The sequence below is a fragment of the Cervus elaphus genome, chromosome 5, assembly GCF_910594005.1.
Source record: "Cervus elaphus chromosome 5, mCerEla1.1, whole genome shotgun sequence".
Taxonomy (NCBI): domain Eukaryota; kingdom Metazoa; phylum Chordata; class Mammalia; order Artiodactyla; family Cervidae; genus Cervus; species Cervus elaphus.
Window position 1 is genome coordinate 3666153 of NC_057819.1, and position 67787 is coordinate 3733939.

At 54.3% G+C, this 67787-nt stretch overlaps 4 protein-coding genes and 1 long non-coding RNA gene across 12 annotated transcripts in view; 4 read left to right on the forward strand and 1 right to left on the reverse strand.

Moving 5' to 3' along the window:
• Window positions 1–887: 887 nt before the first annotated feature.
• On the forward strand, window positions 888–14239 carry PES1 (pescadillo ribosomal biogenesis factor 1). 2 transcript variants are annotated; one of them, XM_043901341.1, is made up of 15 exons: window positions 888–1035; window positions 3677–3756; window positions 4702–4855; window positions 5962–6071; window positions 7486–7657; window positions 7760–7849; window positions 9855–9971; window positions 10083–10157; window positions 10289–10378; window positions 10522–10652; window positions 10778–10903; window positions 11036–11220; window positions 11660–11922; window positions 12065–12226; window positions 13733–14239. In XM_043901341.1, the coding sequence occupies exons 1-15, from the start codon at window positions 1012–1014 to the stop codon at window positions 13814–13816; spliced, it is 1863 nt and encodes a 620-aa protein (XP_043757276.1). In that variant the 5' UTR covers window positions 888–1011; the 3' UTR covers window positions 13817–14239. The 2 variants fall into 2 exon arrangements, with proteins under 2 accessions (XP_043757276.1, XP_043757277.1); XM_043901342.1 differs by having other exon boundaries at window positions 11660–11872; window positions 12063–12226.
• A 1787-nt stretch (window positions 14240–16026) lies between these two features.
• Window positions 16027–34086, forward strand: GAL3ST1 (galactose-3-O-sulfotransferase 1). 4 transcript variants are annotated; one of them, XM_043901348.1, is made up of 3 exons: window positions 16027–16213; window positions 31715–31854; window positions 32641–34086. In XM_043901348.1, exons 2-3 carry the CDS (start codon window positions 31724–31726, stop codon window positions 33782–33784), a joined length of 1275 nt encoding a protein of 424 aa, XP_043757283.1. In that variant the 5' UTR covers window positions 16027–16213; window positions 31715–31723; the 3' UTR covers window positions 33785–34086. The 4 variants fall into 4 exon arrangements, with proteins under 4 accessions (XP_043757283.1, XP_043757286.1, XP_043757285.1 ...); XM_043901351.1 differs by having other exon boundaries at window positions 32644–34086; XM_043901350.1 differs by lacking the exon at window positions 16027–16213 and adding an exon at window positions 16235–16418.
• A 4279-nt stretch (window positions 34087–38365) lies between these two features.
• On the forward strand, window positions 38366–47969 carry LOC122693673 (putative SEC14-like protein 6). Of its 2 annotated transcripts, none has more exons than XM_043901352.1 (12): window positions 38366–38514; window positions 40755–40830; window positions 41551–41594; window positions 42570–42629; window positions 42718–42906; window positions 43244–43339; window positions 44768–44828; window positions 44945–45028; window positions 46742–46848; window positions 46923–47062; window positions 47158–47327; window positions 47524–47969. In XM_043901352.1, the coding sequence occupies exons 1-12, from the start codon at window positions 38461–38463 to the stop codon at window positions 47634–47636; spliced, it is 1194 nt and encodes a 397-aa protein (XP_043757287.1). In that variant the 5' UTR covers window positions 38366–38460; the 3' UTR covers window positions 47637–47969. The 2 variants fall into 2 exon arrangements, with proteins under 2 accessions (XP_043757287.1, XP_043757288.1); XM_043901353.1 differs by having other exon boundaries at window positions 43289–43339.
• A 9683-nt stretch (window positions 47970–57652) lies between these two features.
• The window catches only part of LOC122693671 (SEC14-like protein 4), a 13191-nt gene continuing 3056 nt past the window's right edge, over window positions 57653–67787 (forward strand). Inside the window, exons 1-12 of one of the 3 annotated variants that reach the window (XM_043901344.1) lie at window positions 57653–57808; window positions 59421–59496; window positions 63130–63173; window positions 63480–63539; window positions 63667–63855; window positions 64335–64418; window positions 65415–65510; window positions 65813–65873; window positions 66774–66857; window positions 67181–67287; window positions 67362–67501; window positions 67599–67768. In XM_043901344.1, the coding sequence (XP_043757279.1) occupies window positions 57755–57808; window positions 59421–59496; window positions 63130–63173; window positions 63480–63539; window positions 63667–63855; window positions 64335–64418; window positions 65415–65510; window positions 65813–65873; window positions 66774–66857; window positions 67181–67287; window positions 67362–67501; window positions 67599–67768 (1165 nt within the window). In that variant the 5' untranslated portion in view covers window positions 57653–57754. The remainder of the gene's footprint in view (window positions 57809–59420; window positions 59497–63129; window positions 63174–63479; window positions 63540–63666; window positions 63856–64334; window positions 64419–65414; window positions 65511–65812; window positions 65874–66773; window positions 66858–67180; window positions 67288–67361; window positions 67502–67598; window positions 67769–67787) is intronic. The other 2 variants (XM_043901345.1, XM_043901346.1) reach the window with 2 other exon arrangements.
• The window catches only part of LOC122693674, a 7678-nt gene continuing 4742 nt past the window's right edge, over window positions 64852–67787 (reverse strand). The window contains exons 2-3 of the long non-coding RNA XR_006340964.1: window positions 66114–66249; window positions 64852–65477 (exon numbers count right to left, since the gene is read on the reverse strand). This is a non-coding gene — a long non-coding RNA (uncharacterized LOC122693674). The remainder of the gene's footprint in view (window positions 65478–66113; window positions 66250–67787) is intronic.

Here is a 67787-nt window from a genome sequence, read left to right on the forward strand (position 1 = left end):
AGGAGTACTGGAGTGGGTTGCCATTTCCTTCTCCATTACTTTATTTTAGCTTTAATTAAAAGTATTTATTAGGGTTTCCCTGGGGGCCCAGTGGTAAGGAACCGCCTGCCAATGCAGGAGACCCGGGTTCTATCCCTGATCCTGGGAGATCCCACATGCTGCGAAACAACTAAGCCCATACACCACGACTACCGAGCCCGTGGCATACGGGATCTTAGCTCCTCGACCAGGGATCGAACCCGCGTCCGGTGAGGAATTGTGGCGTCTTAACAAGCGGACCACCAGGGAGGGCCCTAAATGGTCATTTAAAATCTACAGAACACGAGTTTTGTAACTCTGCTTGGCCTTTCGTCATTTTTCAACCCTCTGCTAAGGCTCAGGAAGTTTAAGCGGCCTCTCGAATCTCTCCACCTCTGTGAGGAAAAAAGTCGGCTTGTGCTCTACGTACCCCCGGTAACAGCCAATGGACACCAGGCAAAGCCAATGGCCAATAGCGAAGAGAGAGCAGCCTCATTTACCGCCCAGAAGGCCTCTCAGACAACCGAGACTAATTCCGACGACGCCCAGCAACCGTTACCATAACAACGTAACCCGCTCCCTCACCAAAGAACGCGGTTCCCTTCTGCATCCCAGAAGGCGCTGCGCCGCCTCTAAGGCTTCCGCCCCCTTCCATCCCAACATGCAACGGGGCTCTATACGTCAAGCGCCTGTCATCAGGATGATTATAAAAATGCCCGAATATCCGCCTTTGCCTAAACATTAAAAATGTCTGTAAGAGGCTCATAGATGGGAAAGAGCCCGAAAGATCAGTCTCAGAGATTTTTCTCAGACGGTTTAGTTATAAATCTCGAGGAGAAATGGCCCATCTTTCCCTAGATTCTCTCAGGCACCTCATTGGGCAGCTCGCGCAGGCCGGCGGCGTGGGGGCCTCGGGGCCCTACTCGGGGCACATGTGGAAGGAAGCGGCGGTGTCTGTCCGCGCAGCGCCTGCAGACCATCCAGCGTGGAGCCATGGGAGGCCTGGAGAAGAAGAAGGTGATGGGCGAGAGGCCGGGGCAGGGGGCTTGGGCTGCCCCAGGAGGTGGGAGACGGGAGCGATGGAGCCTGGGGATTCCCCGGCCTTGGACCCTTGTGGGTGCAGAAGCGGCTGGGATCAACACGACAGGAGACAACAGTCAGAAGGGATCAAATGATGGGCCGGGACGGCAGTACTCGCTGTGAAATATGAAAAAGAAATCTGGGGTAGAGCTGTGAAAGAGAGTTGAGGTTACCAGGCAAAGCTCCACCCCAAAACAGGCCGAGCTGGAGGACAACTCATTACTGAAAGTGATGAGCCTAATGTAGAGCTCACCATTTTGTCGAGTTCATCGTCTCTTAAGACTAGTGGCTCCCTTTTCTGTTGAATCAGGCCTTGTTCTAGACATTGGGGATGGAGACATAAACAACCAGATGTGGTCTCTGCATTCCCAGAGCTCAGTTTCTTGTGGGGAAGTTGGACACTAAAGTAAACAACCAAATAAAATGGTCACAAACAAGCCTGGCAGGGGGAAATCTAAGTGCTAAGGTCCTTAGGTGGAAAGGGCTTATTGTGTGCAAGAAATCAAATGATATGAGGATGGCCGGGGAATAAGTTAAACCAAGGGAAGAGTGGCATCTAGTGAAGTTGGGGTTGGACAGGGACTGGGTCATGCAAGGCTGTCAGACACAAGAAACTGGATTTTATTCAAATTGCAGTAAGAATCAACTAAAGAGAGAGAACGTGATTCATCTTTCAAGTAGTTGTTCTTTTTGCTGTAGGGAGAATTGTCTTGGTGGTAGGAAGAGATTAGAGGGGATGAGGAAGATATAGTTGCCTCAATTGTTACTTTCAACTTGAAAGTTTTTACTGCTGATTTGTTGTTTGTTTGACCTGGTCTCAGTTGCAGCTTGAGGAATCATCTTTATAGGATGTGGTATCTTTAGTTGCAGCATGTGAACTCTTAGTTGCATGTGGGATCTAGTCCCCTGACCAGGGATCGAACCTGGGCCCCCTGCGTTGGGAGTGTGGAGCCTTAACCACTGGACCACCCAGGCAGGTCCTGACTGCCAATTTTTTTTTAAACCCAGCTGGCTATTGAGTACCCAGAAAGTGCTCACAATTGGAGTTATAAAGATACAGGATAGCAAACCTGAGCTTGAGACACAGATACAGACATGTCAGTGGATCGTGACAGTTTTAAAGCTGAGTTTCACAACTGTTTTGACATTTTGAGCCAGATAACTATTGTGGGGAGGGTTATGCTGTGTGTTTCTAGGATGTTTAGCAGCATTCCTGACCTCTTACCTGCTAGGTGCCAGTAACACCTAACAGCCCCAAGTGCAGAATCCATCCCCTTGTACACCCGGGGAGAAAAGTCATCCCAGTTATCTTTGATTAATCTCCTTAAGATTTGAAAAGATAAGAATGGTGACAGAGTGGCATAGGGCAGTGGAAAACAGTTTTAACAAAAGCAGAAAGTCATCTTTGTGTCCCCGGGATTTGGCATGGGCCTGATCCCCAGTAGATGGGTAATAAATGTCTGAAGGGTAAGAATGAAGGCGGGGCATGTTTTGTGACTGTGGGGTTGTTCATAACATACCCTCAGGAGGTTACGGGTTTATCCCTTTGGAGCCGGACCTGCCCATGGAGGCCTGTGTGCTGTCTTATTCCAGCGGGAGACCTAGCTGGGGAAGGATGTGCTTGGTTACTTTGCAGGGAGCTGGTTCAGTGTGCTGCTGCCCGATCGGGATTCAGAGCCGTGAGTGAGGCAGCATCCAGCGCTGCACACATCCAGGTGGTTGCACAAGACCATGTGGTCTTCGGGGGCAGGTAGAGACCAGGTCTTTTGTCTTTTATTACCCTCCTAGCATCTAGCCAAATGAACACTTGGAACATCGTAGAGGTTTTGTGATTGTTTGCTGAATGAATGAATGAGGGGAAGGAGAGAGGCTGTGTGGCTTAGAGTGTGCATTTTCAACCAGACAGTGTCATCTCCAACGGAACAGGAGTTGGTTGGGGGACATGGTAGATATTACGATGATGTGTGTCCCTCTAAAGGACCACATTACACAAAGAGAGCTGTGATATATCTATGGTGTTAACATTTTGGGAGGCTGTGAGAGAGGGTGATGAAACGGGAGAAGAGGCCTAACAAGGCCTCCAGTGGTGGAAAGGGTGGTTATAATGAAAAAGAAGTTGAGAACCCTGGCTTAGTGGATGAGGCACTCAGGCTCTGGGCTTGGACCTAGGTCTGAATGCAGCCCCAGCTCTTAGAAAGCTGTGTGACTCCGGCGGGTTATTTTTCTGAGCCTGTTTTCCCCCCTTGTGAAATGAGAATTTTAATGGCACCCACCTCACAGTGTTGTGGGGATTAAATGAAGTAACGTGTGCAAGTCAGTAGTCATCATGGTCGATACTTAGAGCTACTGCTAGGGCTTGGCATAGCACCTGATCCACAGCAACCTCACAATGCCCGCATCACACAGATGTGTGTGTCCTCCGTGTTGACTGCTGTGAAGACGGTGCAGGCACGCTTCCTCCCCATGGCCTCTTGGCCGTGAATCCACAGCAGTGGTCACCTTGTGCATGAGGAATGTCCAGAAGTGGCTGTCCATCACTGCAGCCATTGCTAATGGAGAATTTATTTTCCTCCCCAAGTATGAACGGGGTTCTGCCACCAACTACATCACCCGAAACAAAGCCCGGAAGAAGCTGCAGCTGAGCCTGGCCGACTTCAGGTGAGCAGTAAGATCGTTTTGCCTTCTTATCATTTAAGTGTTCACTGGAGTAGCTCTTCGAATTTCCCTCAAGGGCTTTTCTTTTGCATTCACAACTTGAGTGACTACGGTGTAAGAAGCCTAGCTTTCGACCTGTCTCAGGTTTCAACACCCCTTTCTCCCTTAGCTTAATCATTTCTAGCTTTTGATTTAAAGTGAAAGACCTGGGATTCTTCCTCCCACTGAAACACTTAGAGGCCATTGTAGGGTTATTTATTGACCTAATATCAGTGCTGTGTCCCAGGGAGTAAGGAGATCTGGGGAGAGGGAGAGAGACTGGGCAGTAGCCAGTCGGGTGGAGCAGTCAGAATACACAGCATTTATTGATTAAGTTAATCATCTTAGACCAGTGTGATGTGTGGTGCCCTAAAGTTGATTGTAACAGCATCGTCATAGATCACTAATCACAGATCACCATAACAAATATAATAATGAGGGAAAAGTTTGAAATATTGTGAGAATTAGCGGAATGTTTCATAGGCATGAAGTGAGCAGATGTTGGCTCTGACAGACTTGCTGAATGCAGGGTTGCTCAAACCTCCAGTTTGTTAAAAAAAAAAAAAGCTAAGCTATATATGTGAAGTGCAGTGAATGAAATGCAATAAAACAAGGTATACCTGTATGTGGCTGAAACACTGATTTCTCAGCAAGGCCTTTCCTGACTCCCCTTGCTGAAAGAGGTACCTGCAGTTGGCCTCTGTCGATATTCCTGCTAGTCTCCTTTCTGGTGCTTGGGACATCTTGCATGTGTTTTTCAGGAACTTGTGACGGTCAGGCTCCTACCTGAGGATGTGAGCTTTCCCGAGGGCAGGGCTCCTGTGGTCTCGGTTCTCTGTGGTTTTCCAGGCCCAGCATGGCCAGTGCTCAACATGTTTGCTGATAGAAGGAATGGCATTTGTCTTCCAGGCGGCTGTGCATCCTGAAAGGCATTTATCCCCATGAACCCAAACACAAGAAGAAGGTTAACAAGGGCTCCACGGCGGCCCGCACCTTTTACCTCATCAAAGATATCAAGTTCCTCCTCCACGAACCCATCGTCAACAAGTTCCGGGAGTACAAGGTGAGGCCCGGCTCCGGCCTGCAGGGGGCCCTACCCAGCTCTATGGAGACCCGCTAACACTGATCTCAGGCAGGTTGTTTGATCTCTGGGAGCAAGTCTCTACAAAGGGTAAGGTAATTCTGCCTCCAAATTGTGTTGGGGGAATTGACTGAGCTCTTTCTGTGTGGAAATCATTTACACAGAACCTGGCCAGTGATTAACACTTTACTTGTCATACCTTTCCCCTAGTTCTTTGGGGGAAAAGTAAATTAATTGCCTGTGAAGCAAAGATTGTAGTCTTTCGGGGTCTCTCTGGTATATTTTCTGCCCAAAGAAACCCATCTGATTCTGGTTCTTTCTGAAATCACTCCCAGGAGATCAGGCTTTTCATTCCGCAAATAAAAACCATTAAAATGCTTAAATACCACAGGGAAAGTAGAGATCTAATTACCCCAAACGCAAATAATTGGAAGTAGACTGCTGGTACTGTAGCCTTTGCCGAGCGACAGGGCCAGGCTGAGGAGTGCAGCTGCTGGTGGCCCTCTCCCCAGAGCCCACCGAGGTGCACCTGGGGTTTGCAGCCTCCTTAGTTCACAACACTGCGCCCCTCGTGGGACTGGTCACTGCTCACGACCACAGCGGAGGGGGCCTCCGAGCATCTGGGGAGCACAGAGGACAGGCCCGCCCTGACGTGCTTGGAGGGCGTCAGCTGGTCAGTTAGGAGGATTTCCGGGGCCACCATTGACCTCAACTGTGTTTTCTCCTGTGGCCCAGCCCCACACGTGGGCCCATGGCTCGTTTTCACGGACACACAGGCTGGTGTTTCTGGCCTAACCTCCTGGCCCTGACCTGCCTCACTTCTCAGTTGGAAAATGGGGCTGAAAACGTTAAACTTCCATGTCAGCACGTCTGAGTGCTCTTCGCCGTTCACCCGTACACAGTGTGGTGCGCTGGGTTGGGTTCACTGCTCCGTGGAGGTGGCCGAGGGGGCAGATGGTGCCGTCAGACAGCCGTGGTCGGCTTCTGGAGGCCTCGGGAGTCCCCCCAAAGCCAAGCATCCCTCCCACACAGAAGGGGTGCCCAGGACCCCCTGGCCCCACATCAGCGGTCTCCTCCTCCTCCCCCAGGTATTCGTCCGGAAGCTGCGGAAGGCCTATGGGAAGAGTGAGTGGAACACGGTGGAGCGTCTGAAGGACAACAAGCCCAACTATAAGCTCGATCACATCGTCAAGGAGCGGTGAGCTATGGGCTGTGATCTGGTGCTGGGGGTACAGTGGGGAACACGGCCAAGACCCCACCCACAGAGCTGGACTCCTCTTGAAGGAAGCAGAACAGGAAACAACTTCATGTTGTTCTAATGGTTACAAGTTCACACAAATGCCATGAGGGATGCTCTCCACGAGGGGAACTGGAGGACACACGTGAGTTACAGGCCGGTCAGAGGAGGTGTCTGAGGGCAGACCTTTGAGACAGCCAGGGGGAGTGTAGTTCAGGAAGAGCGAACAGTGCAAAGGCCCTGTGGTGAGAGAGAGCCAGAGTCTGGGGGTGCACGGGCTTGCACGGAAGTGTGGTTGGACACCTGACGTCAGCCGCTGCTTGCCCATCCTTCTCCATGGTCCCCCTCCGTCACTGACTGAATCGGGGGACGCTTGGTAGTGTCTGGAGACACTTCTGGTTCTCGTGACTAGGATGGCAGAGGGGTCTCGTAGCATTTAGGAGCCACAGATGCTGCCCAGCCCCCTGTGGCACACAGCACAGCCCCCACCGCCCAGAACAGCCTGGCCCGAAGTGGCGGCAGTGGTGAGATTCAGAAACCTGGGGCTCCCTGCACGCCTGTCTTTCTCTTGGGGACTGCTTGTCCGGGAGCACTCAGCTCCGGCCCGGGTGGACTTGGTCTAGTCAGCCGGGCCAGCCCCGGGCCAGCCAGCTGAGCAACAGCCCCGGCCTGGGAGCTCCACGGCAGGCGTTCTCACCCCCAGCCCTGCAGCCGCAAGCTGGGCGGCCCAAGAAGAGGGTCTGCTCCGAGCGGGTCCTCCGCTAACACAGAGCTGGCGAGTGTGACACGGCTGTCCTTTGGAAGAAATGAAAAAAAAAAAAAAAGGTGCACAAGAAAAAAGCAAGTGTCTGGATTCACGCACACACCATGTGGCAGTGTGATGGCGCTCCCCGTTCTGCGTCGCCCACTCCTCGGCCGTTGCTCAAGAATGAATGGCCGCTGGTGCTTCTAGGAAGGGCTCGGTGGTTGGGGTGGTCTGTGAGGTGGAGAGGAGGAGACTTGGAAACATCCGAGGGGCTGACCGAGGCTCGGGGGGGGCCTCTGAACCCGGAAGCCGAGCGCCTCTCCTGTTGTCTCGCGAGAGGCCCCCGCAGGCCTTTCTTCTGTCTCGCGCCATGTCTGAGGACCCAGCCTCCCCTCCCGACCCTTGGAGCTAAGTGGGCTCGTCCCAGTTCTGCAGAGCCTCCCAAGGCCACGGGGAAGCCGGTGCTGCCCAGGCCCCTGGGGCGTGGCCCGGCTCCCTGTCCAGGAGATGGTGGTGGCCTGGCACGGGAACGGGGCCTCTGGGGTGGCTGACGGGTGGGAGCAGTGGGGTCGGAGGCCCCCGGGAGACCAGGCGGAGCGGCCTCGTGAGCGCCGCCCCCTGGCTGCGCAGGTACCCCACGTTCATCGACGCGCTGCGGGACCTGGACGACGCCCTGTCCATGTGCTTCCTCTTCTCCACCTTCCCGCGGACCGGCAAGTGCCACGTGCACACGATCCAGCTCTGCCGCCGGCTGGCCGTGGAGTTCATGCACTACGTCATCGCCGCCCGCGCCCTGCGCAAGGTGAGCCCCGGGCCGCCGGCGGGGCCCCGCCCCCAGCCCCCAGCCCCCAGCCCCCCGGCCCCCTGCCTCGGGCCTCACACGCCGCCGTCGGCTCCTCCGCAGGTCTTCCTGTCCATCAAAGGCATCTACTACCAGGCCGAGGTGCTGGGCCAGCCGATCGTGTGGATCACGCCCTACACCTTCTCCCACGACGTGAGTGTTTCCCCGGGGAGGGGTTTGTGCGGGGCCGTGGCTTCCTCTCCGGTTCCTAGCCGGAGATGAGAGGGTGGGCGGAGAGGGGATCGTCCTGTCCTGCAGAACCAGCTGGGGTCCTGAGTGCCGGCCGGGTGTGGCGAGGGTGGGGGGAGTGTGTGGTAACAGGAGCCTGAGCCAGCCTGGCTGCCGTACCTGCTGGCTGGTTGGCCTCGGACGGGTTCTCCTACCTCGCACGTTTAATAAGGCGCCTGCACTTCTGAACCTTTGTCCTGAGGGTTTGAGGGAGAAGAGCTTTCCCAGTGCCCAGTCCTCAGGGGTCGCAGAAGGAAGAGTGAGCAGCAGCCGGGAGGAGCGCGCCTGTGTGCACGGCCTCACGCAGAGCCCAGCCTGCCTCCATCCCGCTGGGTCCTCACCCAGCTTTCTCTGTCTTTTAGACTGGGCGGGGGGTTTGGGGCAGGATCCATGAAGAGAAATGCTGACTTGACCTCCAGATGGGGGTTGTCAGCCCCACAGGGTCACAGCTGATTTCTCCTGTGGTGGGCCCACGTCAGCCCCGCTTCATGCTCACGCCCTGAGTGGAAACTGCTGCCTTCAGCAGAGACCTGGCTAGGTGGCGGCTTCGCTGCCCGGGGAGTGGGTGCTCCAGCGGGAGTGAGTGCATAGTCGGGCTCCACTGGGCCCCTCCCCACTCCTTACTCTGGGCTGGGCTGGGCTGGGGAGCCTCGGGCCGGAAGCCCTCTGAGGCCCCGCAGTGGGGATTGGTGGCAGCCTCTGTGGGTGAGGTGCTTGGCCCCCAGCAGCCCCTGTGTCTGCTCTGGGGGCCGGCGTGTGTGAGTCCATGCTCTTTGTTTATTCCCTGCCCCGTCCCTCCTTGCCCCATCCCTCCTCTCCCCGTCCTTCCTGCCCGCCTGCCCTCCTTCTCCAGCCCTCCCTCTCCTTCCTGCTCTCTGATGTCCCACCCCCGCACTGCTCAGACTGGCCTTTGTCTGTCCCGCTGGGGTGAATAGGGCCCTATGGTGGCTGGCCTCCACACAGCTGGCCCTGGAGGCACGGGGGAGGGCACGGGCTGCCCCTTTCTCCTTCCTCTGACCAGCGCACTCCCGCTGCCTCCTCCCAGCAGGAGGATGGGGGACCCGGGCTGGGTCAGAGCTGAGGCCCTCATGTGCCCCCTCCTCCTCCCGCTCTGCCCCTGCACAGCCAGTGCTGGGCTCCCAGCAGCAGGACCCAGGCAGGTAGTGGGGTTCAGGGCGCTGCTGGGCTGTGGGGGAGTCACTGCTCACATGCCCCCAGGCCTCTGGAAGAACCGAGGTATCAACGGGGGGGACAGGTGGGACTGTCCTCTGTTTTTGCCCAGGCAGGCAGCATTTCTCAAGAGCACCCTGAGGCTGGGCCAGGCGGCTGCCCAGCCCGTCCTGGGCCCTCAGGCTGTGCCTTTGTCTCTGGTTTGGGCCTGAGGCAGGGTTAGATTCTGAGTATTGGTCCCAAAGGTCCCGCCAGGGCTTGTAGGTGCAGTGTGCCCTCTGCCCACTGCCCCAGCTGTCCCCATCCAGGCAGGTGGGCTGTTCCAGGGCCACCTCGCCCATCCGGGCCCCCAGGTGCTCGTGGGCTAGCCCCAGGGAAGACAGTAAATGAAAATTGTGAGCTGGGCGGTGGAGCAGGCATGAGCAGCCTCTGCAGGGGTGGAAGTCTGACCTGCAGAGTGAGGGGGCGATGGGCATCAGCAGTCCTGGGCACCTCAAGGCAAAGGTTTCCCTTTCTCACCACTAGCCAGGATCTGGCTCTGGTCTCCAGGACAGCCTTTGGGACCCTTATCCAGAGCCTGACTGGTGCCCAGGATGCTCCTGGGTGGGGACCCCCTGGACTCTGCCCTAGGGGCCGAGCTCTGAAGGCAGGGCGGCCCCGAGGGCCCTCCTGGTCCTCGGGCAGCCAGCGCCCCCCGCCCGGGTGGCTGTCCGTGTGCTCCCTGCACTGACTTCTGCCTCCACGCCCGCTGTATCCGCAGCACCCGACAGACGTGGACTACAGGGTCATGGCCACGTTTACCGAGTTCTACACCACCCTGCTGGGCTTCGTCAACTTCCGCCTCTACCAGTCTCTCAACCTGCACTACCCGCCCAAGGTAGGCCCTGCCCTCGCCTTCTCCCCACCGGGCGGGGGCACAGCCTCTGCCTGCAGGGAGGTGGGGGCTGGGGCCTCCCCTTCCTCTGATCAACCCCTCCTCGCCTCCCAGCTTGAGAGTCAGGTCCACACAGAAGCGAAGACCAGCGAGGACACCTACGCCCTGGACTCGGAGAGCTCTCTGGAGGTGAGAGGGGCTTCCAGCGCCGGCCCTGCATCCCCCAGAACCCAAACCCAATGAGAGCCGTCCCAGAGTGGCCAGTGCTCCCCCTCCCCCGCCTGCAAGCAGTGTCTCTACAGCCCCGCTTCTTTCCGCAGAAACTGGCCGCCCTCAGTGCCAGTCTGGCCCGCGTGGTGGTGCCCACGGTGGAGGAGGAAGCCGAGGTGGACGAGTTTCCTGCTGATGGGGTGAGCACTGCACGGCCTTCTGGAGGCGGGCCGGGGGGCCTGAGGGGTGTAGGAGGAAGCTGGGGAGGGACTCGTCTCCAGCCTCTGCCTCCCGTGGGGGTGCGGGCAGGCCCGACAGCGTGAGCAGCCCCTCCTCCCGGCAGGAGATGGCGGCGCAGGAGGAGGACCGCAGGCAGGAGCTGGAGGCGCAGGAGAAGCACAAGAAGCTTTTCGAGGGCCTGAAGTTCTTCCTGAACCGCGAGGTGCCCCGCGAGGCCCTGGCCTTCGTCATCAGGTGGGGGCCTGACCGCTCTGGCCAGGTCCCGCCCTGGACCAGGGACCCTGGGAGAGGGAACAGGTGTGTCCTGGGAGGGTGAGCTTGTGCCTGAGGACCCTCGTGGGCTCCCCCTGTGCCTGTAGGAGTTTCGGGGGGATTGTGTCCTGGGACAAATCTCTGTGCATCGGGGCCACCTATGACGTCACAGACCCCGGCATCACCCACCAGATTGTCGACCGACCTGGGCAGCAGACCCCGGTCATCGGCAGGTAGGCCCCCGAGACCCTCTTCTTCCTCTGCATGTTTGGGTTTTCTGGGGGCGGAGGTCTGTGTCCAGGGCCCTGCAGATGCAGCCAGGTCCTCGGGGGGCCCCGTGACTCTCTGCTCCTGCCCTGCGCCAGGTACTACGTACAGCCCCAGTGGGTGTTTGACTCGGTGAACGCCCGGCTCCTCCTCCCTGTGGCAGACTACTTCCCTGGGGTGCAGCTGCCCCCGCACCTCTCGCCCTTCGTGACGGAGAAGGAAGGCGACTATGTGCCCCCGGAGAAACTGAAGCTCCTGGCCCTGCAGCGGGGCGAGCACCCAGGTGCGTGGAGGAGGCCGGACCGGGCGGGCTGGGCACACTCCTCCAGGCCGGCCTCAGCTACCGGGGCTCAGCTGGCTGCTTCCCTGATTGGCTACGGGGCACATTCCAGAGAACTGGGCAGTCAGTGTGGACACAGAGCCCTGTACATCCTCCTTGGAGTAACACGGCTTAGGAGGAGGAAATGTTTGTGTCCTGGACTCGCATGTCACTTGATGTCCAGGATAACTGAGCAGAATGGTCTGGAAGTTTCTGTGGGAGGCAGCAGAACTGAGGGGTGGGGAGCCTGGAGTTTGTGCTGAAGGCAGCTGGGCCCAGGGGGAGGTGCTGGGGGGCCGTGGCTGAGCCAGCCCTGCTCTGCCCCTAGAATGTCCGCTGCCGGTTCTCACACCACAGGGGGAAGGGCAGACCCCCAGGGTGCAGAATTCTTGGTTCTTTGTAGGAAACTTGAATGAATCTGAGGAGGAGGACGAGGAGGAAGACGATGAAGGTGATGGCGAAGAAGAGGGAGAAAAAGAGGAGGAGGAGGAGGAAGACATGGAGGCTGATTCGGAGAAGGAGGAGGAGGCTCGGCTGACCGCCCTGGAGGAGCAGAGGCTGGAGGGGAAGACAGAGGCCCGACTGACCGCCCCGGAGGAGCCGAAGCTGGAGGGAAAGACAGAGGCCCGACTGACCGCCCCGGAGGAGCCGAAGCTGGAGGGGAAGGTAGTGGGGAGTGGACCAAGGTCTCATCCTGGGAAGCAGCCCCCCACAGCCATCTTAGTGCCAGACGGGCGGGAGCCAGAGGGGGCTGGAGGTGGAGGGTGGGGTCAGCCTGTCCCCATGTGCATCCTCCCTGTGTCCCCAGAAGCCCAGGGTGATGGCTGGCACCGTGAAGCTGGAGGACAAGCAGCGGCTGGCCCAGGAGGAGGAGAGCGAGGCCAAGCGCCTGGCCATCATGATGATGAAGAAGCGGGAGAAGTACCTCTACAACAAGATCATGTTCGGCAAGAGGCGCAAAATCCGCGAGGTGAGTCTCCCTGCCCCCTGCTCCCCACCCCCTCCACCTGAGGCTCAGATGGGGCCTCACAGCTGAGCTTCCAGGCCTGTCAGCTCTCCTGGGCAGACTCTGGGCCAAAAAAGAGCTTAAGACAGTACTGTGTACACCAGAACTTGAATGGATGGGAAGGTGGCTCGCCCCTCATTGCCCTTGAGGTGGTCTGGAGTAACAGCCCCCCAGTTTTCTTTTGTGCATGTAATAACATGGGTGTTATTGGGGGTGTGTCATGCTATACAACCTGGAGGAGGGCATGGCAACCCACTCCAGTAATCTTGCCTGGAGAATCCCATGGACAGAGGAGCCTAGTGGGCTACAGTCCATGGGGTCACTAAGAGTTGGACACGACTGAAGTGACTCAGCGCACACGCACGTGCTATACATACAGCACTTTGCTTTATTGCGCTTCACAGATGCAGTGTTTGTTAAAAACGGAAGGTTTGTGGCAGCTCTATGTGGAGCAAGTCTGTTTAGCACCATTTCCTCAGTATTTTCTCATTTCATGTGTCTGTCACCAGTGACATTGGTAATTCTCACAATATTTTGGACTTTTTCATTAGTATTATTTGTTGTAGTAATGTAGTGATCAGTGTTCTTTGATGTTACCATCACTAAAAAAAGCCATCACTAAAAAAGACTACCGTTCACTGAAGGCTCCGGTGGTGGTTAGTATTTTATTAGCAGTGAAGTCTTTTATAATGAATGTGTATGGATGGTGTTTGTAGACATGATGCTACTACACACTATTTAATAGACAACAGCATAGCATAAACAGAACTTTTTTGTGCACTGGGAAACCAAAAAGTTCTTGGGACTCTCTTTATTGTAATGCTTGCTTTTTGGGGGTGGTGGGTGGACTCAAACCCACAATATCTCCAGGGTCTGCCTAAAAATCATTCTGCTGTGTCTGTCATTAGCGTGAGCTGTCCATGGCCTCGTACAGTGCCTGCTGTATGTCATACAGCCCCTGCTGACAGGATTAGACTGTCTCCCTTTTCTAGTCATTCTCAGAAAACACTCTCGGACCCCTCTCTGCCTTACTTCCAAGTATCTCTCTGCAGGGTAAATTCTTAGGCGTGTAATTGCCAGGTGGAAAGGCCTGCCTGTTTTGGAAATAGATCATGCCAAATGGCCTAGGCGAAAGACTGCCCCAGGCCGACCCCTCCAGCAGCTCCTGGTGAAGGTTTGAAAGGCCCCAGCTTTCCCAGGCGAAGCGGGTCAGTGGGGCAGTGGCCTGCAGCCCTGGGAGCCTGCGGTCCTCCTGACTTGCTGGTGGCCCGTGAAGTAACAGAGTCATAAGGCAGAGTGAAGACCCGGTTCCTTACCTGAGGCTCTTTGGATCGATTTACTTTTTCCCCGTGGCAAGTTGCCAGTTAGCTTTTCTGGAAGCTCTGCTTTTAAGGGGTGGCCTTGAGTAGGAGAAGGGGGAGTCCCCTTCCCTCCCTCCTCCCGCCCACCACAGCTTAATCCTCCTTGCAGGCCAACAAACTGGCGGAGAAGCGGAAAGCCCACGACGAGGCTGTGAGATCGGCGAAGAAGGCCAAGAAGGTGCGGGCACTGTGAGTGACAGCAGCTTCTCATCAGGCGAGGCCAGCTCACAGCAGCAGGACTGGGCAGGCACCGGAGGGCCTGGGCCTGGTGACGGACCTGGACGCTTTGTTGTCAGCCCTTCTCCCCCCTCTGCTGGCCCTGGCCTCTGCTCATACTCGCTGGCTGGGCCCAAGAGCAGCCCTGGCCTCCCTTGGATGGCACTCCCTGCGGGTGGCTGCACAGAGGAGAGGCTTCTGCCTGGCCAGACGTCAGTCTCCCAGGAGCCAAGTGACATGGGATTGGGGGGGGGGTGGGTGCAACCTGCCCCTCCCTGACTGTCCCATTCACCCTGGCTTTCCACACCCCCTCCCCCACACTCGGTTGGCCCCGTGTGTGATGGGCAGAGGGTGGGGAAGTGTTTGTTAATAAACAGCTGGAGTTTTGCAGCCAACTGAACCCTGTGTTGACAAGCTTCCCCGGGGTTGGAGAAGGGCCGCCTTGTGCCCTGTGCTCCAGCCCTTGGTTCTCACTGAGAAGGGCCGGACACCGCCCAGACCCCTCTGGGTGTCTGTGGACCCCACATTCCAGCGTGGAGACCTTTCCTCTGTGAACATGCTTCCTCATGTGTGAGCTGAGAGTAGAAATTCTGGTGCCTTTGTCCCAGGTGTGGGTGGTGGGTTCAGTGACAACATTTTAGAGACTCACTAGTATCAGGTGTCTGGTAGGCAAAGCGCTCAGCGAACACCCAGCGTGACTGTCATTTCCTGCTGCAGTCTGCCCAGGAGGTGAAAGCCAGTGTCTTAAGCATCTGTGGGGCCTGAGTGGAGGGACCACGGCTTTACCTGGTGGGCTTGTGGGCAGAGCTGCCGGGGACCCCCAGTGTGGCTCTGCCAGCAGCCTGGCTTATAACCTGGGCCAGGCCATCCTTACAGCTTCCCCTTGACTCTGGCAGTGCCCCATCTGGACTGCCGGTGCCTCATGGCAGAGCCAGGGCCAAAATCAGGGGCATGGGATGGTCACTCAATCCCTCCCAGGTCAGGCAGGGAGATTCTGAACCACCGCCTGCCCCAGCCCCGCTCTGTCTACTGTGGGCTCAGTGCTGTCAGGAGCAGGGCCAGGGTGGGGAAGTGTGAGTTTGGAACTGGGCTTCTCCTTGCCCAATTCCAGGTGCCTGAGGGCCTTGTCCTTCCGCCCTTCACTCTGTAGAAGCACCCGGACTCTACAGAAGTCTTCAGGGCAGTGTCTTCACACCCAGCCCGTGCAGGGGGAGGCAGGAGCTTGGGGAGACTCTCTGGCTGAGGCTGTGGAGAAACCTGGGCTCCTGGGCCTCGCTGTGGGTGTCCACTGACATGCTACATGGTGGGGGGAGGGGGGGTGTCTTCTACCGTCAGGGCCTCTGGAACCAAAGTCTGCAGCCCGAGGGAATACCTTGCGTGTGCTTGGGTGCGTGTGCACCCCAGCGCTGTGGAGGCTGGAGAGCGGCGAGCCCATCAGATATGGAAAAGTTCCCTGGCAGTCATGCTGATGTGGAATTTTCCCCATTCCAGAGTCGCCCAGTAATGGCGGGGGCAGTGGGGCTCTGACGCGGCTTATGCCTCACTGGGTGACCGGCTGGTTTCACACTGCCCACAGCTGGAGCTGAGCATTCCCAGTTCTAGGCAGGCATTAGTCCCCTTCCTTGGGCCTGATCCTCTGGGGTGAAGGAGGGAAGCCTAGGACTGGGAAAAGTCAGGTCCTGAATGGGGTGCCCGCATCCTGACGCACTGTGCCCTACCCCGTACCTTGGAGAGGTGGGGTCAGCCCCTACTCCTCTCATCCACGTTTCGGATGCCAAAAAAAAAAGCGTCCCAGTTTGCACCGACTCTTGAGCCAGAGGCCATACCTTCCATTGAAGTTAAGCAACTAGAGTAGCCGCCGCCTCCTCCCCAGAGCTGGGCTGCCCTCACCATCACCACGCCACCCAGTTCCCCAGGCACCCTCGAATCCCCTCCGGGGCCGGGAGCTCGGCCGAGCCTCAGGGTCCGGCGGCGGGACAATGGCCCCGTTGGCGCATCCGAGACAAACGCGCCTTGTTGGGCCCGCGGCGGGGGCGCGACGCTGCGACCCGGCGCGCTGAATGCGGCTTCTGTGCGCCCGGGGCGGGCGCGGAGGGCCGGGGAGGGGGCTGGGGCCCGGGGCACCCATTGGCCGCGGCGCCGGGGGGGGGGGGGGGGGGGGGGGGGGGCCGGGCCAGGCTGGCGGCCGCACCTGGCCGGAACGGGTGCGGCGGCGGCGGCGGCGGCGGCAACGGCGGCGGCGGGGGTGGGAGCATGGTCCAAGCCCGGCCGAGCGGGGGGACCCGGCGGGTACGCCCCGCCGCCTTAGTAAGCGCCCGGGCGGCGCGGCCCGTGGCCGAACCTGCACGCCAAGCCCGAGAAGGACCGGGACAAGGTATGTCCTGGGGGCCCGGCACCCACCACCAGCTTGCGCCCTGCCTCAGTCTACCCCCTGGGGGCCCGGCCCGCGCTGCTCCACGCCCCGGGACTGGGACTGCGCGCGCCAGACTCTAGACCCGAGAGGTACTCGACCGCTCCAGGGTCCGTGCGCCCATCCCGGCTGACAGAGGGTGGGAAGACTGGAGCCTGATGGGGAGCAGGTTGGTGCTCACCCGGCGCTTGTTTCTCCCCCGGCTCCTGTTTCCAGGGTTTACCCAGTTCCTGACTTGGGGTGGGTGGGGCGGGAGCTGGGCTGGAGCTGGGTGTTCATTAATCATTAATCTTGGACTCGGTGCCAGAGCCCTGGGGGAGGAGGGGCGGGGATGTTCCCTCTTCCCACCAGCCCTCCCCAGAAGAGGGGCGGTCAGAGAGGGGCTGGGCGTCAGGATAAAGGCTGGATCCCCCCTGCCTGGGGAAGGCCTGTCCTCTACCACTTAGCGGGCAAGGCCACCCAGGAAAGACTTGAGGGAGTGGGACAATCTCTGGGGTCCGGGAAGGCTCCCCTAGCTAACCCAGCAATTCCCGTGTTCCTGGACCAGTGCTCAGAAAGGGGTCCAGCTTGGTCTGCCCGCCTTGGTACCAAGCCAGTGCTTTGGTAACAGCACAGAGAAAGGCTGTGGTCCCTTCCCGATGGGGACCCCCCTCCCACCTACACAGACCAGGAGAGGTGATGGGCACACATCTGGCTGCAGTAACCCAGAGCAGTGGGAGGGAAGGCGAAAGGGCAGCAGGCCCGACACCTGATCACCTGGGTTGCCCAGGTGACAGGCGCCATGGAAATCCTCAGGAGGACGGTCCAGATGGGGGAACCCAACCTCTTCCTTTACGAAGAGGGTGACTGACCTAAGGCCCAGAGAGGGCAAGGCCATGGGCAGGCCTGAGCCCAGCCAGCCGCAGTGCGGCTGCACTGTACCTTACCCCTCGGAGGAGCCATCATTACTAACCCTGTGAACTTCAGGGAGATTCCGGGGACTTGCCCAGGGTCACATAGTTCAGATGTGGCTAAACAGACTCCAAATTCAGAGACGTGCCCGAGCGCCCGTTTCAGGACCGCAGGCTTGCTCAAGATCTCTCTCTTCTCTGCCCTTTTTTGGGGTCCTAGCCTCTTCGAGCTGCCATGGCTGCCCCCGGCCCCCAGCTCAGGACCCCTCCCCTGCGTGCCCCCCTAGCTCCCAGCTCTGCCTGACACTCGGGGGTGGGCAGGCTGCTACCCTGGGAACAGACAACAGAGCCCTGTTCCCAGCTGCCTCCTCGGGCCGCTTCCTCCCCGCTTCTCACACTGGCAGAGCCCTGCCTGAAGGAAGTGCCCTGCGGACAAAGAAGCGTGCCCACCTCTGGTGCACCCCTCGTCTGATGGGCGGGGGTCTGATATTGGACAGCGTGGGTCCAATCCAGCAAAGGGAGGAGTGTGTCCTTCCCTCTGGGCTCTAAGACACTTGATCATGTCACCCCGGTGAAAGCGGCAATGATTAACCTGGGAGGAGGATACACAGATGTCGGAATTCCAGGCATGACAGCAGGCTTGTGAAGGGTTTTTTGCGCCCCTCCGACTGAGCGAGGAATATGGACCATCCCGGTTTAGGAGCCATACCCCACTCCAGACAGGGGAGGGCTCGAGGGAGCAGAGCGCCCACAGGGGTCAGCAGTCTGGGGTCAGAGGATCGCCCGGTGAGGGGTGATGGTTCAGAGGAAGTGGGGGTCCAGTGGAAACTTCTCTCCTGCCCGCCAGCCCCAGGGCAGCGATGAGGCGTGGCTTGGGCACCCCCAGTAATACTGATCCCAGTAATGGCCAGACTTGCCATGGGACCCCAGCCAAGTCCTTCCCTCTCTGGGACTTGGGGACCTTGGGTCTGGAGCATGGGAGGTATTGTGGGTGCTGGGGTGGGGAGGGTGGCCCCAGGAGACTGCATTGGCGGGTGCTGCCTCTCCTGCCTGGTGGGTCTAGAAGGGTCAGGATAATAATCCGAGGTGTGTGCAAAGGGCTCCGCATGCCCCATCCCATTTGATCCTCACGGAAGGTCGTGGTATCCCCATTTGGTAGAAAGCCTAGGTTCAGAGAAGGGAGGTCACCTGCCCAAGGTCACCCAGCTAGGGAGTGGTGGAGCCGGATTTCTAGCCAAACCTCTCCAGGATTAGCGAGGCGGGCGGGCAAATCCAGGGCATTGTGCCTAGCAACTGCTCAGCTCCTTTTGAAAAATCTTTATATTTTACATATTGTTATGCAAATAAGTGCATGACATCCCTTTTTTAAAAAAACGTTTCAGTCACGCTAGAAGATACAGAGGATGGTACTCCCAATGCCTACATATTCACCTCCAGAGTTCTCAGGAGCTCTGAAGCTGAAACAGAAGGGACTGACCACTGGGTTCACCTGTGTTTTACCATTCTTCAGTTAGGGCTGTTTTGGGGCGACTCAAATCTGTCATCAGGAGGGCTGGTGATCTTGTCTGGACAAAGCAATGTAGGAAGACCTGTGGGTGGAGCTCGTGCCCGCCGTCACAAAGCTAGCAGGTGGCCCCAAAGGTTATCTGTTAAGGTTGCAGGTGTGGTTGCGATTAGGAGTCATGAAAACAGGTGACTGACTCTGCAAGATCAGAAAATCTTCTGAGTCATCACAGTACACTGACTTCTTAATCAGCTGCCAGACCCCATACCTAGCTGCAGCCATCCCCCCAGCCAGGTGGGGGCGGTAGGAGCAAGCCGTCAGGGCTCCTTGACACGTTTGGAGGTGGTTCTGCATTGAAATTCTCGGGCGATCCTCCCCTTCTCTACTCCAGCACCCCACCGCAGAAGGTCTCAGGGAGGAAGCTTCCAGATTCTCGCAAGTCAGTCCCCCAGCGCTCCTGGATAGAGAGCCAACCTCTCCATCTGCCCCCTTCAACTGTGTGGCTTACACTTTCCAGCTTCTTCTCTGTCCCAGACCCTTTCTGCCTCTCCCCCGCTCTTGGACACTGCAGTTCAGAGAGGGCGGCATGCCTACTGAGGTCACACAGCGAGGTGGGGCATGGTTCAGACTAGCCACGGTTCCCTCCTCCTCCAGCCAGACGGCAGTTTTTCAAAATGGAAATATCGTTATTTTTAATTTCTTCCCAGAGTAATACAGACTCTTTGTAAAAACAAAATTATATGTGTGTGAATATGTGTGTGGGGGTGTGTACATATATGTGTGTAGATATGTATTTTTTTCCACATCATTATATGTTACAGACATCATTTCCATGAATACACATGGGATCACTGGATGCATGTCACATGATATATTCTGTACAATACTTATTCGTTTAGGTGGTGGCGAGCAGGATCTTTGCTGCAGTGCATGGGCTCCTCTGGACTAGTGGCACACAGGCTATAGAGCCTGGGGGCTCAGAGCCTGTGTACTTAGTTTCCCTGCTCCCGGGCTTGGTTCCCCGGCCAGGGATCAGACCCGCATCCCCTGTATTGTAAGGCAGATTCTCAGCCGCTGGACCACCAGGGAAGTCCCTGGCACATGGGATTTTCAGCCGTCCCCTCCTGTTGGACGCTTAGGTCGTTTCTGTTTTGCTCCTTTGCTAAATACTCCTACAGTGGCCGTCTTTGTGCTCTGTCTCAGATCTCTTGTTTGTCCTCGTTGAGCAAATTCCCATAGGTAGAGGTGCTGGGTCTGAGGCTGGGCACTTTTAGAGCTATAATATTTGCTGTCAAATACACACTCTGAGTGGGGCTTCCCTGGTGGCGCTCGTGGTAAAGAATCCGCCTGCCTGTGCAGGAGACGTAAGAGACCGGGGTTCGATCCCTGGGTCTGGAAGATCCCCTGGAGGAGGACATGGCAACCCACTCCAGTGTTCTTGCCGGGAGAATCCCATGGACAGAGGAGCCTGGCGGCTACATCCATAGGGTCACAGAGTTGGACGTGACTGAAGCGACTTAGCACACACGTACATACTGTAGGGAGAGCACTGTAGGGAGGGTCTTCCTCCTCTCCTCTTAGAATCTCCTCCCATCTCCCTATGAGATTCCCTTCCAACCACAGGAAACAGCTCTAGGACACCATCCCTCTGCCCGATCCCTGTTCCTATATGTACCCACTGAACAAACAGTGATGCCCATCGGTGAGGGAATGGGTGCAGAGAGCAGTGGTTCTACAAGATGTTCTGTAGACAACGGCTTTGGAGGCCCTTTATCTCCCTGGGGGCAGGGGGCTCATCCCCTCCCTGTTCCCGTGAGTGCAGAGGTCCTCTCCTTCCTCACCTCACCTTTTCCTTGGTGACTCCGTCTCCTCTTGCGGCCTCAGTTCCCACCTCCGTGCCCATGGCCCCCAGCCTCTCTCCCCCGAGATCTCTCTCTTGCACTCTAGGCAGAGGTCCCTCCTGCTTTTTGCACATTCTCCAGGCACCCAGTACATCCCCCAGACTCAATGTGTCCTAAACTGAAACTGACACTGTCCCCCTAACCCCAATACTAAACCCGCCCCTCTCTTAGCCTCCCCTTCTCAGGGCCTAGCTCCGCCCCCAGCTAGCCAGTCACCCCCAGCAGGAATTCTTTCCCCCCACCTCCTCCACACCCCGTCACCCACCGAACGCTGTCCATGCTGTGATCTAAAGGTGGGTCCAGTCCGTCCCCAGACTTCTCCCTGGTCCAGGTCCCTTCACACCTGCAGAGCCGTGACCACCACCGTCTAGGTGTGCCTGCTTCTCCCACTGCTTCCCACCCCTACAGCTCATTCTTCATCCGGCAGCCTGATGGGAACCCCATCTCCTCGGTCCCAGGGCTCCCCCTGCCCACAGGATCCAAGCCAAATTCCTCAGCATCCTTCCTGAGGCCCTGCGTGCCCTGCCTGCCCCTGCCCCCATTCTGGCTATGCTGCTAGCCTCCTTGGCCATGCACCCAACCCCTGACATGCGCATGTACTGGACACTCCCAGCCAGGCTGGCCGTTTGTTAGCTTTTTGATTGCCTGGGGCCTTTGCACATGCTTTCCTCTCTGCCTGGCTTATTCTGCATTAGTTAGTGCTAGCTGCTGGAACAGATAAGCCCCTAGTCGGGTTTGTTTTTGTTTTGGCTGCACCAGCTGCTTGCAGGATCTTCGACCTTCTTGTGGCATGTGGGGGTCTTTAGTTGCGGCATATGAAGTCTTAGATGAAGCCTGTGGGATCTAGTTCCCTGACCAGGAATCGAGCCTGGGTCCCCAGCGCTGGGAGCGCAGAGTCTTAACCACTGGTCTGCCAGGAGAGTCCCAAGCCCCGAGTTTTAAAAGGCTTAACACAGTGGCAGTTTTGTTGTCATTTTCCTGAATTTAATCAGATGTTTGATGATCAGAAATGCAGAGATCCAGGTTCCTCCCACCTCCTGGCCTTGCCCATCTCCAGACTCCCTCACCTAGCAGGTGGGAAAGGAGATCGGCCCACTTAACCTCACCAGCTGTCATTTTGCTCATATTCCATTGGCCAGAATTCAGTCACATGAGAACACTGAACTGGAAGGGAGGATGGGAAAGGCAGTCTAGCCACGTACCCAGGGAGAAAGGGAACTAGCTGCCTTTGGAAATAGTAAACGCGCAGCAGCTTCTGCCCACAGAGTCCCCAACCCCGGGAAGTCTCCCTGCCTGTGTGTCCGCCATCGGGGCACCCGCAGCTGTCTGCCTGCTCCTCTCACCCCCAGCCCTGAAAGCCTGGGCTCTGTGCATGGGCAGCATGCACCCCAGTGCTGGGTGCTGCACCGGGGCTCAGCCAATGCCTGCACAACACCTGTACTGCTGGCTCAGTGGTAGAGAATCCACCTGCCGATGCAGAAGACACGGGTTCGCTCCCTGGCCCAGAAGGATCCCACATGCCATGCAGCAGCTAAGCTCGTGGGCCACAGCTGCTGGGCCTGTGCTCTCAAGTCTGGGAGCTGCGGCTACTGAACCCACGTGCTGCAACGACTGAAGCCTGTGTGCCCTAGAGCCCATGCTCCGCCTCAAAGAGAAGCCCGTGGGCCAACTAGAGAGCGGCCCCGCTCGCCGCACCTGGAGAAAAGCCCGTGCAGCCACAAAGACCCAGCACGGCCAACAATAAACAAAACTATAACAACAAAAAATTTCCCATGGGGGCAGAACCAGCTAGAGCTGATGTCACTGACCCTCAGGGAAGAGACCCCTCTGGCAAGGCTGCAGGCCCAGCTCCTGCGATCAACACTCTGGAAGCAATCTGGAAGGCTTGGCTCCATGCAACTCTTTTTAAAATTTATTTTATTGAAGTATAGTTGATTTACAATGTGTTAGTTCCTGGTGTACAGTAAGGTGATTCAGTTATACACACACACATATTCTTTTTCCATTATGGTTTATTACAGAATACGGAATATAGTTCCCTGTCCTATACAGCAGGACCTTGATGTTCATCATTCTATATATAATAGCTCACATCTTCTAATCCCAAGCATCTCTCACTTTAGAAAATGCTTATATTCATGTCTTTTCTTCATACTTCCCCAAACTGCTTACCAGTTCAGTTCAGTTCAGTTCAGTCGCTCAGTCATGTCCGACTCTTTGTGACCCCATGGACTGCAGCACGCCAGGCCTCCCTGTCCATCACCAACTCCTGGAGTTCATTCAAACTCATGTCAATTGAGTCGGTGATGCCATCCAACCATCTCATCCTCTGTCGTCCCCTTCTCCTCTAGTCTTTCCCAGCATCAGGGTCTTTTCAAATGAGTCAGTTCTTCACATCAGGTGGCCAAAGTATTGGAGTTTCAGCTTCAGCATCAGTCCTTCCAATGAATATTCAGGACTGATTTCCTTTAGGATGGACTGGTTGGAACTCCTTGCAGTCCAAGGGACTCTCAACAGTCTTCTCCAACACCACAGTTCAAAAGCATCAATTCATCGGCGCTCAGCTTTCTTTATAGTCCAACTTTCACATCCATACATGACTACTGGAAAAACCATAGCCTTGACTAGATGGACCTTTGCTAGCAAAGTAATGTATCTGCTTTTTAATATGCTATCTAGCATATTATCACTACTCAGAGTAGTGTCTTGTATCGTAGTTTTTGATAAAAGCAATAGAAAGATCCAAAGTGCTTGAGATATCTTTTAAACCACAGCCATGGAGTCATATTTCTTAATTACTACATCAAGATGCTATTGTTTTATTGATTTGCCCTTGTCTCAGATATTAAACTCTCTTGACCTGTTACTGTGTTGTAGTTAAAAGAGGAATTTGCTTTGAATCAGCACTCATTGGTTTTTGTATATCCTTATCATGGCTCAGAGGGTAAAGAATCCAGCGGCAATGCAGCAGAAACAAAAGATGTGGGTTTGATCCTTGGGTCGGGAAGAGTCCCTGGAGAAGAAAATAGCAACCCACTCCAGTATTCTTGCCTGAAAAGTCCCATGGACAGAGGAGCCTGGCAGGCTACAGCCCGAAGGGTCGCAAAGAGTCGGACACAACAGAGTGACCAAACACGTGCACACATACCGTTTACATTTTATGAAGCCTTAATAAAACTGGTAGCATACAGGAAGCTGTTCAGACTGTTATGTCTCTGTTGTAGTGAGTTTTAAGTTATGGGTCACTTATCATAACTGAAAAACTGGTTACTTGTAACCTGTTTTCATGTCCAGCCTCTAGACTAATTTTATGGGAGAGGAAAATGTACATTTCTGGAACCAAATTTACATACAAAATGAACTGGTGTTGACAACAGGATTAGAGTATTAGCATCTATTTGCATCTTTAGAATTTCATATTTGTTTTTCTGGATATAAATGAATATATAATAAAAAAGTAGAAGTCTAGGTTATACTACACTGAAATTTCCCTCTATCTTTCCCAATTTATTTTATAGTCTGTTGCCAGGGTCCGGCCCCAGCAGGATCCAGGGGAACCCTCAGGATGAATGGCATCGGCGAATGAGAGAGAGAGAAAGAAAGAGAGAGAGAGAGAGAGAAAGAGACCAGACCGGAGTGTGCAGCAGAGTCTGGCAGTTACTTTATTTTTCCCCGTTGCCTTTATACCCTAAGTTGGTACATTTCTAAGGGGGAGATAAGCACACAGACTTAGTTTAACATTACATTAGCTTGTCCTTCACGAAACCAGGTGTGCTCTGTATATTTTTTTTTATGAGAGTCTTTTCCATAAGTTTTTTGTACATTATCTTTTAGCCTTGAGCTTAGCAGAAAACAGAAAAGTGCAGTCTCATGGTACAGCAGGTTGTAACATAATAGAAATACAATCCTGTTAACACAGAAGTCAGTCTTTTTGCAGAAATTCTCAGCTAAATTTATCTAAAAAGTTTAGCACACAAAGACTGCGGCTCTGGTGAGGCAGCCTCTGTTTTAGCACTCGGTTAAAATTAACAATTATCTTATTGTTTTTACACTAGGGCTAAACTCTTATTTTTCTAGATCTTTACCTATATTAACAATAGTTTCCACTGCACAACCTCAGCCCATTAACAGCAATCAAACGTTGATCCAATACCACTTTTAAAACAATATTTTTTGTGTTCTCTAATAGGGCTTCCTCACCCCCCAAAGGGCTCTGTGCCTATTAGGGCCTTTTTATGGTTAATCTCTATGTATAATATCTTTTGGCCTTCAGGCCTGTTGACAATTTATGGCTTGCACCTGGTGTAACTTTAAGCAACTTCAGTAGCCAACCCTGTCTTTTTTGTGGTTAATCTATTTTCTTTCTATTAGGCGTCATCTCCATGGGAACTAGATAGGATTACATTTTTACGGAACAGAAATGCAAAGGATTGCAAAAACAGCAGATATAGCACAAAATAGGCTCTTAGTCTAAAAGTTAACTACCTGCAAGAAGTCACCATCTAATCTCTTGCAATGGGAGCACACATTTATCAAACAAGCCAGAATGCCAGCAAAAGGGTTTGAATTGAAGCATTTCTTTCATCCCTGGCCCCTTCATAGGGTACCAGCGTCTAGGAGATTTATTAATTAGGGTTTTAAGTTGGTCTTTATTCAATGAAAGAGGAGCAGGAGAGCTCTTGGCAGGCAACACAAGAATCTGCAGCAGGGCAAACAAGAACAACAGCAGAAAAGGGGGGAGGATACAGGGTGGGGTAGAGGCCGAGGCCAACCTGGAGGGTCCCTTGTGTCCTGAACGGCCTTGCATGTCAGGTCTTTTCCTCATGACCTCGTCATGGGTGGGATCTCTCACAATGGCTCCTGGCAGTCTGTTCCTTTGAGCATCACTGGATCACAAGTTTCCTTAGGCATCTTCTATCATTCCTCAAATAATTTTCCTAACAAAACTCTTATTGGGTGATGTCATTCACCATTCTAAAATGAAGTTTTTTGTTTGGTAAGTGCTTGTGGACGCCGAACCCCAGCTAAAGGTCGGCTGATAAAGAACAGTATGAAAATTAGTTGAATCAAATTAATTGAATAAAGTTATACAATGCACTGTATACATTGGTTAATAGAGCAGGGTTGTTGAAAATGAACAGAAAATGAGCAGAAAATTAAGTGATCAAATTCCAAGTAGAAATATTAAGAGCAGAAACAATAAATCGATTTTCCCTTACGGTTGGCCTCAATCCACTATGACAAGAACAATATTTAGAAATATGAAAATTTCAGGTTTAAAAAAAAACAGATTATTTGGCTGCACCAGGTCTTACTTGTGGCATGTGGGACCTTCAGTTGCGGCATGTGGGATCTAGTTCCCTGACCAGGGGTCGAACCTGGGCCCCCTGCACTGGGAGTGTAACCGCTTTGCTGCTGGACCACCAGCGGAAGTTCCCAAACTTTCAGTGTTTAATTTCGCCAAAACTCTTATGTTACTGATACGTATGTGTGTAAATAAAATATTTACGTGGCTCTTCTTACTAGGTTCCCACTCCTCTCACAATTTCACTTCTTGCTCAAAAACGTGCGCTCCACTCCCCACTGGACGAGGATCTTACGTGTCCCCTCCCCACCCCCCCACCCCCGACTCTGTGCTTGTCACTTCCTCTCCTTGCACCTCAGCTTTCCCGTCTACAGTAAAGTGGGGGATAAAGAGGGCTCCCTGCAAAGGTTATGAGGGTGCGTGATGCATGGCACGTCCCGAGCACAGGACCAGACTCTGGTCCAGAGTCCACACTCATAAATCTCCGTGTCTGCTGTTTGATGCCAGCCCTGGACCGGGCTCAGCCCCCAGGGAGAGGAGGACTCTGGGCTTCCCCGGTATTCCGTGGATGCTGGGCGGGGCTCTGGGGGAAAGAACGTCGAGAGCACAGGGTCAGAGGCCTGCTGCTCCTCTGGAGGCAGTGGCAGCTGCTCGGTTTATGAAAGTGCTCGCTATGGCATCACTGACTATCACAGTAGTGATTTTTATCAATTGATGGCGATACTTGGGTCCCTAGAGCCCCGTGCATGGGCCATGGTGGGGACTCTGGGCATCAGTGTTGAAGGAAGAGATTTGGCGGGGTGGTGGGGGGAGGCTTTTCTGGGCACCCTCTGTCCATTAGCAACGCTGAGCAAGGATGAGAGAGATTCCAGTGCCTGGGCTGAGCCTGAGGGCCCCTAGACCTACCTCTTCCTACAGAGACTTTGGGAAGGATCCGTATCTCTGATCAGCCCAAATCCCTGGAGGCTGATCCAGGGGTGTCCTGCGCCACCACCTCACCCGGGGTGGAGGCAGCATTTCTGTACCTTTTTGATGAAGAACCTGGAGCTCAAAGAGGTGAAGTCTCATCAGACTCCCAGCCCTGCTCCCAGCCTCCAGGGGACTGTCCAGGTTGAGGTCCTGGCTCTCTGGGCTCTCCCAGCTTTTAGACAAACCTTGGTCTCAGGTTGTGCCTTGGGCATCTTTAAGCCCTAGAGTTTGGTAAGTCTGTATTTTTACCCTGGTTCTGTCTGCTCATGGCTAATTGTGAGACTTTGGGCAGGTGAATTCACCTCTCTGAGCCTGGGTGTCTTTACCTGGGGAGTGGCTGAAGGTTGTATCTGACTCAGAGGGTAGCTGTGAGACTTACATGAGATATGATTGGAGAAGCAATTAGCTTCCCCCGCTCACCTGCCTTCGTGTCCCTCCCATGGCCTTCAAGCCAGTCCCAGGCTCTCTGCAGGCTCTGCGGCTGCCTGTGTCCTTGGGCCAAGGACGCCGGGGACCTTGCTGAGCCCTTGGATGGAGGAGCTGCCAGGCTGCCGAGGCCCAGTGAGGGTCGGGGGGACCACCCAGGGGGCAGAGGGCCGCACCCACAGTGTGCAGGGACACGCCACCTGCTCTCCCCCGGGAGGGGACTCATGAATATTCACGGCCGCTGGAGCAAGAGGGAGCCAGCCAGCACACTCCTGGGTGTCACTGGAGCGTTCCCGTTTCCCAGTGACCGCAGAGGCAGCCTGGGAGTCAGACGTGGCTCAGGCAGGCAGAGGGAAGGGGCAGCCAAACCTGGCCCCAGGTGAGTCTCCCTCTGCCCTGCGCACGGCCCCTGGGGGAGCAGGACGCCCTGGGATGGAGGCCTGCCTGGTGGTGACACCCTAGGCTGGAAGGCTCACCATCCTGGGCTTGGGGTCCCTGTGGGGACGCTGCGGAGGATGAGCCCCGTTTCCCCTTCGTTCCCTGGAGTCTGCTGGTCCAGCTGAACGGGAGGACTGCTGGGTCTGGCCGGGAGCCAGCCGTCGGCACAGATAGAGGGCGATCTGGCTGGGGTAACCCAGAAGGACAGGAATAGAGGGGGTGGGGTGGGGAGGGAGTAAGGTCTGCCCTGAGTGCCTGGGACTGTCCCACCACAGCCGAGGAGGGAGACTCGGGCTCTAGTCCGGTCTTTGCTACTGCCGTGCTGTGTGACCTTGATGGGGGCTCTGCCCTCTCTGAGCCTCAGCCTTCTGGAGGCACCGTTTTCCAGGGTAGAGGCCGGGAGGCTTGGGCCGTGCTGCGATTGTCCTTGGTACCCCAAGGTCTGAGGCTTCCCTGATGGTTCAGTGGTAAAGAATCTGCCTGCCAGGAGACACGGGTTCAGTCCCTGGGTGGGGAAGATGCCCTGGAGGAGGAAATGGCAACCCACTCCAGTATTCTTGCCTGGAAAATGCCACGGACAGAGGAACCTCCAGTCCACGGGGTCGCAAAGAGCCGGACACAACTTAGCGACTAAACCACCACCACCACCTCCTGGCCTCAGACCTGGGACCGTCGGCTGCCTGCAAGCCTCGGTCTTCTGTGATGTCCAGCTGTGCACACCCTCTCCCCACGGGCTGGGGCCGGGCCTGCGGCATGCCGGGCAGCGGCTGCCACGGACAGTCGGGAAGATGCACATTGCAAGCCAACAGATCAGAGCTCGAATCCCAGTTCTGCCCCCTGCTTTGCAACCCAGAGCCTCAGTTTCCCCATCTGCAAAATAGGGGTGACAGTGGGGTCTGCCTCCAAGGATAGCTGGGTGGAGTCAGTAAGAAGCTCTGGAGAAGCCCCCGTCCCAGAGTCTGGCTCCTAGAGGGGCTCAGAAGTGAAACCTGAGGGTGGCAAGGGCCCAGGGCCCGGCTGGCTTTGAGGAAGCCAGAGTGGGAAATGAACGAATGAATGAGGGAAGCTCTGATGGGGGTCAGGAGGCGGGCCTGGGCGGGGCCAGGCAGAGCCTGATTGGTGGTCCTGGGAGGCTGGTCTGCCCCCTGCTGCCTGACCTCACCCAGAGCCTCACCAGCAGCCTCCCTGAGTTCCGGAAGGTGCCCTGGTGAGTGGGCTCCTGAGACAGGGGTGGGCCTTGGGGGGAGTGGGTCAGAGGGCAGCAGTCCGAACCCCTCCACATTTTAAAGTCAGAAACCGAGGCCCAGGGCCCCCCACTCAGGGCTTGGGCTCGAGTCTGAGGTCTGGCCCAGCCCAGCACTGCCCTGTGGGACCCCAAGGAACAGGAGGCCGGTGGGGGCACTTGAGGTGGGGAACAGACTTGCGCTTGGTTGGCAGGGGGTAGCCTTTGTCCAGGAGGACCCCCCCTCCCCGAGGATGACAAGGACAGGACTTCGAAGCAGGTTCCCACACTCTTTGAGCGATAACTATGTGCTAGTCACTTTGCCTGCTCCATCTCTGGGGGGGCGGGGGTGGGAGAGAGCTAGCACTACCAGCTTCCCCATTTTACAGATGAGAAACTGAGGCTCCAAGGGGTTCCTGTGATTGAAACCCGGGCCTGGGGCTTCCGGGTCAGCACCTCCCTCTCCTGAGGCCTCTCTGTGACCAGGCCATCTGACTTTCCCACCTCGCAAGATTTATCTATTCTTTAAATATAGTAAATACATGTTATTGCCTTTTTCTGATTAAAAAGTAATATATTCTCTTTAATAAAGAAATCCAACCCTTACAGAAATGCAAAATATAGAAGGGCATTTCCTCATATACCCCTTCCCTAGCTATGCAGAGGATACCACTGTTAAAACCTAGAATACGCCGCTCCAGGGGTTTCTTTCTGGGTCTGCGTATATTTACCATCACCTATATGGATTTGGTGGCATGGTGTCCCAGAACTTTCTTTTTTCGTGTTAGTAGGTCATGGTGTGTTTTTGAGCCAGTCCATTCAGGTCTACCTTGTTTTCCTTTTTTTTTTCTGTTAAAGCGGGTGAAGATGCCTCCATCTGGGGATGGGCCTTGGTTTGTGCAGTGAGTCCGCTGCTGACACTGAGGTGGTTTTTTTTCTGACCAAACTGCTGTGAACACCCTTATTTGGGTGACTTTGCCCAAGTCTTTCTGAAGAAGAGTTGGAACCGGGAGGGTTTCTACAGTCTTCCTCTGAAAGGAAAACCCTCCGGAAACACTCTCCTTCCCTCCCAGCCCTGTCCACCTGGCCCCCCTAAGAGTGGACAGAGATATGTCCTTGTCACCGGGGAAGCCAGGTTCCCTCTGGCTAGTTTTTTCCTCTGCAAATTGCTTCTTCACGTCCTTTCCTGTGAGAGGACTTTCTAGATGATCAGAGGGGGACTCAGGGACTGGTCAGGTGGGCCCAGAGTGCCCCTTCTCTGGGAAAGGTTGGTGGGTGCCTCCGGTCACTCTCCCAGAGGTTCTCCCCCAGGCTGGCTGGCTGGCCTCTGGCCCCAGGGTCAGTGGTGACGTGCCGTGTGTGTGATCGCGGGTGGCATGGGTGACCTCTCATGGCCTCCAGCGCGCGGGGCCCAGGGCAGCACGGAATGGAAAGTTTGGGACCTTGGCTTTGCAGCTAAGGGGCCGTGAAAAAGGTCCCTGAGTCCCAGCTCTGTCCTGGACCCCCACAGCTTGGCCTGAACAGCCCCCATTTCAGCTCAGGCCTCAGTCCCCTGGTGACGGGGTCAGACACAGTCAGACCTAAACCCTAGCCCTCAAACAAAAAACCAGGAAAGTGAAAAGTGAAGTGAAGTCGCTCAGTCATGTCCGACTCTTTGCGACCCCATGGACTGTAGCCTACCAGGCTCCTCCGTCCATGGGATTTTCCAGGCAAGGGTACCGAAGTGGGTTGCCATTTCCTTCTCCAGGGGATCTTCCTGACCCAGGAATGGAACCCTGGTCTCTCACATTTCAGGCAGACGCTTTACTGTTTTGAGCCACCAAGGACTGAAAAGTATGACCAGGCTGCTGCTGAAAAAGGCTGTGATGAGGGAGACTTTCAGGGTGAATGGACTGCTCCAGCCCTGGGCTGATGGCTACTCAGCCTGAGGTCCCAGACTGGTCTCAAGGCACACAGGTGCCCCCTGTAGACACAGTCCAGCGGTTCCCTGCTGAGGACTGGAGCTCTCATCCAGCCACTGGACATCTAGTTAAATCTGATATTCAGAGAAATACTGAATAATTTTTAGTATAAGTATATCCTAGGCCTTATTTGGGACACACAGATAACTAAAAAAAATTGTATTTGTTCATCTGCAATTCAGACTTATCCTGGTTGACCCAGCCTGCCAGCAGCTGGAGAAGAGGCAGAAATGTGGGCAGAGGCCTGTGTGATCTGAGTCCTCTCTTTCCTCACTCTGAGCCTCAGTTTCTCCATCTGGCTCCCCTACAGACCCCATGGGCATAGGGGCCAGTGTGGAGAGACGAGGAGCTCAGCCGCTCACCGGACGGCTGGGAAGGGTGGCCGGGGCTGGCTGAGCCTTCAGAAAGGTGAGAGACCCAGGCCCCAGGACCCTCTCTGTAGACACCCCTGGCCCAGAGCTGGGGGTACAGGGCACTAAGAAAGGGTCTTCTTTTCCTTGTTTTATTTAGATGATTTCATTATGAAGCCCAGAAAGGTCTACAAAAAATAAAATAACACCCATATACCCACCACTCAGCTCACAAATGAAAACTGACCCAGGCAGCAGAACCTTGCCCCTGTCACTCGCCCCAGCCTTTCTTGGCGTTGGCTTTGTCCACCGTGTCCATATGCAGCCCAGATGCTGTCCTTATCTGGACTGCTGGGGGGGCCACAGAGCTGGCAAAGGCAGGTCCCGATGTTGAAAGCTGCCTCTCAAGCCAGCCAGGCCTGGGATCGTGGTGAGGGCTCCCTGGGGCTGGCCTCCTAACACGTGCCCTGTTCTGCAAACCCCCACCCACCCCCTGCAGGTGTCTGAGATGCCGCTGCCGCAGAAGAAGCGCTGGGAGTCCATGGCCAAGGGGCTGGTGCTGGGCGCACTCTTCACCAGCTTCCTGCTGCTGCTGTACTCCTATGCCGTCCCCCCTCTGTACACTGGCCTGGCTTCCACGTGAGTGGCCCTGCTGGGCGGCCGAGGGCTGGGGGTGGCAGAGGGCTGGCTCCCACACCGGTGACCAGGGCTATCTCCTGGGTGGCCATCCTGTGCCCTGCATCATGCTGTGTGGGGCAGAAGTCCCCCGGAGGGCAGGGGAGCTCACTGTGGAACCCTGAGCCTCAGTGTCCTCATCTGTGAAGTGGGTGTGCTGACAGAGCTGGACATGGAGCAGGAGAATCAAACATCACCATCTGCTCGGTGGGCTCCAGCGGGGCCAGGAGGTGGGGATGACCAGTCCAAGAGCACTCGGCTGGCACAGGCCTAGATTTAAACTGGGGTCTGCCTGCCTCCAAGCCTGGCTCCTAACCATGAGGTCATCCTGCCTCCCCATTGGGCTGATCACCTACCCAAGCCTAGCATAGCCTGTGCCCTTAGTTGGAGGTATTAAGTGGAACTAGAGGAACTCTGCATGCAGGGTTTCATGTGGTCCAGCCTAATACAAATTCATGATAAATGTACATCACAGTGGCCACAAATGAGAGTTGTTCTTGTCCTCACAGCAACACCAGAAAAAGGGTTACTGTCCCCATTTCACAGAAGAGGAAAGTAAGGCCAGACAGGCCAAACCACTGACCTAAGCCTTGCAGCCTGGAACACAGGCCCATCTGGTCCCCGGGCTCCCCGACCATGGGGAGTCCCCCGGGTACCCCCCCCCCCCACCCTCAGCCACCTGCTCTGTAGACCCGGGGTGGAGGGGCTGGCAGGCCAAATCCTGAGGCTCTGCCACCCCTCCATCCCCAGCAGGACCCCCGAGGGCGCGGCCCCCTGCTCCCCGGCCCCGAGTGAGCCAGAGGCGCCCACCCCGGCCAACGGCTCGGCGGGAGGCTGCCAGCCGCGGCGGGACATCGTGTTCATGAAGACGCACAAGACGGCCAGCAGCACGCTGCTCAACATCCTGTTCCGCTTCGGCCAGAAGCACGGGCTCAAGTTCGCCTTCCCCAACGGCCGCAACGACTTCGACTACCCCGCCTTCTTCGCCCGCAGCCTGGTGCAGGATTACCGGCCCGGGGCCTGCTTCAACATCATCTGCAACCACATGCGCTTCCACTACGACGAGGTGCGGGGCCTGGTGGCGCCCAACGCCACCTTCATCACCGTGCTCCGCGACCCCGCCCGCCTCTTCGAGTCCTCCTTCCACTACTTCGGCTCCGTGGTGCCCTTCACGTGGAAGCTCTCGGGCCGCGACAAGCTGGCCGAGTTCCTGCAGGACCCCGACCGCTACTACGACCCCCGCGGCTACAACGCCCACTACCTCCGCAACCTGCTCTTCTTCGACCTGGGCTACGACAGCGACCTGGACCCCGGCAGCCCGCAGGTGGAGGAGCACATCCTGGAGGTGGAGCGCCGCTTCCACCTGGTGCTGCTGCAGGAGTACTTCGACGAGTCGCTGGTGCTGCTCAAGGACCTGCTGTGCTGGGAGCTGGAGGACGTGCTCTACTTCAAGCTCAACGCCCGCCGCGCCTCGGCCGTGCCGCGCCTCTCGGGCGAGCTGTACCGGCGCGCCACGGCCTGGAACGTGCTGGACGCGCGCCTCTACCGCCACTTCAACGCCAGCTTCTGGCGCAGGGTGGAGGCCTTCGGGCGCGAGCGCATGGCCCGCGAGGTGGCCGCCCTGCGGCGCGCCAACGAGCGCATGCGCCGCATCTGCATCGACGGCGGCCACGCGGTGGACGCCGCGGCCATCCAGGACTCGGCCATGCAGCCCTGGCAGCCGCTGGGCGCCAAGTCCATCCTGGGCTACAACCTCAAGAAGAGCATCGGGCAGCGGCACGCGCAGCTCTGCCGGCGCATGCTCACGCCCGAGATCCAGTACCTGATGGACCTGGGCGTCAACCTGTGGATCACCAAGCTCTGGAAGTTCATCCGGGACTTCCTGCGGTGGTGACGCCGGGGCCCCCGCCGAGGAGGGCCCGGCGGGGGTCCCGCCGGCCATCCCCCTGCGGCCCCTCCTGGTGCCACCCCAGTCCCTGGGGTGAGGTGGGGCTGTTCGCAGGGGTGTGACCAGCCAAGGACTGGGCCCACCGCACACAGGGCCTAACTGAGATCAGTATTTGACTAATTAGAGTTTTTCTTTTTTTTTTTTTTAATTAAATCCCCCTACCCTCCCCCCAAAACGAATGTTCTATTTTCTGGCTCCCCTTAAAGGGGAGACCTCAGAAGTAAAAGAATTTGATGCGTTTTTGTTAATCAGCCTCAGTGGTGCTGACTGGCGCGGCCCTGGTGTGTGTGTGGGGGGGTGACTGGTGGGGATTGGGGGACCCCAAGGGAGCACAGTGGGCACCTGTGGACAGAGCCCAAGGTTGGGGCGGGGTTTGGTGTGTATCCTTCACATGCTGAAGCCCTTTGTGGTTGAAGGACTCCCATGAAGTCCCAAAACCTAGAAGATCGTGTGTGTGTATGTGTGTGTGCATGAGAGTGACAGGGAGGTGGGGAGCACTTCGCAGGCCCTGGATCCAGGCTGAGGGCTCCTCGTGCAATCTCATTAGTCCTCACAGTAACCCTTTGAGATAGGCACAGTCGCCATCCCATATATACATGTGGGACTGACTTTCTGAGAGCAGAAGGGAATTGCTTGAGATTTACGTTGCAGGATGAATCAGACCCAGTACTAAACCATCTCCCCAGGACCCCGACCCTTTCCACAGCCCATGTCTGTTCACCCTGTCCCTGCCTGCCCCCTCTCCCCCACCGACCTCTCCAGGCCGCCTCATCCTCATCTTCTGCTCCAAGCCTCCGTCAGTCCTGGATTTACCCCTCCCATCCTAGGGTTCAGTTTAATTATCCCAAAAAAATGGCATTTATTAGCTGTTGGTTGTGCATCCCAGCCTTGAGCTGGTCCTGAGCAGACAGCAGTCAGCAAGATGGCCCAGGCCCTGCTGGAGCTCACGTCCAGAGAGCAGCCATGCACGTCAAGTATGGGGATGTGGTGGGGATGTGTCAGCTCCAACCACCTGCCTCCCTCAGCCTCCCCAGGGGGACAAAGGCCCTTCCTTAGGTCTCTAACCAGGAGCCAGCAGCCAGATGTGGAAGGCAGAAATTGCAGCCAGGAGACTCATGGAGACCTGTTTGTGCCAGGCTCCAAACCAAGTGCTTATATATCTTATCTGAATATGTACAGCATCCTAGCTTTAGAGACCAAAGTTCAGTGACCTACCCAAGGTCACACAGCTAATGAGTGCCAGGGTCAGAATTCAAAGCCAGATAAGTCACCCCGATCGATCACTCAACCTCCCTGGGCTTGAGTCAATCTTCCTCCTGGAGTGAGCTTCTGGTCCAAGCAGGGTAGGAAGGAGTGAGGGTGACCGACTCAGTTTCCTGGAGTTGACCTGGTTTTAGCCCTGAAAGTTCCCACACTGCAGGAAACGCCTCAATCCTGGACAACCAGGACTTCTGGTCAGTATGGGCCTGATTTGACCCCACCAACCCCCTGGGGCTACTGCCTGCACCCTCGTAGTCTTCCATTAGCAAGAAATTAGCACACCCTCAGAGTCTATTTTATTCATAGGGAGAGAAATAATCAAAAATAAATAAAGCTGACAATAGCTAAGTCTATTTGCAAGAAATGCTGTAACTGACCCCACACTTAGAGAATTTTCCCTCCTTTTATTAATCAGAGAGTGATGTGACTTAGTGCAATATTATAACTTTCTGGTTCATGGAACCCCATAATTCTATTTCCCCTGAACCTGAAGGGCCTAGAAATACCAATAATAATCTGAAAATATTATTTCATTATTTATTATTATGAATATTGGCACTTTTAGGCCGTTTAGGGGATCCAAGGAGAACAAATCTGGCCGTTTGTAGATGCTAAGGACACAGATGACTTTATTAGCATTTATCATCTGCCTGGTTTGTTTTAAAATCAGTATAGTTATTAACTCACATATTAACATAATTAACACTTTGATAATGAGTAGGTGCCAGATACTGAGCCACCACTCTGCCCAGCCCCGTGCCATGTGGGAACACGCACAGTACCCTTTGCTGCCCCGAGAAGGTGCTGGAGACACAGACCTGAGCCACCAGCCCAGGGTCACCCAGTCAGCCAACCACGGAGGCAGGGCGCAACCCAGGTCAGTCCGCTGCCACGCTGGTGCTCACAGCCTCCAGACCTTCAGCGCCATTCCAGTTGGCCACCTCAGCCTCAGGACTGAGGGCTCTTCCATGGCGGAAAAAGTAGGAGGGCTCCAAGAGGCTCTGCGGGTCGGGGGGGGAGGGGGGGGCACCTTCAGGAACCAGACTGCTCTTGCTACACCTGGGCAGCAGAGGGCGCCATGGTACCAAGTTTAGTCTTGGTGGGTTCTGCCATCTGGCCAGTGGGGGCTGGGATCGCCCAGGGTGACCAGGCCTCTGTAGGCCAGACACTTGAAAGTCAGGGCAGGGATCGAGGCTGCCCCCAGGGGAAAATTCAGTGAAACTACTTGTTCCTCTCTGTTACGGGTTGAACTGTATCCCCTGAAAAGATATACTGAAGTCCTACCTCTCAGTTCCCTATGACTGGCATTTGGAAACAGGGTCTTTGTACATATAATCAAGCGAAGACGAGGTCCTCGGTGTGGACCCTAATCCGATATGGCTGGTGTCCTGATGAGACGTGGAGGTGTCATGTGAACACACACGGACGCACACGGACAGCGCCACGTGAAGACAGGCAGAGGTTGGCGTGATGCAGCTACCAACCTACCAACGCCAAGGGTGACGGCCACCTCCAGAAGCTAAGAGGCAATGAAGGATTCTCCCAGAGTTTCAGAGGGAACGTGGCACCTCGATTTCAGACTTCTAGCCTCCAGATCTGTGAAAGAATAAACTCCTGTTGTTTGAAGCCACCCAGTCTGTTGGGACTTTGTTAAGGCAGCCCCAGGACACTAACACAATCTCCTGGGTCAGGACTCTGCCCCTCACCTGGGCCCCTCCTTCCTCAGGCTCACCCCTAAGAGCCACCCTCCACCTGTAGCCAGAGACCGTCCTCTGCTCCGAGTCCCTCCCCTTACCATGGTCCCTGCATCCCCTTCAAGAGAAATCAGGCAGCCGCATGCCTCTGGGGCTTCGCACATGCTGTTCCTATGGTGTAAAGCCCCCTTCCCTTTGCAGGCCTCACACTGTTACGTGTTTTCAAAGCACGCTCTGCCTTCTCTCTCTGGGCACCCTTCTCTGACAACCCAGCCCCAAGGCTGGTTCAGGGCCTCCAGGCTGCACATCTCAACTCTGCTAGCCCAGGGTCAGAGCCGTGGATCTGCTTGTCTGCGAGGCCCCTCCAGGCCAGGGCCTGGGTGTTATGGACACAGTCAGCCTCCGGTGGCCAGGCCAGTGCCTGGCACACAGTCAGCTCTTAATAAATGTTGAAAGAGAGGAAAGGGTCCAGTGGCTAGGATTCCACGCTTCCATGGCAGGGATGTGGGTGCAAATCTTAGGGGGACTAAGATCCTGCAGGCTGCATGGTCGAGAAAAAGGAAAATAGGGAGAAAAATGGGAAGGAAGAGAAGAAAGAAGAAAGGAGGGAGGGAGGGAGAAGGTGAAAAAGAGGGAGTGAAAATAGGGCAGCAGGAAGAGAGGGAGCTATTTCCCCCTTGAGGGCGTACTTCACGCCTGTCCTAACTGACCTGGTCCCTTATCCCCGCGGAGGGTAACACATTAGCCAAGACACACGAGTGCAGGCGGGGTTTCATTAGCAGAGAACTCACATGACCCTGGGGCGGGGCCCAGTCAGGGGGCAAGTTGAGGCAGGGAGTCAAGAGGGGGTGTCCTTCAGCACCTACAGGCACCAGAGACCCATATAAGAACCGGAAAAGGAGAGGCGGCCCCTTCCAGCTTCCTTTGCCATCACTTCTTTGACAAGCTCTTATTGAGCACCTACTGTGTACACTGTACCTACTGCGTGCAGGTCCCATGCACACACGAGCCCCCTGTGTCCTGGTTTTGGGCTCTGGCTTTCTTCTTGTCCAGAGCTGGGGCAGCTGACTAGCCAGGAATCCCCTGTCACCCCTCACCCGAGGCCAGGTGTGACCCAGCTCCAGGTGACACATCCACCTGCTGGATCTGGGCCTGGGAAGTTCTCTCCTCACCCCTGAAGCCTCGTGCCCTCAAGGCTGTGATGAATCGAGGGCAGTTGCTCCTGACAACCGGGACACACAGTGAGGTTCCAGACCTCTGTCGGGGGTGAGTGGTGGGCCTTCGTGGCCCAAGGAGGCTCCCGCTGGGAACACAGGAGCCGGGGGTGGGGGCCAGGAGGCAGGGAGGAGAGCAGCCCCTGTGTGTAACGACAGGCCAGGCGATGTCGCCTTTCAACATGCTGTGGGGCAAGCTTCGCCGTCCTTGTTTCACAGAGGAGGATGTGAATCCAGGCCGATCAGGTCAAGGGTCAGCGCCCTAAGGCACCCAGCAAGGAATGACCTCAGCCAGGAAGAGAGGACAGGCCTGGCTGGACGGGGCGGGGCTTCTGGGCAGGGGTAGGCATGGGTGGGGCTCCCAGCGCGCGGAAGACGGGAGGGCCTGAGGGAGACACACAGTGGGGCCTGCACCCAGGACCAGGGAGCCCGACCCCACACCGCTGTGGGCAGCATGAGTGGGCAAGTAGGTGACCTGAGCCCCTTGCAGGAGAGGGCGCTGGCCCAGGTGAGTGTGGCAGGGGGTGGGGGAGGGGAGAGTCCTACACGGGCCTCAGTTTCTCGTTCTGCCCCAGGAGAGGGGGCCCCCAAGGCCCCTGCGGTCCCTCTGAGCTCTGTAGCCCCAGGTCTCTTCCCAACTCTGAGGGTCTTGGAGACCAGTGTCTATACTAGCGCTGTCCAATAGAAACGTAACGTGAACCACAAAAGCAGGCCACCCGTGTCACTTCAAAGTTTCTAACAGCCACATTAAAAAAGGGAGAAGAAACAAGTGAAATCAATTTTGATAATATATGTTGCTTATTTACTTTTGGCCGGATTGCCGAATCTTAGTTGCTGGACCAGGAACTGGGCCTGGGCCTCGGCAGTGAAAGCCGTGTCCCAACCACTGGACTGCCGGGGAATTCCCTACAATAGATTTAACCCGATAGAGCCAAGTTGTTATCATTGCAACATGTAATCAACATAAAAAGGATGGCTGAGATTTTTTTTGGTACTACGTCTTCAGAATCCTGCGTGTATCTCATACTCACAGCAGATCTTGATTTAGACTGGCCACGTTTCAAACATTAGTGGTCACTCTGTTGGGCCCCACGGGTGAGCGCTGCTGGGGTGGCAGGTCCCAGCCTTAGCTATGACCTGGGGGACGCAGGAGCCGGCATGCGTTCTCCCTTCTAGCTCATTGGGGTCTTTCCCTCGTGGTTGAACGTGGCAAGTGAGGGCTCCAGGCACAGTCGTTGACCTCAGTAGCATGGAGGGAGGTCCTGAATCCTGCCTTCGAGGAATTCTACACCTGAAAGAGGGCAGATTCCACCTAGGCTGGGAGTATAAGTCCTCTTACAAGACAACTGGGGTCAAGAATTAGGTCCAGGGACCTCTCTGGCCGTCCTATGGTTGGGACTCTGCCTTCACCACCAAGGGCCAGAGTTAGATCCCTGGTCCAGGAACTAGGACTCCACAAATCCCGTGGCTCGGCCGAAGCAAACAAACCAAACAGAATTAGGTCCAGATCTTGGCAGAACAGGTCGAGTGAGCCTCAGATTCCTCCCTTGGTGTGGAAACAGATGTACTAGCAGGGTCACGTCAGGATGAATCACGTGATCAGCTCAGGGCCAAACCCTCCCTTGTGCTTCTTTCTTTCTTTAAATATGTGTTAAAAAAAAACCAAAAACCTTTGTTTATTTGGCTGCATTGGTTCTTAGTTGTGGCATGCTCGGTCTTGTTGCGGCATGTGGGATCTCGTTCTCTGACCAGGGATCAAACCCAGGTCCCCTGCGTTGGAGCTTGGAGTCTTATCCACTGGACCACGAGGGAAATCCCTTCCTTGTGTTTCTGAGGACAAAGATAATCAGCTCATTTGGGGCTGTGGGGCCCAGAGCTGGTTCTTTGACCCTCCTATTTGGGGTCAAAGGAGACTGAAATGCAGGAAGAGGGGAATGACTCAGGCCGACGGCACTGGGGCTGCTGAGTCCTGGTCCAGATGCATGAGTCCTGAAAGCTGGCTGCGTCTCATAGTCAGCGACATTCACACAGAAGTGGCACCCTCAGCCCTCAGCCCCTGGAGATGGCTGGGGCCCAGCGAAACTGCCCCAAGCCCTCCTGGGGCCTGTCTGCAGAGGGTCTTCTCAGGCTGGGTGGAGTCACCCCTTGTTCAGGCCTGGATGATGGGCCCTGGACCAGATACATGATTTGCCTCTTGCTCTGTGACACTGGGCAAATTACTCAACCTCTCTGAGCCTAGACTCCCTGTCACTTACCCTCCCACCTGAATTGACCTGGGGGCTCCCTGAAGGTGGAGAGCTGGGCCCTGAAGAGGATCCACCCTTCCTGCATGGGTGTAAGGGAAGAGTGAGGTCTATAAATCTCATTTATTCCACATTTCAGGGAATTCCCTGGCAGTCCAGAGGTTAGGACTCTGCAGTCTCACTACTGAGGGCCTGGGTTCAATCCCTGGTTGGGAACTATGATCCCACAAGCCACATGGGGCAGCCAAAATAAAAAACAAAAACAAAAAACATCTACACTTCATCCTCTTTGGGCAACTGGTTCATCATTATTGTCCCATTTCCCAAAGGGAGGAAAGGAACTGTTGTGACTTGACCCAGGCCTCGGCTGCCCCAGCACGGGTGGGCCCCCCTGTTTCCTGAGGGCAGGCGGGCTCCGCAGGCCTGCAGGCACCAGCCCGTCCCCTGCGGCCGTGGGGCACTGCGGAGCCCGGCCCACCCGCGTCTCTCCCCGCTCTGCCCTCAGTTCCGGGAGAACATGCAGGATGTCCTGGCCGTCCTGCCCAGCACCGATGACTACTTCCTCCTCCGCTGGCTCCGAGGTGAGGATGGACGGTAACACGGGATGAAGGTCAAGGGCATATGAGGTCTCTCTTGTGTCACAAGTTGCTCCAAATCACAGGCATTGGAAGCAACCGCAAGTATGTGTTATCTGTGTACACAGTTTCTGTGTACAACTTTAATTTCTAATCAAGTAAGTATCAACAGATATAACCTAAATGAACAAAAATTCATTGGCATCCTCAATGACGTTTGAGAGGGGAAGTGGCTCTTGATTTACATAATTCCTGGCTCTGTGATTCCACCAGATATGGAGGGTCTGATCTCTTCATGTTTTTGGAGCATTAGGAAAAGAACCCTGGGCATCACAGGGTCTCCAAGGCCCTGGCAGTGGCCATGGGCATGGCAGGGACTCCACATGCTGTTTCTCTGGACACCTTCTCTTCCTAGCTACCTCCTGGGCCGTGCCTACCTACCAAGGCCCGCCCCGGGGCACACCCACTGCCATCAGCCCAGGGAATCAGGGAGGCAGGGGGTGAGGGGGCCGGGGGGCCCTCCCAGCCCCCTGGGTAGCCACAGCCCAACCCTTCCAAGGCAGCCCCCAGCACTGGGCACCCAGAACCTTCTTCCCTGAGCTCCTCGACTCCTCCCAGCACCTCCGAGTGGACAGTAACCCGGAGGCCCATAATCCACCGAGGGGCCCAAGCTGGGACTCACTGGCCCCAGGAGTCCACAACCACCACCCTATCTCCTCCTCGCAGCTCGGAGCTTTGACCTGAAGAAATCAGAGGACATGCTGCGGAAGGTGAGGGCCACACCTCCCCCGGCCCTGTTTCCTGTCCTTTGTGGCATCTTAGCTCCCGGACCAGGGGTTGAACCTGGGCCTTCGGCCATGAAAGCCCGGACTCCTAACCACTGGACTGCCAGGGAATTCCCTATCTTTTCTTCTTTCCATTCTTCTTCCTTCCTTCTTTCGTTTCCTCTTTACTTTCTTCCTTCCTTTCTTGCAACGACCATTTATTGCACCTCAAAGTTGAGCCTCGCTGGTTCTCGTACTGGGGAGAGTGCAGCGGTGGAAAGAGAGTGAAAAGAAACCCGATAAATAAACAAGGCAATTCCTGAGAGCGGAGATTGCAACCATGACAGTAGGTGGAAGGAAGTGAGGGAGGGCAGGAAGGCCTTCCTTGCCAAAGGGTGATGTGATGGCTCCGGCATGAATGCCCCAAAGGAGGCAGCCATGTGACGACTGGAGACAGAGGGCAGAGCCGTGCAAAGGCCCTGCGGTGCGGGCAAGCTGGAGTAACCCGGGCGCACGGGAGGTCACACCCTAGAGAGAAAGGGGAGAGATGCAGCTGAGTGGGTGGCCCAGGCCCATGCCTGGGGACCCAGCAGGCCACCTGGGGAGTCTAGGTTTTTGACTAAGGGTGACTGGAAGCTGGGGTTAGGGTTAGGGTTAGTCTGACCCTGCTTGTGGGGCTCCCTGGGAAGCCTTGTGGGGACTGGGGCCTGGGGACCAGGAGGGAGGGCTCGGGGAGAGGCAGCCACGGATGCGGGCTTCACGTGCTCCTTTCTGAGTCTTTCCTTCCTCATCCGTGTCAGACCCCATCTCCTCCGTCCCCCTGGCATCCCCACCCTCAGTTCTGGGTCCATGGAGGCCGGGATGCCCTGGCAGGCCCTCAGTGGTTGCGGGCAGCGGGGCCTGGCCTGGCGCCCCTGGGTCCCTGCAGACCCTTTGGCTCAGGAGGGGTCTTCAGCTGCCCCCTCCGCCCCGTGTCTCTAGCACGTGAAGTTCCGGAAGCAACAAGATCTGGACAACATCCTCGCGTGGCAGCCCTCAGAGGTGAGCCCCCGGCGCCCTGCCCGCCCCAGACCCCGGCTCTCCGTCAAGCCCGCCCCCCCCACCCAGCCCTGCTCTCTCGTGCATCCAGGTGGTCAGGCTGTATGAGCCCAGTGGCTTCTGCGGCCACGACAGGGAGGGCAGCCCCGTCTGGTACCGCATCATCAGAGGCCTGGATCTCAAGGGCCTCCTACTCTCCGTCTCCAAACAAGAGATACTCAGATTCAACTTCCGGAACCTGGAGCTGCTCCTGCGAGACTGTGAGCAGCAGAGCCAGGAGGTGGGGGTCCCAGGGCCCCTCCCAGCCCCCTGGGCCGCTGAAATCCGGCCTCCTCCAAGGCAGCCCCCAGCACTGGGCATGCACCACGGCCTCCCCCAGCTCCTCGGCTCCTCCCAGCACCTCTGAGTGGACACGGTTCGGGCGACCTGCCTTTCCAGGGGCAGACGAGGGGAGGGCGCCCCTCGGGACGGTCCTCCTGTCTCCCTGCACCTGGCTTCCTGGCATGAAACCTCCCCGCCAGGTGGAACCAGGATAAGCTGGGCCCAGCCCCACCTCCTGTGGGCTGTGGAGGGCACCGACCCTCCTGGGGGTCTCACCGCTCAGCATTCCCTTGCAGTTGGGGAAGAAAGTGGAGAAAATCTCGACTGTTTTTGATTTCGAGGGGCTGAGCCTGAGGCATCTGTGGAAGCCAGGAGTGGAGCTTATCCAGGAGGTGAGGGAGCCCCACCCAGGGCGGTGTCCCCTCGCCGGGGACTCTGCCCCTCGTTTGCTGGTGTGGGCTGTATGTGGGGAGGTTCTCTAACTCTAACCATAGTTTTGAGGCTCCTTTTTTTCTTTAATATTTACATATTTATTTATTTTGGCTGTCAGATCTTCTTTGTGGCACACAGACTTCTCTCTAGTTGAGGCTGTGACCTTAGTTGCTCTGCAGCAGATGGGATCTTAGTTCCCTGACCAGGGATCCAACCCACGCTCCCTCCAGTGGAAGGTAGATTCTTGCCCACTGGACCACCAGGGAAGACCCTGCAGGGATCCTTTCAAACCCGAAGTCTTTTAGGGCTGTGCCAAGTCACAGTCATCACCCCAGTATCACCACCTCACGTCCAGGGGGTCACAGCAACAGGTCCCCATGGGTGTCCCTTCTGCTCTTATGCTCCCTCCCCGCTCACCCCTCTCTTAACTGGGAGGGGGCTGGGAGCAAGTCATCTTCCAGGGCCCTGAGGAGAGAAGGGAGACCCTGATAAGATCTGCTTCCCCCCCACCCCCCGCCCCCTGCCCCCCGCCGGGGCAGCCAGCCTGCCTTTTCTTTCTGCTCAATACAGGATAGCAGAGAACCTAAAAATTTTAACATTTCAAGAACCACCATGAGGGACTTGCCCAGCGGTCCAGTGGTTAAGATTCCATGCTTCCAGTGCGAGGAGCGTAGGTTCAATCCCTGGTCAGGAAACTAATCCCATAAGCTGTGTGACAAGGTCAAAAAAAAGAAAAAGAACCACCATGAAAACGTACTAAATTGAGAACCCCAGACACGAAAGGCCACATATATTCCATTGATATGAAATATCCAGATTAGGTAAATCCATGAGACAGAAAGCACGCTGGTAGTTAACCAAGGCTGCAGGGAGTGGGGAATGGGGTGACTGCTAACTGGTATGGGGTTTCTTCTGGCGTGGTGAGAATATTCTGGAACTAGACAGCGGTGATGGTTGCACAACTTGATGAATACACTGAAGCCGCTGAACTCTACACTTTTAAAGGGTGAAATTTATGGTATGTAAATTATATTCCAATTAAGAAAAAAGAAAGAAAAAGCCATGCCTTGCAACTTTGAATGTTTCTTATATGCTGGAAGCATTTTGTGCCCGAAGCCACATGGAGAGGAGCCTTCCAGAGACCTGACTGAGGGGGACCTTTTTGGTCTGCAGTGGGTGGGGTCATCCCCTGGAAATCTGTCAAGAATTTGCACTAGTGGCTTCAGGGTGGGAGGGGGCGGTCTGTGATGGGGACCCAACAAACCAGACAGTGGGAATTCCTCTTGTCTGGGTGGCTTTTGGGGTGTCTGGAGAGGCCTCAGGGGCCTTAAGGGGGGCAGCATTTAGGCACCTGCATCTTGTGCATTGACCTGAGTTTGACCCTACAGTTTCTCTCTGCACTTGAGGCAAACTACCCTGAGATTCTGAAGAATTTAATTGTTGTGAAAGGTGAGTAAACCAGTTCCGCATATGCATAAGTGGGGGTGGGGGCGGTGCAGGGGACTTGGAGGCCACCAGGCAGGGAAAGGAGACCCCAGGAAACCCTGAAACAGTGCCTGTCTCAGCCCCCAGGCTCTTCCCGGTGGCCTACAACCTGATGAAGCCGTACATCTCTGAGGAGACACGCAGGAAGGTGGTGATCCTTGGAGGTAAGTGGGCAGCTCCTCTGCATCTCAGAGCCTGAGCTGAGGGCGGCCCCTCCACAGACCTGAGGGTTCCCGAACACGAGGGCACCAGGCCCGGGGACGCAGCTGCTCTGGGGGACCCACTCCCTTAGGTAGCAACTGTTGAGGCCAATGTGTCCACCTGCCAGAGGGCTGAGGGGCCAGGAGGGCTCTGCGAGACCCCCGGCCGCAGCATATGTGAGGGCCCCCAGTTCTGGATTGGGAGATGTGAATTTGAGGGGTGACTTTGTCTGTTATGAGCTGCAAGTGAGTCACCAGCTCTGTCTGGGTCTCAGGTTCCTCAGGCTTCCCCTGTAAAATGGGAAGAATAAGAGGCAGGCTTTTCAAATTACATGTGTGGTCAGCCGCTCAGTCGTGTCCAACTCTTTGCGACTCCCTCCACTGTAACCTGTCAGGCTCCTCTGTCCGTGGGACTCTCCAGGCAAGAATACGGGAGTGGGATACCCATGCCCTTCTCCAGGGGGTCTTCCCGACCCAGGGACTGAACCCCCATCTCCTGCATTGGCAGGCAGATTCTTTACAACTAGCGCCACCTGTGAGCTGAAAGTGGGCTGAGTCACCGGCTCTGTCTGGGTCTCAGATGCCTCAGTTCCTCCCCCCAACCCACCCCGCCCCATAAAATGGGGAGAATAAGATGCAGGTTTTCCAAATTACATAACTGATAAAATTTGGAAATTTAGAAAAATATAGAAATATATAAAGGAGAGAGTGAATCCTGTCACTCAAGGAACTATTATTAACATGCACTGTCTTTTCGAAGAAATTCACTTTTAAAAATGGGTTCACACCATGTTATACTCTTTTACAACCTACCTTTTTCACATACCATGTGATAAACTTTATTCTGTTTTGGTAAAGTCCAAAATTTAGGTTGTTGGTAATTTTTTTTTTTTTAACCATTAGGGAAGAGTTAGGAGTAAAGATGCTTATGGAAGAATCTTTGTATGCATCCCTAATTTTTTTCCATAAAATAATGCCCTAGAAATGAAGAGTCCTTTTCCCTTAAAGGAGAATACTCGCGGAGTCCCTTTTATTCTGTGTCCACACTGACCCCAGGGTATGTTGGGCGTTCACGTCTGCTTCCTCCTACTTCGTTCCCATAATGCTCTCATTCCTTTGTGGACCAGCCTTGACTTCTCAGAGCAGCATTGGGAGAGGGGGGCTGATACACTTTGCCCCCCTAGTTCTAAGGGTGCTGGAGCTGAGGGCAGGGGCTGATTGGAAGGCTGAGTTCAGTCTCCGAGGGAAAGGGAAGCTCAGGGTAGACACCTGTGCTCAGCCTCACGCTCCAGGAGACACTGATCTGAGTCCCTGCAAAGATGGTGGTCCAATGGTTAGACTCAGCGCTTTTATTGCAGAGGTCCCGGGTTCGATCCCTGGTCAGGGAACTAAGATCCCACAAACTACGTGGTGTGGTCAAAAAGAAAACCAAAAAGATGCCTCATGGGCTAACACCTGGACAGATAGGGGTGGGTACCAGGGCTGAAGGGGCAGGAACTGGTCACACAGACACTGTGGACCTAGATCTTCTTGGCTTCTGTCCTGGAGGCACTGAGAGTATGTGGGAGGTAGGGGGAGGCTGTCAGATGGCACAGGACGGCCCTGGGCTTGGCCCCATTGCCCTCTGTCGAGCCCCTGACCCCCCCCCTCCACAGAGCCCCACTTTTGTCCCCACAGGCAACTGGAAGCAAGAGCTGCCTAAGTTCATCAGCCCCGACCAGCTGCCTGTGGAGTTCGGGGGGACCATGACCGACCCCGATGGCAACCCCAAGTGCCTGACCAAGGTCGGGTGCCCAGAGGATGGGGAGGGAGGGGGGATGGCTGTGGGGCGGTGCCCGCTCACCACTCTCGCCCACAGATCAACTACGGGGGCGACGTGCCCCAGCATTACTACCTGCGCAACCACGTGAGGGTGCAGTACGACCACCAGGCGACCGTGGGCCGAGGCTCCTCCCTGCAGGTGGACAACGAGATCCTGTTCCCGGGCTGCGTGCTCAGGTAGGCACGGCGCCCCCCACACACACACCTGGGCGCGGTCAGGAGGGGCCCGGAGCCCAGGCAGCGGGCGGTCAGTGGGGCCCTGTCCCCTGCAGGTGGCAGTTCGCGTCGGACGGAGGGGACATCGGCTTCGGGGTTTTCCTGAAGACCAAGATGGGGGAGCGGCAGCGGGCCGGGGAGATGACGGAGGTGCTGGCCAGCCAGCGCTACAACGCCCACATGGTGCCCGAGGACGGGAGTCTCACCTGCACGGAAGCTGGCGTCTGTGAGTGTTGGCAGGGAATGGCTCCTCCTGGACCTGGGGTGGGGGGCAGGTGCATTGCCGTGCATCAGGTCCCACCAGGTAGGGAGCCCTGGCTCCAGGCTCTCAGGTATGGCAGTAGCACCCAGGTCTAGTACCTGCACAGGAGGGTGAGGCTCCAGGCGGGCATCCTCTCTGAATGTCTGTCCCATGAACACAGACGTCCTGAGGTTTGACAACACCTACAGCCTGATCTACCCCAAGCACGTCAGCTACACCGTGGAGGTGCTGCTCCCGGACCAAACCTCCCTGGAGAAGATAGAGAGATTCTAGACAAGCCTCGCGGTTCCCATACCGTCCTCTGTGGCCTCTGGGTCTGCAGTGAGCTCACAGCCTTCCCTGGCTAGACCCCCTCCAAGCTCCCCAGGGAAGGCGATCCTACAGAGCTGGTCCCAGCCCATCTGTCACAGTGGGTCTGCATCTTCAGAACTGCTGGGATCGTGGCGGCCAGCAAAGCAACAGAAAAACTCTCCAGCCCCTGTGACTCAAGCTCAGAGAAAACTCCCAGCCCCTTTTCTACCAACCGATACTGAGTCGTGAGTTCCCATTCTGAAATATATTGTGTTTAAAAAAATAAATAAATAAAAGCGTGGGGCTTCCCTGATGGCTCAGTGGTAAAGAATCCGCTTGCCAAAGCGGGAGACACGGGTTTGATTCCTGATCCTGGAAGCTCCCACGTGCCGCAAAGCAGCTGAACCCGGGCACCGCAACTGCTGAGCCTGCGCTCTGGAGGTCAGGAGCCTCAGCTACTGAAGCCTGAGCGCCGGGGAGCCCGTGCTCCGAAGGAGAGACCACCGCAACGGGAAGCCTGAGCCCCGCACCTAGTGGCCTCCCGCTCGCTGCAACTGGAGAACAGCCCACGCACAGCAGGGAAGACCCAGCACAGCCAAAAGTAAATAAATAGTTTAAAAAAGAAAGAAAATGTGAGATACAATACGACAGAACTGGAAACAGTTGCCATTGAAAAGATAATGCATTACTCATAGTTCCCAAGAGGAGAGGGCATGGATGCCACAGGGGATCACCCGGAGAAGCAGGGGGTGGGGGTGGGGGGGGTGGGGCATGGGGTGGGGCATGAGGTGGATGGAGGGGGAGGACCTGCGGGCAAAAGCCTTTGTTATGGTTTCCCCAGAAGGAATGGGTGAGGCAGGGTCAGCGGGCCTAGAATTGGCTCTTTTGAGTGATTTCCGCAGGCTCTGGGTACCAGTTGCCCTGAGTTTGAGCCTGATACAGGAGGAGGTTGGAGTGCGGGCTCGTATTTGAAAAGCACACTCGTGGGCAAGACTCCCTCTTGTTCAGTCGCTCAGTTGTGGCCCACTCCTTGCGACCCCATGGACTGCAGCACGTCAGGCTTCCCTGTCCTTCACTATCCCTCAGAGATTGCTTAGACTCATGTCCATCAAGTTGATGATACCATCCAACCATCTCATCATCTATCGCCCCCTTCTCCTCCTGCCCTCAATCTTCCCCAGCATCAAGGTCTTTGACTCTCTAGGACCTGGCTATCCCTGGGAGGGGTGGTCCCTCCAAAGTCAGCAAGGCCCCAGGTGTCAAAGCATCAGAACACAGAAAATAGGAGACGTGATTAATACAGTTACTTGGCAAGCAGCTGTGCCACTGCCCCTCTGAGTACATATTCCTTCCCCATCGAGAAAGAACTCTTGGTTCACATGCTGTCCTTCCTAGTGTGAGGGTATCTAAGAGTTGGTTCACCTGCTCAGCCTCCATCCTCTCAGGGTCTCCCCTGGTGGTCCAGTGGCTAAGACTCTAACTCCAAATGCAGGGTGCCTGGGTTCAATCCCTGGTCAGGAAACTAGATCCCATATGCCACAGCTGAAGTCCCTGAATCACAACCAAGACCTGATGCAGTAAAAAAAAAAAAAAAAAATTGCATTTTGTTTCAACAAAGTTGAGTTCCGTTTACGCCAGGCTCTCTTCCCTATTTCGATAGCTAATGCGTAATAAAATCCATCTTTACCTCTTTAACTAGTGTTTGACTTTGCTTTTTCTTGGACACTACCAAGTTAGACATGTTCGATACAGGAAGTGTCCATCCTTGTGGAAAGTTCTTCTGAGCGGTGACGTACGTCATGGGGTATACAAGGCAGCCTTCTGAGGAGAGGACCATCAGAGACACACTGACCCTTCATCTCTTCAGAAGTAATGCCTCCAGAAAGCCCCACCAATTAGGCACACTAGAGAAAAATCAGACCAATGATTAATAAAAACAGGAAAGCATAGAAAGACATTTGAGAAGAAGGAAGGGGGCGTTCTAAGTTGTAAACGAAGAACCATGCATAAAAAGTGTGAACTTTCAAGGTATGATCAGGTAACAAGTGAAGTTGAAATATTAATAGTAAATTCAGCCTATAACCATCAGTTCAGGCTTTAATCACCTTGGGAGAAACCCCCAGGTATAGACCACCCAATCCAGAGTGAATTGGCCAATAACTCAAAGCGCTGATACCAAGAAATACCTAAAACATTTTTACTTTTTCATTTGGATCTATGGAGATTTAAAGTTCCAACAAAACAGTAAAAAACAAATACTGAAATTCAAAGATGTCAAAGAATACAGTTGTAACCCGAGGACTGCCGCAAGGGAAGGTACGGAAACAAATATATGGTTACTGTTTCATCACTAAGTCGTGTCCAAGTCTTTTGCAACCCCATGAACTGTAGCCCATCAGGCTCCTCTGTCCATGGGATTTCCCAGGCATGAATACTGGAGTGGATTGCCATTTCCTTTTCCAGGGGATCGTCCCGACTCAGGGCCTGAACCTGCATCTACTATACTGGCAGGTCCAAAACCTGCCAAAGGTATTCTCTGAGACACCAGAGAAGCCCAGGAAACAAGTATAGAAATAATCAATAAAGTAATTTCAAGAGGGATGTCTTTGGAACAAGCTTAAATAAAACTGTAGTAACAATTTTTGGATTCATTGGGCTTCTGTATTTGCTATTCAGGTATTTGAAGTGCTCAAAACCATCAGCTGTAACAAATTTGTAGTTTACAGGTAGGGTATAATTCCCATGGATCAGACACCGAGTAAATCTTTGATAATTTCCCAAGTGAGGTTGTGACAGAGCTCTGGTTTGGTACAGAGTCAAGGCTCTGACCTGACCGTGCTCACTGTTCTCCATGCTCCCCGCCCACCTCCACCACGGATTTGTGCAATAGCGTCCTGACCAGTATTGCTTCTCTGAACACCTGCCCTTGCCAGGTCACCCTTCACACCAGGCCCAGGGTTATCTTCCTGCCGCAGGAGGAATCACATCCGTGTCTTCTTCGAAAAGCTTCAAAAGCTATCGCCCACTCTGATGGCTGATAAGCATAGTCCCCAGCATGGCCTGACCTCAGTTCTTTGAGTCCCCTACACTTGGAGTATCCCTCTTCCTTCTTGCCTCTGGAGGCTTCATTATGCAAACCCCTCCATCTAGAACATCTTCCTCCTATTCCTGTCTTAGAGGCCCAACTCAAATACCACCTCCTCTGGGGAACATTCCAAGACCTTCAGGGCAGTGGTCTTGCTCAGACTTCTACTAGAACACTCCATCTTCAGGCAGCCAGGACAGATATTGGTTAAGGATACAGGACTTGAGTGCAAATAAGGGTTCAAACCCTGGTTCTGGCTCTTAACAGCCTGTGAAGTTCAGTCGGGCACATGTGAAATGGGCACATGGGTCCAAAGATGAGCAGCAAATGACCCATACCTTCATGGGGCTGACAGTTAAGGGGGTGAGTCAAATATCAGACCAAGCCATGTCTGATGAGAACAATTCTCTGCAAAAGAGCAGCAGGGGTCTGCTTGAGCATTTAGGAGATGGGAAGTCAATGGGGAGGCACCAGTAGGCAGTATGGGAGGAGGAGGGAAGGGAAGAGAGCTCAAGTCAGAGGGAATGGCATGTGCAAAGGCCCTGTGGCAGGAGGTAGCAGCAAGGGGAGATGGATAGCTCCATACACATCCTATTTGGTCATTTGTGGTTTGGAAAGGCCAGGCCCCTCTTGTCTTTTGTAGGAGAAGAAAGATAGGCATCCAGTTATGGCCCCTAATCCACCTCTTTCCCTGGTCCCAGGTCTTTGGGGGTAGTTGGTCAGAATCCCCTTGGCCACCTTTCTCTCTCCCAGGCCCTTGTGGCCATCTCCGTTTCTAGGGTATAGATGATAGTGGGGGTATGGTCATGTAAGGTCCTGCCTTTCCTGGGGTCACCCTGAGTTGGTTGGGGGAGCCAAGGAGACAATCCCCCAGCTGCCCTAGAGCCTAATCTCCATTTCCCAGGCAGGCCCAGGTGTGAGGCCGCTCTGCCCTGGGCATCTGAGTCAGGTGGACCTTCTCTCTCAACCCCTCCACCCAGGGTGACGCAAGCCAAGCCCTACATTCCTGGAGGAACATCCAGCGGCATTTGCTCAGCCTGGACATCCACAGAATGGGATCAGTTTAGCCGTGATGGGGGAAGAGTGGGCAGGAGCTCCTGGCAGAGCTGATCTCATCCCAACAACGGAGATGCCCTTCACTGCACAGGCTTCCCTTCCGTGAGCAGGATACAGATGTGAATGAGGACTGCAAGCAGGGCATCTGTGGCCACTGAGAGATGCCAGGAATTTTAGGAGCAGCTGGGAGGTGGGAGGGAGAGATTCCGCCGTGAGTGGGCAGGGAGGTGAGGGATCGGGGTCACATACTGTGACACAGCTGTCATCACAGCCGTGCTTCTCGGCCCGTGGGTCAGGAGCATCAAGGAAATGAGCTACGTTTCAGAAAGTGGGAGGAGACGGACACATTACATAAGAGGGGATCCAGCTGCCTGGTGCCCAGATGGGTAGAATGGAAGTCCTCCATGCCCAGCGATGGCTCAGGCTCAGGGCAGGACACCTGACCCGCATGGGAACAACAGGGACTTAACGTGTGACCTGGAACCATCCTCGGCAGACAGAGGCTTAGCATCTGGCCCTGCACCAACTGTCTAGATTCCAATCCTGGCTTTGCTGCTTGCCGACTGTGAGACCTGGGTGGGGGGTTGGCTTCAGTTTTCTCACCCATAGATGGGAATAATCATAGTGCCAACCTTAGAATGTGTCTGGAGAATTAAATGAGACCATGCTGGACTGTCCAGTCGGGCAACCACTGTATTAATTTGCTTGACTACCTCAACAAAGCTCCCAAATCGAGTGGCTCCAGCAACGAGATTTATTGTCTCATAGATCTGGGGGCTAGAAGGCCGAGATCAAGGGGTCAGCAGGCTTGGTTCCCTTTGAGGACAAGGAGGAAGAATCTATTCTCTGCTTCTCCCCTAGCTTCTGGTGGTTTACTGGCTATCTTTGGTATTCTACAGCTCATATATAGAAGCATTGCCCCAATCCCCACCTTCATCTTCACGTGGCCTCCTCCCTGTCGGCATGCGTACATACAAATTTCCCCTTTTCATAAGGACATTAGTCATATTGGATTAGGGGCCCACCCTACTCCACTTTGACCTCATTTTAACTAATTACAAATGTAAGGACCCTGTTTCCAAATAGGCCACGTTCTTAGATGCTGGGAATTAGGATCTCAATGTATGAATTGGGGGGCAGACACAATACAGTCCATAACACCACAAGTCGGGAGTTCCCTGGCAGTCCAGTGCTTAGGACTTCTCGCTTTCACTGCCATGGGCCCGGGTTCAATCTCTGGCTGGGGGACAAAGACCCTGCAAACCGGGGGACGTGGCCAATAAAACCAAACCAAAACAGACAGGGGCTTGCTTCCCTGGTGGCTCAGTGGTAAAGAATCTGCCTGCCAATGCAGGAGACGTGGGTTTGGTCCCCCGTCCAGGAAGATCCCATATGCCTCAGAGTAACGAGGCCTGTGTTCTAGAGCCTGGGAACAGCAACGACCGAGCCCACACGCCACAAGCACTGAAGTTGCGCCCTAGAGTCTGCACTCAGCAACCAGAGAAGCCGTCGCAACAAGAAACCCGCGCACTGCAACGAAGAGTAGCCCCACTCGCCGCAACTAGAGAAAAGCCCATGCAGCAAGGAAGACCTAGCACAGCCAAAAATTAAGAAATAAATAAAAATGTAAAAACAAGCAAACAGAAGAACCCCGAATGTGGCCGGTCCAGCATTTGAAATGAGGCTGGTTGGACTTGAAATGTGCTATCCAAAATGAATGCTGGATTTCAAAGACTTGATACAAAAAAAAAGAGAAAAGAATGCACGATCAGTTCAGTTCAGTTGCTCAGTCGTGTCTGACTCTTTGCGACCCCATGGACTGCAGCACACCAGGCTTCCCTGTCCATCACCAACTCCCAGAGTTTACTCAAACTCAAGTCCATTGCGCCGGTAATGCCATCCAACCATCTCATCCTCTGTCATCCCCTTCTCCTCCTGTCTTCCATCTTCCCCATCATCAGGGTCTTTTCCAATGAGTCAGTTCTGCACATCAGGTGACCAAAGTATTGGAGTTTCAGCATCAGTCCTTCCAGTGAATAGTCAGGACTGATTTCCTTTAAGATGGACTGGTTGGACCTCCTTGCAGTCCAAGGGACTCTCAAGAGTCTTCTCCAACACCACAGTTCAAAACATCAATTCTTTGGCACTCAGCTTTCTTTATAGTCCAACTCTCACATCCATACATGACTGCTGGAAAAACCATAACTTTGACTAGACGGACTTTTGTTGATAAAGTAATGTCTCTGCCTTTTAATATGCTGTCTAGGTTGATCATAGTTTTTCTTCCAAGGAGCAAGTGTCTTTTAATTTTGTGGCTGCAGTCACCATCTGCAGTGACTTTGGATCCCCCCAAAATAAAGTCTCTCACTGTTTCCTTTGTCTCCCCATCTATTTGCCATGAAGTGAAGTGATGAGACCCAATGCCATGATCTTAGTTTTCTGAATGTTGAGCATTAAGCCAACTTTTTCACTCTCCTCTTTCACTTTCATCAAGAAGCTCTTTAGGTCTTCTTTGATTTCTCTCACTATTGACTTATTGATGAAATAATGATTTCATTTATTAATCATATTGATTATACACCAAAATGATATACTTCAGAGGAATTATGTTAAATAAACTATATTATTACAATTAAAATTTTCATGTGTCTAAATTTTAATTTAATGTGTTTAAAATTTAAGTCTTTAAATTTTAAAGAGTTTGAAATTACCAGTGTGGCTCCCATTACCCATTAAACAGCCTGAACTAATATTTACAAAGCCCTTAGAACAGGGCCTGGCCCATAGAAAACACTGGGAAAGTGTTAGTTAAATAAAGACTTCTCTTCAGAGGTGACTTGTTACCTGTGGCATTTAAAAAATATGACTTCCCAAGGAGTGAGAAAATCTGGGGACAAATCTCTTTTCTTGTCTGCCTTTTCTTTGATTTAGAGGATTTTGTTTTACATTCTGGAAGCGTAGGGCATAGGGCTTCCCAAGTGGCACAGTGGTAAAAGATCCGCTGCAATGGAGGAGACGCGGGTTCGATTCCTGGGCTGGGAAGATGCCCTGGGAGAGGAGATGGCAACCCACTCCAGTATTCTTGCCTGGAAAATCCCTGGGACAGAGGAGTCTTGTGGGCATCACGACCGAGCACCGAGCACACACAGCACATGGCATGTGTCATATGATCCTACCTTTTCCAAATGGTTTCATACATGGCATGTGTCATATGATCCTACCTTTTCCAAATGGTTTCATGGTATCTTCTCCATGTTGTTATAAAGTCTTCACCCATCATATTAAGCACAGCGGTTTTCTGAAAAGTTGTTTCCACTATTCCTATTAACCACAGACAACTTTAAGCTGGAAATATTTTGTTAGTTAGGATTATCATTGGGTAACGTGGTAAACGATTGAAGGATTGTAATAATAGGTATTGTGAGTAGTTTTTAGAAGAGCTGAAATGGATTTGCAGTCCTGCCAGAAACATATGAATGTCTCCGTTTCACCAACTTTTAACGAAATTTATTATTGTTTTTAAAACGTTTTGTGTATGTGTATTTGTGTGTGTTTATTTTGTTTTCTTGCTGATTTATCAGAGGAAAAAGCATGTCTTTGCTTGTATACATATTCCTTTGGTGACCTGGAGGTTGAGTATTAACCACTTGATTATTGCCTCTGTACATTCTCTCTTCTGATAATTGGTGTCTTGCATCCTTTGACCATTCTTATCAATTTGCATGCCTTCTTTATAATGGCGTTTCCCAACCTTTTTTGGAACCAGGGACCAGTTTCATGGAAGACAGGTTTTCCATGACCCCCAAAGGCGTGGGGGTTGATTTCAGGATGATTCAAGCACATTACATTTATTGTGCACTTGATTTCTACTATTATTACATCAGTTTTACCTCAGATCATCAGGCATTAGATCCCAGAGGTTGGGGACCCCTGCTTTATAAGGATATCAATTTCTGTCCCATTTTATTTTTTCCCAAATTCACATTAGCCAATATTGACTTAACGCCTTAATTCCATTTCTTGTTTCACGGATTTTTTGTATGTTTATATAGTCAAACCAATCGATTGCCCTTTACGATTTCTGTCATTGCTTTTAAGTGCAGATCATTCCCTTCTAGAAACGTGGTAAGCGTCACTTTTAGTTTCTTTTAGCCTTTGGTAATTTCTTTCATTCTTTTTCCCTTAAGATTTAAAATCCCTCCAGGACAGTACTGCCCAAATGAAATATAATGCAAGCCACAAATGTGAGTCACACATGTAATCTTAAATTTTCTGGTCATCACATTCTTAAAAAGTAAAAACAGAAAAGGTAGAGAGCTCAGAGGACTTTTAGGGTTGTGAGCTTGTGAACTTACTCTCTATGATACGACAATGGTGACTATGTCATTATACATTTGACCAACCCATAGCATGTACAACACCAAGAGTGAACCCTAATGTACACTATGGGTGATAACGTTGTAGATTCATTGATTGTAATAAATGTCCCATCTGGTGGGGGGTGTCCACAGTTGGGAGGCTGTGGGGCGAGGGGACAGTGGGTATATGAGAGCTCTCTACACTACTTTCTGCTCAATTTTGCTGTGAATCCAAAACTGCCCTTAAAAATAAGTTTATTAATTAAAAAATTATAGATGATTAAAAAGTGAAAAAAATGGTGCAATTAATGTTAACAATATATTAACCCAATATATCAAAAAATATCATTTCAACATGTAATCTGTACAACAATTAATGAATGAACTATTTCATTTCATTTTGGGGACTGTTGTCTTCAAAATCTGGTGTGCATTTCATAGTTACAGCTCATCTCCATTTGCACTAGCGACAAGCCACGTTCCCAATGCTGGACCACACACGGCTGGTGGCCACCAGCTTGGCTAGCGAGGCGCAGAACGTGGTTTGACCCCAAGTGAGGACAGAGGGTAAAGGTTCCAGTGACCAGACTAACCACCCTCTTCACCTTCACCTCCCACCTGCTCCTCTCCCTCGAAAATTCCTGCCCAGGCAACCTGGGTTTTCTCACCGTCCCTGGTGACCTCTGCCTGGCTCTCGGATGCTGCCCTGGACACCTGTGTCAGCTGCCCAGCACCTTGGGCTTCCCAACTCCTCCGCCACCCGCTGGGGACTGCCATCTGTCCACTGCCACCTCCCACTCCCAGCCTTTGGGCTGAGGAGCTCACTCTGGGGAGGGAGGGTGCATTTTTAGCTCTCTACCCCAGCAGGTCATTGCTCTGGTGACAGTCTCAACAGTAATAACTATGATTAGGAACACATCCTGGGTTGCCTTATGTAATCCTTCAGACTATCTTTTTTTTTTTTTTTGGCCAAACCTCAGGGCATGTGGGATCCTAGTTCCCCAACCAGAAATGGAACCTTCAGCAGAGGGAAGTCTTAACCACTGGACCACCAGGGAAGCCCCTCCTCCAGGCTATCTTGAAGGCTGAAACCATCCTGCATCTGGGCTAGGGAGCACTGGCAAGTGCCCAGCCTGTGGTCAAGACCAGGGGAAGGTTGGCAGAAAGGCATGGGACCACCTGGAGGGGTGAACTAAATTTATTAAGTTTGTTGGGAAGGAGATCTGGTGTGATCCCTGAAAGCTGCCCACGTGTCTTTGATGCCCCCCTGTCTTGCCTGTCCCTGGGACCCTGTGGGAGCCCCTGGGATGAGGTCGCCAGGAGGTGGGAGGAGCCTGGTGGCCCTCCCCATCCCCCGACCCCCGCCTGGAGTCTGTGCTCTGGGATCCCTCTGGGGCCGGTCACCTCCCTGCCCCGGGTAGGGTGTGTCTTAGCGACTGTGGGAAAAGTCCCTGAGCTGGGGCGCAAAGCTGGCAGGACGGGGCGGGGAAGGAGGGGTGCTCTCCAGGGCGTGGGGGCGGGACCAACATCCGAAGCCCGGCAAAAACAGGCCAGGCGGCGGGGCGGGCAGACTAGTCCTGGACACTGGCGCTCAGGGCACCATGAGCGGCCGAGTTGGGGACCTGAGCCCCCCGCAGCAGGAGGCTCTGACCCAGGTGAGGAGCTTCGAGGGCGTCGGGGAGGCTTGGGGAGGGGCCGAGCAGCCCCGGGGCACAGCCGCGAAAGGGGACCCTGGAGAGCGGTGTCCAGTTGGTGGCTTCAGCGCACAGGTTGTCCAGGGAGCTGGGCACCCACCTGGGCCAGGAGCCCCCATCTCTGGGCCTCTCTGCGACTCAGCCCAGCTCTGCCGGCGCCCGGCCACCGAGCCCTGTCCCGTGAGGAAGGTGGAGGAGGATGGTCCTGCCTTTTGCACTGAGGCAGCCTTGGGCAGACAGCCGCCCAGGTCTCCTGCCCAGATTGCAACCTTTGTTTGGTTTCTCTCTGTGGCTTTCTGAATCCGCAGGCCCCAAGCCTTCTCCCTATTGTTAATGTTTTCATTAAAGGGAAATGGTCGGGGGAGGGGATTGGTGCTATCAAGACAATCCGATGGGACTCACCTGAAGCTGAAAGTGAAAGTGAAGTCGCTCAGTCGCCTCCGACTCTTTGCGACCCCAGGGACTGACTGTAGGCTCCCAGGCTCCTCCGTCCATGGGATTTTCTAGGCAAGAGTATTGGAGTGGGTTGCCATTTCCTTTTCCAAGACATCATCCCAACCCCGGTCTCCCACACTGTAGGCACTTTTACCGTCTGAGCCACCAGGGAAGTCTGGGACTCACCTGGTAGTGTCTTAACCATGAGGAGGTCTTAGGTGCTACAGCATTAATTGTTTGCCAGGAATTCCTTGGCAATCCAGTGGTAGGACCCACTGCTGTGGCCTGGGTTCAATCCCTGGTCAGGGAACTAAGATCCCACATCCCTGTGGCATGGCCAAGAAAAAAAAAATCGGTTTGCAAATGGCCAGCGACTAGAAACTGTGAATTCGGGGTGACAGGGCGGAGGGCATAAGGGTATCACAACCATTGTTGTTCAGTCGATCAGTCATGTCTGACTCTTTGCGACCCTATGGACTGTAACCCACCAGGCTCCTCTGTCCATGGGATTCTCCAGGCAAGAATACTGGAGTGGGCTGCCATTTCCTTCTCCAATCACAACCGTGGCTCCCACCTGAAGCCTGTGAAAAGGCAGTTTCAGACTCTGGGGAAGGGTTTCTTTTGAGGCTCCTAGTTTGTGATCCTCACGTGTATCTGGCACCTGCCACAAGCCAGGCCTGAAGCTAAAGGCTTTACCTTCACAAACTCCTTTGACTGGCACATATGTATCATTATCCCCACTTCACAGATGAGGAAACTGAGGCTCAGAGAAGTTAAGCTACTTGCTTCCAAATCCAGACCCTCATGATGCAATATCCAGGCAACATCTCCAGAATGTTCTGGTGGGCCTGCATCAGATTCACCGGGGATGTTTGCAAAAACAGAGATGGCACAACCCTCCCTCGAACCTACAGAACAAGGGTCTTGTGGGGCAAAGAACCCCTCAGGTTTGAGAAGGATCCAACTCTTCCTGCCATGGTGGGCTGAGGGCTGGCCCATTCCCAGGTTGCAACCTGGGCATGTGCTGCTAACTCTGCAGGGTCCCTGGGCAGGGCTGACCAGCAGACTGAGGCTGGGAAGGTCTGGGACAGGGTTGGGATTGTGGGAGCGCCTCTGACCATTCTATCCCCTCCCTCAGTTCCGGGACAACCTTCAGGACCTGCTCCCCACACTGCCCAAGGCTGATGACCACTTCCTCCTGCGCTGGCTCCGAGGTGAGGCCAGCTGCAGTCAGTGGAGGCTGACGGGGGCGGGGGTGGGGTGGGAGTGGCTTCAGGAAAGCAGGTGGGAGACTTTGGGGGACAGCCCTGAAGAGTGAGCTGGAATCTCAGTTCCCATCCAAATTAGCACAGCACAAAAATCCTACGGAGCCTCAGTTTCTTCATCCATAAAGTGGGCATGAGGCTACCTCCCCAAGGGTTGTTATGAATTAAATGAGAGGGTGTAGTGCCTGGCATGGGTGGGCAACAGGGTGAGGTGAGGTTAGAGGTAACACCTGGGAAGTTCTCAGGATGACAGGCCTGGCCAAGTCTTGAGTAAATACCACTGAACTGTCTTCAGGCTTTGCCATTGGGTCTGTTTCCAGTTTCTTGAAGACAGGGCTTCAAGTGTCATTCATTTAGAGATCTGACACCACGTGCCCAGGGAACATTCATAGAGTGGGTGTAATTAAAGGCAGAGGAGGAATTTCCTCTAGGAATTGCCGCAGTAGTGCAGAATAGTTAGAACGACAGAAACCACCCTAGAACTTAGGGGAAAAAATTCACGTCATCTCAGCATACCCCATGGAATGGCTTTTGAGCTTGAGCCAAGAGAGAAGTCAGAAGCCAGGGTGGAATCAGACAGAACAGTGATTGCTAGCAGGGTGCCCATACAAGTTGCCTCACTTTCCTGGTCTGTGTAATACTGGTCTCTACCTTCAAGATGCTGTGAGTCAGACCTGAGGTCATGGGCGTACACAGAGCCAGCACAGAGGAAGACCTCCCTTTTGTTCTATTTCATTTGACTGTGTTTTTTCAAATTATTGTTTTTTTACAAACTTTATTTTTAGAACCATTCTAAAAAGATTTACAGAAAAATTGTGAAGATAGTGCAGAAAGTTCCCATAGATGCTGCATATTAACACTTTACTTTCATATGATTGTTTGTGACGATTAATGGACCATTATTGCTATGTAATTAGTGATTGAAATCTGTGTTTTATTTAGATTTGCTTAGTTTTTTTCCATTCCGGGATCCCATCCAGGACACCACATTCCATTTTCTTGTCTTGTCTCTTTAGGCCCTCTTGGCTGGGGCAGTTTCTATTTCATTTTTAATGTCATTTTAATGTCTTTTCCCCCACCCAAGCTAAAAAAGGACTTGGAACAGTAGATTTCTTTTCTTTTTTTTTTTTAACTTGGAGTATAATTGCTTTACAATGCTGTGTTAGTTTCTGCCGTACAACAAGTGAATCGTTTCTGTGTTACATGCATCCCCTCCCTCCTGACCTTCCCTCCCCCCACCCCCATCCCACCCCTCTAGGTCATCAGAGGGCACCGAGCATCCCACTCGCTGTTTCACGGTGTCTATATGTCAGTGCTGCCCTCTCAGTTCGCCCCTCCCCTGTGTCCACACGTCCGTTCTCTACACCGCTATTCCTGCTCCGCCAATAGGTTCATCTGGACCATTCTGGGGACGGTAGATTTCTTAAAGCCACCTGATACAGCCTCAGACCTCTCTCCTCCTCCTCTGAATCCTTTTGGGTTTAAAAATCAGCTTTTCAGGTACCTCTTGGGTCTTAGATAAAAGAGTGAAATGTATGCACTGTAGGTGGCTGGGTCAGGGGAAGGAAAAGGACCTAAGATAGGAAGAGGGTGCCAGGCATCTGGCGCCTCCCCTTCACAACGCAGATCTGCTGATGCAGCTCTGCCCCCTTCAGCTCAGCTCTCCTCCCAGCATCACAGGCTCCAGACAGGACCAAAGGCCAGGGCTGAGCTCAGCTATATGCAGAGGAGCCTTCCTGACCCTCTCAGGCCGATTCCTCTGTTTTCCTTTCTCCCCATCCCTCGTCTGGGTGCTTCTCTCCCTCTGGGATGCCAGCTCCTCGAGGGCAGGGATTGTGCCTGCCCGTACTCCCAGCCTGACATATAGTAAAAATGTTCTGAGGACCCAGCAGCAGTGTTCAGACCACTGTCTATAGGACCAGAAGCCATTCTCAGGTTCTCAGTAGAAAAATCTCCTAGAGACATCTCACAGAGATTTTTTTTTAAGCCAATAAAAGAATATCAGGTATGATTATGCACTAACAAATTTGAAAATCTAAATGAAATGGATACATTCCTGGAAGAAGAAAAAGAAAGCCCTCAGTAGATCAGTAAACATGAAAGACATTTAAATGTTAATAAAAACGTCCCCTCCCCTCCAAACTCAGACCACAAACGGCTTTGCAGGTGAATTTCTCCAGTTCTAAGACTAGCTAATTTCTCAGTATACAAATTGTTTGAGTTGTTTTCAAATATATGAAAGAGTGAGATTTATTTTATGAGGCTTGGGTACATTTGATTCCCAAGCTAGCTAAGGACAATAAAAGGAAATTCTAGGCTCATTTCACTTACGAATGTAGATGTAAAGAAGTCTAAATAAAATATTACATAACAGAATCCAAGAAGGTATTAAAATTATGCGACAGTACCAAGGAGAGTTTATCTTGGGTATGCAAGAAGAGTTCAACATCAGAAAACCCAGGGAATTCCCTGGTGGTCCAGTGGTTAGACTTAGAGATTCCACTTCAGGGGGCACTGGTTTGATCCCTAGTCAGGACGATCCCACAAGTCATGCAGCCAAAAAAAAGAAAAGAAAGGAGAACCTATCAGTGTCAACAAACACATTAATGGAGTTAAGGATAAGAAGTTGTATGGCTATCTCAGTGCAGAAAAGGGCATCAGAAAAGGTTCAAATTTTATTTATAAGACAAAAGTCCTTCATGACATCCTTTGAATAACTCTTAAAATGATAGTCCCAGATAAACTAAGGCTCAGAGAATGGAAGTGACTTACCCATGGTTGCAGAGCAAATAAAAGGACAAAACTGGAGTTTAAGCTCAAATCTGACTCCGAAGCCCATGCCCTTACCACTCCTAATACCAGGAGCATCTCTGCTCCCTGGGGGATGTTAAATATTGCAGGCTAGATCAGCTCTAGAGTGAACAAGTTTAAAAGGCCTGGAGGAATTTCTCTGGTGGTTCAGTGGCTAAGTCTCTGAGCTCTTTCTTAATGCAGGGGGCCCTGGTTCGATCCCTGATCAGGGAACTAGATCCTACATGCCGCAACTAAGAGTTCGCATGCCACAACTAAATATCCCACACGCTGCAACAAAGACTGAAAAGCCTGTGTACTGCTACTAAGCCCCGGCACAGCCAAATAAATAAATAACTTAAAAATAAAGGCCTGGGTACTGTATAGCACAGGGAACTATATTCAGTATCCTGTAATAAATCATAATGGAAAAGAATATGAAAAAGAATATATATGTATGTATAACTGGATCACTTTGTATGTATAACTGGATCACTTTGCTGTAGAGCAGAAATTAATACAACATTACAAATCAACTATACTTCAATAAATTTTTTTTTTTAAAGGCCTGGAAAATGAAATCAGGAGCCTTCCACAGTCTTCGAGAGGATTAAAGACCCTTGCTTTTTAAAAAAAAAAAAAACTTTCCAGGCCCCCCAATGTATTCCTGGAACATCAGGAAAGCATACCCTCCTCGCCCACGGAGCTTGTCTCTTCATGAGCTGTCAGAGAATGGCTTAATGCTGCATTCTGCCTCCAGCCTCCTCTTACCACACCGCCTTCTTCTTGCAGCCCGGAACTTTGACCTGCAGAAATCAGAGGACATGCTCCGTAAGGTGAGACCCTGTGCTCATGAGCATCCTGTCTCCTACACGTTGCACCCCAGGAGTTATCCCCAGGGATTATCGACAAAGGCCGGGGCCTCTCGCCCAGTCCTGTCCTGTGTCTCTTCTTCCTTACCCCTCCATCCCTTTCTGCCTCAGACCCGGGTCCCCCACAGCCCTCGTCCTGGCGCTCCCACCCCCAGTCCTGTGTTGGTGCCCCTGGGGTGGCTCTGGCAGGATCCTGGTGCCCGTGGGCGGAGGGGCGTGGCCTGTGACCTCTGGGGCAGGCAGTCTTCAGGCCCAGCTGTGCCTCCGCAGCACGTGGAGTTCCGCAAGCTGCAGGACCTGGACAACATCCTTCAGTGGAAGCCCTCAGAGGTGAGCCCACGCGGGGTCCCCCAGGCCACTGCCGGCCCCTCAACTCACCCACCACGTCCAGCTGCCCGAGGGAGCGGGGACCCGGCCTGGTGGGCTGCTTCGAGCCGGGCCCTCGCCCCACGTCCAGGTGGTCCAGCGGTACGACGCCGGTGGCCTGTGCGGCTATGACTACGAGGGCTGCCCCGTGTGGTTCGACATCATCGGGACCATGGACCCCAGGGGCCTCCTGCTGTCAGCCTCCAAGCAGGAGCTGATCCGGAAGCGCATCAGAGTCTGCGAGTTGCTTTTGCACGAGTGTGAACAGCAGAGTCAGAAGGTATGCGAGCGGGTAGAGGGCACGTGGTGGGGCCAGTCTGTCTAAAGGGTGGTGCCAGGACCCACTAGAGAGGCACCCGCTCCTCCCTAGCCTGCAGCACCACTGGGCTCTGCTTCTCCTGCAGTCACCCTTGCACCAGCGTCTACCACGTGCGTGCCGTTCTCTGCTGCTGGGCACCAAGGCTGGCCAAAGCCCTTCCCCTCCGCCCTTGGGTGAGATGCTGACCTTGGTGCTATGAATCCTCTCGCACTGTTCCCCCGGATCCCTGGGAACAGTGGGTGGTCAGCTTTGCTTACAGAAAGGATGCCCCTTGATTGTGTAACTATGAAACCTGATGGGGGAGCCATTGCTTTGGACATCCCCAAAAGCTGGTGACCCTTGAATCTGAGCACATCCCTGGTGCCCCTAGGGAGTTACCGCCAAAAAATGTGGGGCACGGGGCTTCTTTAAGCCAAGAAGGACCACACCCACCTTTGCAGGTCTTCTCCTGGCCCCTGACTCTGCGTTTCCTGGTCACTAGCCTTCAGAGGGAATCTAATGCCAAGTGTGGCCGGGTTGGTTTTGTGAGTCTTAAGTGTCTAAAGCTGTTATGGCACTGTGGGATATTATGGCTAATATATATGTGTCCTCATGGGACTCCACACGAGGACAGGGCCTGCGTCCCCAGCGTCTGGCACAGAGCAGGACGCAAAATAGACCCCCCACAGAGATGTGTGGCAGGCAGGAGAGAATTACCTAATGCTGTGTGTCGTGCCTGGTTTGAACACATGTGTTCAAACACATGTGTGTTCTCTTGTAAGATGGCTCACTTATAGTCTCAAGGCAGTGTCTTCCACTTCACAGATGTTCCCAATCGGAGCCAGCAGTTAAAGGGATGACACTGGTATCTGTTAAGATTTAACAGGCACTGGCCAAGTGCCAGACACTGGCTTTGTTGAATCCTCACAGCAGATCTCTCAGGGCCTGGAATTATCCCCATCTTACAGAGGAAAAAAGTAAGGCTCAGAGGGATTAAAAATCCACCCAAGGCCTGGTGACTCAGATGGTTAAGAATCTGCCTGCAATGCAGGGAGACCCAGGTTCGATCCCTGGGTTGGGAAGACCCCCTGGAGGAGGGAATGGCAACCCCCTCCAATATTCCTGACTGGAGAATCCCATGGACAGAGAAGACTGTTGGGCTGCAGTCCTTGGACTCAAAGAGTCGGACACGACTGAGCGACTAACATTTTCAAAGCCACACAGCCCCCCCCCAGCAGTTCTGGCTTGGACTCACCTGTGGGGCTGCATCACTGGCTGACAAGTGTACTACTGTGTGTGAAGATGACCAGTGAACAAATGACGTCTTTAATCACAGTTAACTCATTCCAGGCTACAATGTTGAACAGTGTGTGGGGGCCACCACGCTAAGGCTCAGAGGTGGCACCTCCTTAGACCCTGGATGGGCTCTGTCTGTTTGGAAAATGCTGTGGGCAGCTGGGGGGAGGGGGCAGGACGGTGGAGGGAGGGTCCTCCTGGCTGGAGCCGTCATCTGATCCGAGTACCCGCTCTGTCCCGTGCAGCTGGGCAGGAGGGTCGACACGGCCATGATGGTGTTTGACATGGAAGGGCTGAGCCTGAGACACCTGTGGAAGCCAGCGGTGGAGGTTTACCAGCAGGTGAGGTCGGAGCCACACTGCCCGCACCAGCTTCCGGCCCATGCACGAGGGGTCACTTCCCAGGGGCCCCAGACAGCAGCCAGTGAAGCTGACCTGGGCATCCACCCTCCAGGGAGGAAGAGTCTGAACAAGAGCTCCACTGAGGATGACGGCCATGCTCCTGGGGAAGACGGGATGGGCTTCTGGGGTCGGGGAGAGGGGCTCTGGGGGGCTTGTGCCTCAGCAGCGTCAGGGGCCGCAGAAAATGCAGGGGCTGGAGGTGTTGGAAGCTGGCCTCGCTCAGACTCATCTTGACCCAACAGTTTTTTGCCATTCTGGAAGCAAATTATCCAGAGACGATGAAGAATTTAATTGTTGTTCGAGGTGAGCCCAGGATGAGGATGACCTCCTGGGGTGGGAAGGGTGAGGAATGGGGGAGGGGGACAGCGGGGAAGCCACCCAGACCACGGACTGTCAAACCGTCCTGGGTGGAGAATGGGTCTCTGTTTGTTCAGCTCAGTCCTCCCCTGATTCTTTTGGAATATGCAAATCACACTCTTGTGTGCTGCAGCAATGTCAAATACGCCATGTCTCTAAATGTTTACTGTTATTTTCTTTACCGACCTGGATGGGGACTGGCATCAGAGAGTCCATGGACGGAGAATCCATGGAGTAGAAACAGTCCGTGCCTGCAACGGCTGTATGACAAAGGGCTCACTGCATGTGTTCTAGGGTCAGATGATCTGGCTTCCCATCAAGTCTGTGGAGCAAATCAAGGTCACCTCATTGAGCCTCAGTTTTCCCATTCTGTAAAATGGGGATACATGGCACCTTCCCTAGAAGATAGCTGTGAGGTTACATGAGATAGTCTCTGGGGAAAGTGCAGCACAGAGCCTGGTCCACAGAAAGCACCCAGTAAGCTTGAGTCATCCTGGTGGAACATGAGGTCTAATGCAGATGCCGCCTCCTTGCACCCAAGAGGGTGCCAAGGCAACGGGGGCAAACCGTGAGTGTGTAAAGGAAGAGGCACCCCTGGGGAATCAACACTGCTGATGCCTTACATCAAGGGAAGAAGAGGCAGCCATTTATTGTATCATTCGATCTCCACTTTTCAGTTAGGAGTGCTTAGCCTCAGAGAGGGTGAGTGGGTAGCTGAAGGTCTCACAGCAGGAAATGGCAGCATCTAGGTCTGTCCAACCTCTGTCCCACCCATGCCCTTGGCTGTGACCCTGTGTATCCAGGTCCTATCCCGTCCAGCTTCTCAAGGGAGTTTGTGTGTTCCAGCCCCCAAGCTGTTCCCCGTGGCCTTCAACTTGGTCAAGTCGTTCATGGGTGAGGAGACCCGAAGGAAGATAGTGATTATGGGAGGTGAGTGATGCGGCCTCCCAGCTGTGCCACCTTCCCATCTGCCTGGAAGCAGAGGCTGATGCCAGAGGCTCCATTCCTCCGTAGCTCCTCCTCTTTACTCAGGCCCTGACCTTGGCCCCAACCCTCAGTGACCTTTGCACACTCATTCGAGACTCCGGGACCTAGACGATGGCCTGGGTGGCCATGCAGAGCGCCTGGGTGTTCTCAGGAGTTGGTGCCCAGGAGAGCCAGCATAGGACACATCAGGTCTCTCCTGGGCTTGGCCCCACTGCCCTCTCTTGAGTCCCTGACCCTCCATGGCGCCCCACTTTTTGTCCCCACAGGCAACTGGAAGCAAGAGCTGCCTAAGTTCATCAGCCCCGACCAGCTGCCTGTGGAGTTCGGGGGGACCATGACCGACCCCGATGGCAACCCCAAGTGCCTGACCAAGGTCGGGTGCCCAGAGGACGGGGAGGGAGGGGGGATGGCCGTGGGGCGGTGCCCGCTCACCACTCTCGCCCACAGATCAACTATGGGGGCGACGTGCCCCAGCATTACTACCTGCGCAACCACGTGAGGGTGCAGTACGACCACCAGGCGACCGTGGGCCGAGGCTCCTCCCTGCAGGTGGACAACGAGATCCTGTTCCCGGGCTGCGTGCTCAGGTAGGCACGGCGGCCCCCCCACACACACACCTGGGCGCGGTCTGGAGGGGCCCGGAGCCCAGGCAGCGGGCGGTCAGTGGGGCCCTGTCCCCTGCAGGTGGCAGTACGCATCGGACGGAGGGGACATCGGCTTCGGGGTTTTCCTGAAGACCAAGATGGGGGAGCGGCAGCGGGCCGGGGAGATGATAGAGGTGCTGGCCAGCCAGCGCTACAACGCCCACATGGTGCCCGAGGACGGGAGCCTCACCTGCACGGAAGCCGGCGTCTGTAAGAGCTACAGGGTTCA

Coding starts and splice junctions, on each gene's coding strand:
- PES1 (XM_043901341.1), top strand. CDS start 1,012: ATGGGAGGCCTGGAGAAGAAGAAG. Junction 10,158..10,288: donor ACTCGGAGAGCTCTCTGGAG/GTGAGAGGGGCT, acceptor TTCTTTCCGCAG/AAACTGGCCGCCCTCAGTGC. Junction 10,904..11,035: donor CAGACCCCGGTCATCGGCAG/GTAGGCCCCCGA, acceptor GCCCTGCGCCAG/GTACTACGTACAGCCCCAGT.
- GAL3ST1 (XM_043901348.1), top strand. CDS start 31,724: ATGCCGCTGCCGCAGAAGAAGCGCTGGGAGTCCATGGCCAAGGGGCTG. Junction 31,855..32,640: donor TACACTGGCCTGGCTTCCAC/GTGAGTGGCCCT, acceptor CTCCATCCCCAG/CAGGACCCCCGAGGGCGCGG.
- LOC122693673 (XM_043901352.1), top strand. CDS start 38,461: ATGAGTGGGCAAGTAGGTGACCTGAGCCCCTTGCAGGAGAGGGCGCTG. Junction 43,340..44,767: donor GAGTGGAGCTTATCCAGGAG/GTGAGGGAGCCC, acceptor TTGACCCTACAG/TTTCTCTCTGCACTTGAGGC. Junction 45,029..46,741: donor GAAGGTGGTGATCCTTGGAG/GTAAGTGGGCAG, acceptor TTGTCCCCACAG/GCAACTGGAAGCAAGAGCTG.